This window comes from Schistocerca americana, chromosome 4, assembly GCF_021461395.2.
Source record: "Schistocerca americana isolate TAMUIC-IGC-003095 chromosome 4, iqSchAmer2.1, whole genome shotgun sequence".
In the NCBI taxonomy this organism is placed as follows: domain Eukaryota; kingdom Metazoa; phylum Arthropoda; class Insecta; order Orthoptera; family Acrididae; genus Schistocerca; species Schistocerca americana.
The window spans coordinates 235967547-236039635 of record NC_060122.1 but is presented as its reverse complement, the minus strand read 5'-3'; positions in this window follow the sequence as shown (position 1 = coordinate 236039635).

Below are 72089 nucleotides of genomic sequence, written 5' to 3'. Positions count from 1 at the left end.
TGGGGCTTGTTCGCCACCCACCCTCCAAAACGACTGACTAACGACTAACCTCATGAATTTTCTATTGAATTATATAAACAATTGTCCCTCAAACTTTTTTTATTGCTAGTTTCGGGCTTAATTATTAATGAATCTTAACATATGCCTACGGCACTTGATCCGCTATGACGAGAAGTTTTTAATGAGCGCTTGCTCATCCCTGTAAATTGTTTTTACTATTTTTATTAATCTTTCAGTATTCGTGATATTAACCGATTTTGAGGTTACCATAACTTTTGTGTCTCGTGACTTAAAAATCGAACTTTGAGAAGGTGCATAGTGCTGACCACAATCCACTCCCGCATCGCTCTTCACCGTAAGTTACATAGTTTTCGCGTAATGCGCTTCCAACACATGCCGGAAGAATCCTGAGGCGAGGGCTGCAGATTCGGACCCTGGATCGCGGGCGCTTGTTGTCGCCGCGTTTTTAGCCACGCCGGCGAGGAAGTGCGACCCTGGTCGCCTAACAGCTCCCAGCAAAGCGGGTCTGAGGTGGTCGGTACAGAGACCGCTGAGTCGACTGTTGGCACTTCCTGACATCGTCACAGCTCTGCGGCCGTACAAGGCCGACACACAGCAAGGCATTGTATGGGTCGCTGAGGCAGCCATTCCATGCCAAGCCATATCGCAGACAGCAAAGCTATGTCCTCAGCACTGTGTGAGCCCCTGTGATGCAGACCGAGAGGAACAGGGGCACTGTAGCTGTAAATAATAAATCACTTGCTAAATTCGGACGAGTTTTAATAAAGTGCATCCTGACAGTTTCCATCCTTATCCAACATACCCTCTACAAAACCTACACCTATAATGCATGGACGTAAAAATAATTATGCATTTTATTTTATTTCAATATTTCGTTGTGCCCCACTAAAAAATGTATTTAGTGTTGCGTGGAAAAATGAAAAAATACTAATTACAAAGCAGGATAGTAACGCCATTTCTGTCTGTCTGTTCGGGCGTGCTCGAAAGGTACAGGGACGATTTCAGTGCGGTTTCCATTATCGTGTATCTGGACTGTTCAGGCTCATTTAGTATGCATACTGTGTAAAACACCCATATACAATATTTAACTTGTTTGCTTTTCATTGCACAAAGAAACGAAACCAAACAGGACATACCAGAAGACACTAGATGTATTAATATGCAGTCAAGTGGAAGTCAGTTACTTCTAACAATACTTAAATCAGTTACTTGTCAAAACACTTCTAGGAATATAATTGTGAACTAGAGCTCACTATTTTGCTCCTAGCAAGGGATGCCAACATGAAGGCGGTGAAGCAAAAAAATAAAATAACAGGAAAGGCGTTCTACAGGGTAAAAAATACTAAACAGGTATAACGGCGAAATAGAACAACAAAAAAAACGTCATGATTATAAAAACAAAAATATTGTAGAAATTTGTGAAAGTAAATCCGACTTAGGAGCATTCAGATACAGCAATAATCAGATACTGTTGATCGGCCTAGAGTAGATGAAAATCAGTCCGATTTACTTGATATCTCAAAGCAAATTGCCGTTTTTGTGGGCAGCTGATTATCGACGTCGCACCGAAATTATAAAGTGCTGCAAAACACTGGATGACTTAAAAGCCGAACGTTATGACCAAGGGTATACTGTCAGTCTATCAGGGTTAACTTAAGACTCCTTCCGAGACGAGTCAGTACGAAGGAAAGAAAAAAAGTAGTAAATGTTCCTGTTTAATTGTGTAAACTATACGCTACATGTAAAGTACAAAGATGGCAAATTCGGCACAGTTACGATAACAAACCTTCAACCTTAAGCTTCATTTTTGGTCTATTGTTAGGTATGCTCTTAATCGATGGATACCAAAGTATCTGCGCCAAATTCTCAAGCAAGAAAATTTTCCACCTTGACTACGATGTAAAATTAAAATATCAATGTTTCGAGGTCGCTGTTAAACATAAACTTATTCTTTCTGTTTATGCATGTATTTCAATTAACAAAATGGGGAAGACCGCCTGAAGCTGTGAAATAGTCTGGGCGATTCGTGGTGGAAAACGTTCTTCCTCTAACACAGAGACTCGTGCCACAAGCGTACATACGTAGATTTTCTAAATTACGTGCTGTTGAAAACTTACTGAGATCTCGAGAGCTGTTACAGTTACTTTTTATTTGCGAAGGTAGTTCCAACGAAAATCCACCTTATAACTGAGTTATACTTCCAGCTGCAGAATATCTTAAGATTCCCATTTGGAGGCTTTTTTTTGTCATCTGTCCTCTGACTGCTTTGATGTGGTCCGCCTCGAATTCCTCTCCTGTGCCAACCTCTTCTTCTCCAAGTTGCACTTGCAATTTACCTCCTCAATTATCTGCTCTTTGGATTTTAATCTCTGTGTTCCTCTACAGCATTTACCCTCTACAGCTCCCTCTAGTACCATGGAAGTAATTCCCTAATGTCTAAAGTCTTTTCATCTTGTCCCTTCTTCTTGCCAGTGTTTTACATATATCCCTTTCCTACCCCATTCTATGCGGAATCTCCTCTTTCCTTACCTTATCAGTCCGCCTGCCTTTCTACATCCTTCTGTAGCACCACATCTCAAATGATTCGATCCACTTCATTTACGGTTTCCCCACAGGAAATTATGCAGACCTGAAGAGGATGGCAGAAGACCGGACAGCCTGGAGAACTACCATGTAAAAACCTGCCTTTAGGCAGATCACTGAACACTGAACACACCACAGTTCATGTTTCATTACCGTATAATGTCGTGTTCTAAATGTACACACATCCCAAAAAGGTTGGCGTCACCCCGGTTCCCAACTACTGACGATAGTCGTTGACTGTGGATATGATATCACATACACAGTCCCTTTGACTGTTAAGGGATGTCACTAACCCCGCCCAAAGATGTAAACAACCATGCATGAGCAGCGCTTATTAGACAGAGGTGGTCAGACAGCCGATCAGTTCCAGTCATTCCACCAGGAAGGAGGTACACGGTTCTTGTTGTCTGTAGTTCAACCATGCATAGGCGGTCAATACTGCGGTTCGTTCGCGTGCGCTTTGTTACTTTGTGCCAGGGAAATGTCAAGGGGTCTCAGAGTGAACGAATACGATGTTGTTCGGACATGGAGGAGATACAGAGAGACAGGAACTGTCGATGACAGGCCTCGCTCAGGGCGCCCAAGGGCTACTACTGCAGTGGATGACCGCTACCTACGGATTATGGCTCGGAGGAACCCTGACAGCAACGCCACTATGTTGAATAATGTTTTTTGTGCAGCCACAGGACGTCGTGTTACGACTCTAACTGTGCGCAATAGGCGGCATGATGCGCAACTTCAATACCGACGTCCATGACGAGGTCCATCTTTGCAACCACGACACCATGCAGCGTGGTACGGATGGGCCCAACAATATGCCGAACGGATCGCTCAGGATTGGCACCACGTTCTCTTCACCGATGAGTGTCGCTTATGGCTTCAACCAGACAATCGTGCGAGACGTGGCTGGAGACAACCCGGTCAGGCTGAATGCCTTAGGCACGCTGCCCAGCTGGTGCAGCATGGTGGCCGCTGCTGATCATGGAGGGCGCCGTAAAGGCTGTACGATACGCGAATGCCAATTCTCCGAACGATAATGCAACCATATCGGCAACATGTTGGCCAGACATTCGTCTGCATGGACGACAATTGGCACACCTTGTGAATGACTTCCTTCAGGATAATGACATGGCTCGACTAGAGTAGCCAGCATGTTCTCCAGACATGAACCCTATCGAACATGCCTGGGATAGATTGGAAAGGGCTGTTTATGGACGACGTGACCCACCAACCACTCTGAGGAACCCACTCCGAATTTCCGTTAAGGAGTGGGACAATCTGGACCAGCAGTGTCTTGATGAACTAGTGGACAGTATGCCACGACGAATACAGGCATGCATGAAACGTGCTGCTGGGTATTAGAGGTACCGGTGTTTACAGCAATCTGGTCCACCACCACTGAAGGTCTCGCTGTGTGGTGGTACAACATGCAATGTGTGGTTTTCATGAGCAATAAAAAGGGCGGAAATGATGTTTATTTTGATCTATGTCCCAATTTTCTGTACAGGTTCCGGAACTCTCGGAACTGAGGTGACGCAAAACTTTCTTTGTTTTGTGTACATTGTTACAGATTTCTTCTTCCAGTTAAGGTTTACGTTGGATACCAGTACACTTCTGTTTCTCAGGAATGCACTCTTTGCTGTGATAGTCTGCTTTTTATGTTCTCCTTCCTTCATCCATAATTTTTATTTTGCTTCCAAGGTAGCAAAATTTCTTGACTTCTTCTACTTCGTGATCAAGTTTGGTGATCTTAAGTTTATCGCTGTTTTCATTTCTACTATTTCTAATTACTTTCGCCTTTCTTTGATTTCCTCTCAATCCGTATTCTCGGCTCATTAGACTGTTCATTCCGCTCAGCAGATAATTTAATTTTTCTTCAATTTCACTCAGGATAGCAATGTCATCAGCGTATCATATCATTGACGTCCTACCTAGAATTTTAAATCGACGCTTGCATCTTTCTTTTTATTTCCTTCATCGCTTCTTTGATGTATAGACTGAACAGGTAATTGAAAACGTTTCCACTGTCTTGTAAACTGGAAGTCTGCTCCTCCTCATGTATCTTCTGCGTCGGTACGGCATGGCTGTCTGCTCGCTGAGGCTGCCTCGAGTCGAATGAGCCTGCAGCTGCCTCAGTACCGGATGACGCCACTGATAAGACGTCACCGCGCCAGTTATCAGCGCCGTTGCGCAACAGGATGTGAATTTTCCAGCAACACGCTCCTAGTAATACTAGGGAGCGTGTTGCCCAGCCCATTTGAATCGCGCGCCACAGCCTCGTTCTGCGGCAAAGTCCCACTCAAGGTCACACGCCTTACACAGCGGCATACGGTGAACGCACACCCCTGTCTTACAGCCTTTTTAATCCGAGCACTGCGTTCTTGGTTTATCAGTCTCATTTTCCCTCTTGGCTCTTGTACATATTGGATATTACCCGTCTATCCGTATAGCTTACACCTATTTTTCTGAGAAAATCGAACATCTTGAACCATTCTACATTGTCTAACGCTTTTTTCAGGTCGACTAATTCTATTAACGTGTCTTGATTTTTCTTTTGTCTTGCTTCCATTATCAACCCGCAACATAAGAATAGCCTCTCTGGTGCCTTTACCTTTCCTAAAGCCAAACTGAAAAAAAATGGTTCAAATGGCTCTGAGCACTATGGGACTCAACTGCTGAGGTCATTAGTCCCCTAGAACTTAGAACTAGTTAAACCTAACTAACCTAAGGACATCACAAACATCCATGCCCGAGGCAGGATTCGAACTTGCGACCGTAGCGGTCTCGCGGTTCCAGACTGCAGCGCCTTTAACCGCACGGCCACTTCGGCCGGCAAAGCCAAACTGATTACCATCTAACAGATCCTGAATTTTTTTCTCTTCTGTGTGTCATTCTTATCAGAATGCTTTTTCGCGATATTGTGGACAATGTTTTCACGAAAAGTCTGATGGTATATCGCCAGACTCCTACATTCTGCAGATCAACATCTACAGTCATTTTGTTGCCACTTCCACCGATTATTTTAGAAATTGTGATGAATTGGCATCTATCTCTTCTACCTTATTCGAAATTAGGGTGCAACGACTGGTTGTCGTTTGAAAAAACTGGAAATTTTTTTACTACTGAATTGGAATGAATATACATTTCAGAATTATTCAGCAAAATATTATGCCCGAACTCCAAAAAGTAACAATTCTGTGAGCGTTTGCAGGCGGTCGAGCACGGCACGCCTCGGCGTTAGATAACGGATCTCCACGGATCAGACTGGGTATCGTACAGGCTAGGAAACTTGAAAATGGTGCTACCTGGTACGTAAATCGCGAAAGCGAACAGTAATATCTTTTCGGAACTGTAAAATAGGAGGTTGTCGCGTGTTGCTGAGTGCGACAATCTAACATGTGGCGATTTTTACGAGAGGGCATTTAGCCACCACCTGTTTTGACTGAACAGATTACAGACGGATATTTGCTCGGTTGTTACTGCAGCTATCTTGGGATCTCCGTGGGGCATCATATTTGATGAAAGTTCCCTACGTTTGATTTTGTCACAATGTCGAGATGTAATTCTATAAATTATCGTGTTTTATCATACAATGTCACTAACCATCACATGCAATCACATAACAACCACAGAAAGGTCTTGTCCATCATGTTAATCCGTCCGGAAAGAACTGCAGTTAGGCATGCCAGGGAAGTTCTTTGTTTGACAAATGATGACAATGCCATATGATTGGATGCCGAAGATGTGAACGCATCGAATGTTTCTAGCATTATCCAAATCGATAACGAAGTGATGATAGTCGTAAATAGCATAATAATATAATGTCCATGGACACAAGAGTTATCATATTTTGAAAATTTTCTAAAATGTTTGATTTAGTGTTGATTTGATGAAGAAAGCTTTTATTTAGAAATTAGTAACTAATTTTGGAAGTGCTGTTTTAATTTAATAATTTTTAAATTTAAAATTGCAAAATAGTTTACGTCATACCAGGGAAAGGTTCACCGCCTGTGTCAGGGAATGGGGGCCGATCTCAAGAAATCATGAAACTTATCTGACGTAATTCGGGGATGGCTCTAACATGGCTGCAAAGTTCGGAAATAATGGTAACTAAATCGTTAAACATTTGCTGATCACAAGAGAATATGCTTTGTGTTTACCCCGTTGTGTTTTCCATGATAGGACGCTCTCTTGACTTGATCGTCAGCTAATTCATTTACCCACGTCCCTGTATGAGCATTAATCCATCCGAAATCTGCTTCGAGTTGCCACAACTTTGTCGCATTTTAGCCGCTCAACGTCACAAGTCTCTTATAGCTTCTGCGACGCGAACGTTATGGATCAGCAGCCAGTGGTTATGTGGTTAGCGTTGCCCCCTCTCTATGACAGGGTCTCGGCTTCGATTTCCGGTTACATCAGTTTATATCCCCTCGCGACACTGTGTGTGTGTGTGTGTGTGTGTGTGTGTGTGTGTGTGTGTGTGTGCGTGCGTGGTGTTTTCCAAATGTTATCATCATCGACATGCATTTCACCGAAGTGGCGTGACAAAAGACTTGCACCAAGGGCTCGAACATACCGACCAGTATCTCCTGCCCAGAAAAGTGACACGTACGTTTCATATCATTTTACTGATATGCGAGTGCTGCCACCGTTAACAGCTTCTGCAGATATAAATCAGGTTATTCAGTAAATTGTGAAATGTTTGCGTATTATAAGTTCGTATTTGAAAAAAAAAGTACGTGATGTAGCTGTGAGAGTTTCATTACCTTCGTTAGTCTAGAATTCTACACATAACATTTGAAGTAATATGTAGTATTGCATTGTAATACAGTGTGTTAAATAAATAAATAAATAAAATAAAAACTGATTAATCCCAAGATTGCTCTCCCAGCTAGCCGCGCGGTCTAAAGCGCTGCATACCGAGCGGGAAGGCGCGTTGGTGCCCAACATGAATCCGTCCGGCGGATTAGTGTCGAGGTCCGGTGTCCCGGTCAGTCTGTGGATGGTTTTTAAGGTGGTTTTCCATGTGCCTCGGTGAATGCGGCGTGGTTCCCCGTATTCCGCCTCAGTTACACTACGTCGGCGATTGCTGCGCAAACACTGTCTCCACGTGAGCGTACACCATAATTACACTACCCCGCAAGCATTTGGACTACACTCGTCTGGTATGAGATGAGATGAGATGTTTCCCGGGGGCTCCACTGAGGGCTGACCGCACAATAACGCAGGGTTCGGTGTCGGGCGGCGGTGGGGTGGGTGGACTGTTGTGGCCTGTTGTGGGGTTGTGTACCACTGAGGTCTACGGCGGGACGAAGCCTCTCCGTCATTTGTAGGTCCCCGGTTCAATACAGAATACACATACACCCCAAGATTACAACTTACTCCCCCAATTCTCTCCTTTACCATATGAACTCGAGTTCAGTTTAAAACGTCCTCGTAGTGAACGAGATGTTCTTCCCTTATCTTCCTTCCTTTCATCTCTCTTACTGACTCACCATTCTTGTATTTAGTTCGGTAAGTGTTTGCGTGAAAGGTTGGGATCAGTATTTGAATCCTAGTCACGGAAAATTTTTTAAATATTCTTGAAGTTTGAAATATGTTCTTGAACATGTGTCCCTCGACCAGAGATGGAGGCGTCAGTCGTTAACGACGGATGTAAGTTTTTTCTCACGATGTGAAAACACGTGGGCCTCAGAGAAGGTATTGGGCAGAGGGCTAGCTGTTGTATACGTACGCGTTTCGCGTCGCCACGCCAGCTGGCGCTCTGGTAGACGCAGTGCGGTTAGACAGTGTTGGTACAGTGGCGACTGCCCAGCTGCACACAGCTGCGGTCAGCTGCAGCGTGGCAAAACCGCTGCAGCCGCTGCAACTCGGCCACCGGGAATTACCCACTGCACCGCACCGGCACGGCTTGCGGCCCCACCGAACTCGACCGTGGCGACTGCCCTCCGAATTCCGCTATCTAAAATCTTGCTGCACCAACTACCACTTTGATCTCGCACAGAAATGGCGTGAACCAAAGTACCGGGTGATCAAAAAGTCAGTATAAATTTGAAAACTTAATAAACCACGGAATAATGTAGGTAGAGAGGTAAAAACTGACACACATGCTTGGAATGACATGGGATTTTATTGTAACCAAAAAAATATTGCTAGATGCGTGAAAGATCTCTTGAGTGCGTCGTTTGGTGATGATCGGGTGCTCAGCCGCCACTTTCGTCATGCTTGGCCTCCCAAATCCCCAGACCTCAGTCCGTGCGATTCTTGGCGTTGGGGTTACCTGAAGTCGCAAGTGTATCGTGATCGACCGACATCTCTAGGGATGCTGAAAGACAACATCCGACGACAATGCCTCACCATAACTCCGGATATGCTTTACAGTGCTGTTCACAACATTATTCCTCGACTACAGCTATTGTTGAGGAATGATGGAGGACATATTGAGCATTTCTTGTAAAGAACACCATCTTGGCTTTGTCTTATTTTGTTATGCTAATTATTACAATTCCGATCAGATGAAGCACCATATGTCGGACATTTTTTGAACTTTTGAATTTTTTTTGTTCTAATAAAACCCCATGTCATTCCAAGCATTTGTTTCAATTTGTACCTATCTATTTACATCATTCCGTGACTTATTCAGTTTTCAAATTTATACTGACTTTTTGATCACCCGGTATACAGTGGGTACTGAAAATTGTCCACTGCTTCTAATATTTGCTGGACAGAAACCTGTCGCATATGTGTATTCAGAACTGAGGCCACAATAAAGTGCAATGTGCATGTGTTCATTTGATTAAGAACACTGCTTCACCATCGTCAGTTTAATACGAGTAATCTCTCTTCAGTCAGAGTAAGTACACATCAAGAATTGAAGCCCGCACTAAAGTCCACTAACAACACGTATCTACACAGTGGTATAAGTGCAAATATTTCTAGTGATGCTTGAGAACAGTGTACAGAATTATATTAAATCAGCATTTACTTCTTTTGCAGAGTATTTACTTCGTGCAGACTAATCATTACAGACATTGAGTAATATGTTTTCAGGTTGGGTAGTACCTCCCCCCCCCCCCCCCTCCCAGTGCACGTGGCACAAGCAAGTCATTAATCTTTATTTTACCTTGGAAGCACGTCACGTATTGATGTGTGGACACGTGGATGCAAAACAGGGAGTCTATACAGACAGCCGTAGTCTACTTAACAGTGTAGTTACGAACGTGCAGAAAACATCAGACGGTACATTGTGTGATGTGTTTGCGGAAATACAGATGTAGAGACAAAACGGTTAACACAGAGTATCCGTTCATGCACTGCCAAAACCTTGTATAAGAAAAGTACAGAGCAATTGGATCCTTAATCTCCTTAGTAGCGTGAACCGTATCTACATAAGCCTGAAAGCAAATTCAGAGTATTTCCAGCCAATGCGAATATCTCCTCTACCTAATGCACTGATATGGAAAAAAGTTCTTCTAAGTAATCGTTTGTCTCGATTACTTGAAACCAGACAGTTGTGGAACGGATACATCTGCATCCCTCTCTGTGGCGATGGCATCGTCATGCACTATTGTCGTTGTCTGATAGCTTATGCAGGGTGTCCTTGGAGGAATGGTCAGTATTCAGGGACATGAGAGGGTTTACCATTCTAATAAAAAAAAGGCTAGTAAACTTGGCCTCTAAAATCTATACCTTAGGAGCTAGGAACACTGGCTCAGGAGAACAGATGTGTTTCACATTATCGAAGATGAACAAATGTTCATAGCTCTTAAGGTATGTACTTTAGACCCCTTGTCTACGGGATATTTTTGCTTCTAATTATCCTTCCTGACACATCCCTAAATACTGACCACTCCTTCTAGGACCGAGCGAGGTGGCGCAGTGGTTAGACACTGGACTCACATTCGAGAGGACGACGCTTCAATACCGCGTCACGTCATCCTGATTTAGGTTTTCCGAGATTTCCCTAAATCGCTCGTGGCAAATGCCGGGATGGTTCCCTTGAAAGGGCACGGCCGACTTCCTTCCCCATCCTTCCGTAATCCGATGAGACCGATGACCTCGCTGTCTGGTCTCCTTCCTCAAACAACCCAACCCCCTCCTCCTAGGATTCCATGAATGTATATATAGACAATGCGATAATGGAAGCAGAAACTATCGGGAACGGAAAACAGTGCTCGGTCTGTGACCAAAGGTATATCATAATCTGGCGCTTACTTTTCATAAACATATACTCAAAGAAAGTATGTTGATACTGGGGACCTAACGATAATGGATATCATGATGTTTGAGTAAATGTGATAGTTAACTGATGATTTAAATTAGTGAATGACACAGGTGTTCACACACTTATTTGGCCCACGACGATACCACAGACACAAAAACAGTAATACAACTAAAAACGATTAAGCAAGTGCTTACCTAGATTGTCAAAACATGTGCTATTATACTGGCTATCACACAAAGCCGCTGTTGACCACACATCGGGAGTATATCGTCAGGATAACAGGAAATACAGTGAACAGTAAGAATTTCTAGACTCAAGCGTCTATCGACAGTATTCAGAAGAACGCAGTATTCATAGGAAGAATCAGTACGTACAATAAGAAACGGTGTCACAACTTGATCCACGTGGAAATAACAGTGCTTCATACTAAGTCCAAAGCATACGAATTTACGTCATTAGATATTGATAGAAACCTCATTATATGCATTTGCATGTTGCATATGTATTTTCACCGGTTACTGCGCAATTTAACTAAAAACAAGTGACGATGCATATTTTCGCTCTATGTTTACAATATTTTAAAAATTTGGAAGGGCGGTCTCTAGCTCGATCTAGTTTTGATGTCTCGCAGATTGACCGCGACCTAGAACAGCTTGCAGTCGCTAACCGAGAGGGCACTGCCCAGCGAAATCATTACAGAAGAGGAAAAGGAACAGGCAGACAGACTCAATGCCCCTGCGCCCGCGCCCCCGGTTAATCCATTCCGTTGTCATATCGTACGCTTCGGCAACAATTAAATTAAACTACGCAGGCTTTTAGCAGCACGTCCATTGTTTCAGTTTTGCTTTCTATTTACTTGTACACAGTTGAACGTGTTTACGACGTGCAGTGTGAAACGTGTTGTGCGCCATGCCGCCCGAAAAAGAAACGTCGTTTCGTGGATAGCTGACCATTTACATATGATGGAATTGTTTTATATTGTCGAGTTTGCGAGAAAAACGTTTCTTGCAAAAAAAGTTTCATACAGACCAGCGTGTCGAGACACGTCTTCATATCATAGGAATGCAGAAGAAAGGACCACGACAACAGCAAGTTGCAATAGCAGGGATTTGTCCAAAGATAACAAAAAATGTCGGTATAACATGGTTCTACGTGAACCACTCATTGTAAGCAATATTCCTCTTCACAAAGTAACAAACCCTATTTTCAGGGACTTCCTGCGCAAATACTGTTTAAATCAAATTATACCAGATGAATCAACATTACGTAAAAATTACACACAGACAATTTCCGTAAATACGCTGGAAGAAATATGCAATGAACTCAAGGACAGCATTATCTGGATTTCAGCTGAGGATACTACAGGCACTTGTGCCCATTACATTGCAAAATTTAATTTTTGGCGCTTTAAAAGACGAGTCTGCTGCATCCTATTTAATAACCTGCAAAGAACTTGAAAAAAGGAAATCATTCTACGATCGCCAGATTTGTGAATGAGGGTATTAGAAAAATATTTCCAGAATATTCTGCAGATGTTGCTCTCCATATGATCAAAGCAGAAAATAACCACCGAGTATCTTACTACAATTTGGTTCATTTAACCTAATAGTTATGGGAGTCTGGAATGCAGTTGTAGGGGAAGGAGTAGAAGAAAAGGTTACAGGAGAATATTGGCTTGGTACAAGGAACGAGATAGGGGAAAGATAAATTGAGTTATGCAATAAACTTCAACTAGTAATAGCGAATACTCTGTTCAGGAATCACAAGTGGAGGAAGCATATTTGGAAAAGACCGGTGATACGGGAAGATTTCAATTAGATTACATCTTGGTCAGACAGAGATTCCGAAATCAGTACCAGGAGAGGATATAGACTCAGATAACAACAAGGTAGTGATGGAGAGTAGGCTCATTACTGAGGAAGAATCAATACGCTAAGAAGTGGGATACGGAAGTACTGAGGAATAGCGAGATGCGCTTGAAATTCTGGAACCTGTACAGAAAATTGGAATAGAGATCAAAATAAACATAATTTCCGCCCTTTTTGTTGCTCGTGAAAACCACACATTGCTAATTGTACCAACATACAGCGAGGTGGTGGTCCAGATAGCTGTACACTCCAGTACCTCTAATACCCAGTAACATGCCCTCTTGCATTGGTGATTGCCTGTATTTGTTGTGGCATACTATCCACAAGTTCATCAAGGCATTGTTGGTCCAGATTGTCCCACTCCTTCACGTCGATTTGGCGTAGATCCCTGAGAGTGTTTGGTGAGCCATGTCGTCCATAAACATCCCTTTTCACCCTATCCCAGACATGTTCGATAGGGTTCATGTCTGGAGAACATGCTGGCCACTCTAGTCGAGCGATGTCGTTAACCTGATGGAAGTCATTCACAAGACGTGTACGATAGGGACGCGAATTGTCTTCCATGAAGACGAATGCCTCCGCAATGTGCTGCCGATATGGTTGCACTATCGGTCGGAGGATGGCCTTTAGGTTAGTTAGGTTTACTTAGTTATAAGTTCTAGGGGCCTGATGACGACAGATGTTAATTCCCATAGTGCTCAGTGCCATTTGAACCATTTTGAACTATTAATAAGAATACTTCAGCCTCGTGTTACAGAAACAACAAGACACACACGTGCTCCACGCTTTTGTCCCCTAGGATGTTAGAGGAGGCTAAGAAGACAATAGTAAAGTCATCTTCCGTTAGAAATGAAGCTAAAAGGTTTGGACGTAAGGAATTCACATTATGTAAATGGCTTAAAACAGGCTATGGAGTGATATCATTGGGGCGTTCCAAGGGTGTATGTACGGAGGTAGAGGAAAGTGAATTGGCAGAGCAGTATATCAGTCTGAAATCTATGTTTTATGGCCTTACGTTTAAACACTTCCGTTACAAGGATGTCAGTATGCCGAAAGTAATGTCGTAAGCCACCCGTTAATAAAGAAATCAGAGTGGCCGGGGAAGATTGGATTCGCTAATCATCTCTCGTCAGAATTTAATTTTGAGGAAACTGGAGAAAATCGGTGTCGGGAGGGTAATGGGGTTAAAGAAAGCACAAGCACAATTTCTGAGCAACTTGGAAGCTTTGCACTCTAAATAAAATTTTCCGTCCGATCCAATCTGTCATGGAGACGAAACAACAGTACATACTGCAATGGAGAAACTGCAGAAAAGTGTGACAAGAAAAGCCCAAACAACAGTAATACAATGTGTTGTCGTAAGATGTTTTGTATTTAAATTAGTGATATTGTAACATTTTTTTATAAGAAGTTTTGATGTTTTTTGTTGTTCGCCAATGAATATGAAATGCATAATGTTTTCGTTATCGAAATTTATTGTGTGATGTTTTGTTGAGCAGATGGTGTGCTTAATCAGCATTACTGAAATCAAAAAATTAGTCATACAATTTAGTGTGGAAAACCAGTATGCAATGACTATAATGAAATCAATCTCTCTGAAATTTACTCACTCTGGTGGTCACCGAGTTCTATGGTCCTGTGTAATAAACTAATAAAATTCCGTATGCAAATAAACAATGAAATAAGTTTTCCTTAACTGTTCAGTCGCAACGGATGTACTCTTGGTATTCTGTTCTCCTCACAGTAGGCATACAAAATATTCAATCTTGGAACAGCGAAGTGCACTGTAGGCCGCAAAATAACTTCATACAAATAATATCAATAGATTAGCCGATAAATGAATGATCTTGAAATTGTTCAGTGAAATTATTGGATATTGGCTCAGCACTGTGCAATGCTGCCTGCACTAAAGCTGTTACAAACATTAACCTTTTCTAATTCTAGCACCTTAATGCTTTTCTGACTCTGACTGAAGAATGATTTCTTTAAAAAATGTTAATTGGATTTAAACAAACTCGACGTGGAAGAGGATGAGGCGCCGATAAGGGGATATGTTAAGACCGAATACTTCAGTTTGAAAATTGTATTCAAAATAAACTTTCACATTCACAAAATCTGATATGGAACATTATACATTAACTTCAAAATCAGTGAACTTCTCAATCATTCTACAATTCTCACTTACCGTTGCAATTAAAAACACTTGGATTGTTACATGGCAAAATGAATGAAATCGTTTGACAAAATAGATTCCGAAATTTAACTTCAGTGTATCAGGTTTACAAACTACACACAATATTACAAGTGGGGTATACCTAGTCAACCTATAGATTAAATCCGATGGAAGATTCTTGGTTCCTACATTTAAATGTTGGTAGTGTTAGCAAAATCCACATTACTTTGCTGCATACTTAAAACAAAAGATACAAAATTTCATTGCCTTATAAATATGTTCCAGTTGCTTTGCCTTTGAGTTACAGTATCATTCATCACTTCATTTTATAAATGCTGTATTATGCTGCGTCCATAGATCAACCACTATATTCTCACAACATAGCCACTAGCTTTAAGCCTTACATCCTACCTATAACAGAGTGCAACGGCAACTACAACTGCACTCCAAGCTCCCATAGTTACAATCTATTCTGCCTCTCAGGCATCATCTTTCGTTGAGTGGTGTCAAAAATACAATCTCTTTTACATACGAGAATCTTTTCAGGTCATTTTTCATGAATCATGTTACAAAATCTGGCTCCACGTACAAGTGAATCGCTCACAAAATGTTGGTGTCATATTCTGATATTCAATACGGTCAAGATGATGCAAACAGTGTTGATCATGATTGTGATTGTGGTGTTGATTTTCATATAGCAGAACATTATACAGTATGATAATACAGTTCTTAACACTGTAATTTTCCTATATTCTGTTAGAGTTATAATAATTTCTTTTTGTTTGGAACTTTGTCTGGGGCAAAGATCCATTTTCTTCATTTGTAAATTTTGTCAAATATAACTTTAATGGGCCATATACGCAATCTTGAACTTATTGTAAGGTGTTATGTGTGATCCTATGTATGTAGCATACTATTTTCATTGTCATGTAACCAGAAAAGCAGAAGGGTGTCACATAAAGGTGTTAAGTGCGCACTTTTTCCCTCACCTATGGTAGCTGTCATTTGATGTTCGTGCAATTATTTGGAAGAGGAACCACAATACGGTTTTCCTCAGTGAAACAGTTTCCGAAAAATACGTTAAGTATTCCGCTATGCTCTGTGTCATCGCCCCATTCGATGCCATTACCTTCACAGAGTCGCTGGACAGATGGTTTCGATTCGTTTACTGGTACAATATAATCAAAGCTCCCTGGTACCTCCAAAAGTCGGTAGAAAGAATTTTACTTTCAAGTTCGTTAAATGCTTTTTGTCTGTTGAGGTGTTGTGCCTTGTATAACGCATCGCGTTGAGCAGTAACTTTTAAGACAGGGGGATGAGCCATATCTTGATCGTTTACTGCCCTCCACACGGTCCCACACTTTTCTCTTCTCCAAACATAAATGCTGAGATTTCATTTGTAATGTACACTCTGAAAAGGCCGGCAGATACTGGAAGATCTGAATCAGATAACATCATGATCCGAAAAAGATTCCGAAATCAGACAGTGGAGAGTAAAGCGTACCCAGGGCCAGATATGAACTCAGATCAAAATTTAGTACTGATGAAGAGGAACCCGAAGTTTAAAACACTAGTTAGGAAGAATGAATGCGCAATGAAGTGGGATACGAAGTTCTAAGGAATCAAGAGATATGCTTGAACTTCTTCGAGGCTACATTTACTTCGATGAGGAATAACTCCGTGGGCAGTATGGTTGAAGACGTATAGACATCTCTAAAATAGAAATCACAGAAATTGGCAAAATAATAAGTACAAAGAAGGTAAGTGCGAATAAATCATGGGTAACAGAAGAAATACTCCAGTTGATGTATGAAAAAAGGAAGTACAGAAATATTCAGGGAAATTCAGGAATACAGAAGTACCAGCCACTTAGTATTGAAACAAACGGGCAGTGCAGGGAAGCTAAGGAGAAATGGCTGTATTAAAAAGTGAAGAAATCGAGAAAGAAATGGACGTCGGAAGGACTGACTCAGAATATAGAAAAGTCAAAACACCGTCCTGCGAACGAAAAAGGAGAGGTGGTAACATTATGAGTGCAACGGGAATTTCACTACTAAGTGCAAAGAAGGAAGCGCGTAGGTAAAATAGTTCTCTTGTCTGATGTGATAGCCGATCGGGGTGGCCGAGCGGTTCTAGGCGCTATAGTCTGGAACCGCGCGACCGCTACGGTCGCAGGTTCGAATCCTCCCTCGGACATGGATGTGTGTGATGTCCTTAGGTTAGTTAGGTTAAAGTAGTTCTAAGGACATGACACACATCCATGCCCCAGGCAGGATTCGAACCTGCGACCGTAGCGGTAACTTAAAGGGAAAGAAAGATAATATACAATATGTACAACAGGCGAATGGTAACAATACGAATGGAATACCACGAACGAAGTGCACGAATTAAAAGGGGTATAAGACAGAATATAGTTATTCAGCTCTACTGTTCAAACGATACGTCGATGAAGCAATGACGTATGTAAAAGAAAGGTTCGAAAAGTGAAAGGATTAAGACTCGCTGATGACTTCACTATCCTCAGTGAAAGTGAAGAAGACTTAAAGGTCCAACTGAATGACATGAAGAGTCTGATGAGTTCGCAATATGGATTGGGAGCAAATCGAAGAAGACAAAAGTAATGGGAAGTAGCGGAAATGACGACAGGGCTGGTGATCACGTGATAGATGAAGTTAAGGAATTCTGCTACCTAGGCAGAAAAATAATGAGTGAAAACAGGCTAGCACTGGTAGAAAGGAGCACTCCTGCCCAAGAGAATTCTACTGGTACCAAACATAAGAGCGCAGCGTTGTATGATAGTGAAACATGCACTGTAGGGAAACCGGAAAAGAAGAGACTGTAAGCAGTTGAGATGTGGGGCTACAGAAGGCTGTGGAAAATTCGGTGGAGTGTTAAGCTAATTTATTATGAGTTTCTCCGGGGAATCGACGAGGAATGGTATACCTCAGAAAGACTTACAACAGGAAAGGACAGAAAGAAAGGACATTTGTCAAGACATGAGGGAATAACTTTCTTGGTACTAAAGAGGGCTGTTGCGGCTAAAAACCGTAGAAGAAGACCGAGATGGGAATACATGCAGCAAGTAACTGAGGACTCAGACTGCAAGTGCTACTCTGAGATGATAACGTTGGCAGAGGAGAGGAATTTGTGAAACGCCGCATCAAAATAGTCAGAACGTTGATTATTCGAAAATCAAAAATTGTGCTTTGTATGACACATTGTGTACAGGCGTAACTTTTGAGACAGGAGTACGGTCCATCTTCTGAGCGTTTAGTGCCTTCAATATAGTTTAACATTTTGCTCTTTTCAAAACAAAAATATTGAGACTCCGTTTGCAATGATTCGTCGCTGAGGGTCGCTCCAGTAAACTTTTCTAAATGAAGGCTTTCGTTACTTTCGCTGAAGGTCTAGTGTTCTAACTGCATCATGCCCGCAACGAACTGTTTCCCTGTACCACCGCCCACCTCCCTAAGTTCTCCGTAGCCTGCCGTCTGCGGGACACAATGGTAATTGGCTGGGACGGACCCCGATTGTTCACTGTGGGCGGGTGTCGGGCCCGCCCCGTTCCTCATTCCGCTATGTCCGCCACGCCAGACCTCATTAACGTCACGCACCTGCGGCCTGCGCAGGAACCGACACCTCTCGTAACCGTTTCTTAACTGTGATATTCTACGAGACCACCGCCCGTGTCTCATTAACAGTTGTCACTTGTCTCCAGGTTCTCTCCGTGTAAATCGCTTATCGCTTAATACGCCTCACCTTACTTCATGCTTACGAGGGCTATTTCTTTAAGGCAAAATTAAAACCGTAGTAAAAATCTGATGAAGCACTGCGCAGACGTGTTGCGCATTGTGTTTAGTATTCTCGTCGATCGCGTAACGTCGCGTTCTTTCCTTCTGCGCTCACAGTGAACACGTGAGATTCCTAGGACAATGGTTTTCGAACACTGTCATTGAGCTTCTTCAGGCTGAGGGGGTCCGCCGATTTACGCGCTACCAACATAACGTAGCTGTCATGAGTGACTGGAAAGTATGACAACTTTGAAGCAACACATGCAGACTTACATGACGCAGGCGGTCAGTAAAAGAGAATATCAGTCGATAATCTCATTTTGTGAGTGCATCAAGCTATTAGAGGAAATCGTCTACGAAAAACGGTTCAGAACAAGCGAAGAGGAATGTTGCCATCAGGCATTATGCTTCTTCATGACAATGCTCGGCCACACGCTGTGGTTGCAAAAAAGACACTCCTGTAGCGTTTACGTTGGTAAGCGTTTGATAACCCACCATATAGCACAGACTTGACACACTCTGATTTTCATCTCACTGCTCACATGAGACAGTAGCTATGATGGCAAATTTATGGCCCAAGCCACGAGCTGCAGAGCAGCGTACAGTAGTCAGCATCAAATATTCAGTGATGAAGATAAAGATGTGGAGCATAATGGGAGAAAAATTTAAAAGCATCGTTCAGTATCAGAGTTCGTTCCGAGGAAGGTGTTGATGGATGGGAAAGATCCACAGTGGTTTAATACCTGTGTTAGAAAACTGCTCCGTAAAGAAAGAGAGCTTCATCTCCGATTCAAGACAAGTCAAACTCTAGCTGACAAAAAAAAGCTGAAGGAAGCGATAACCAGCGCAAGGAGAGCGTTGATTGAATCATTCAGCGACTTTGAAAGTAAAATTATGTCAGTCTATCTAAATTGAATCACTAACAGGTTTTCGTCTAAGGTAAAATCAGTAAGCGATTCGAAATCGTGTATTCATTTCCTCAGAGATCGTACTGGCACTGAAATGGCAGATGAAAGAGAAGGCCGAAATTCTGTATTTCACTAAGGAAGATAGTAGCGAGGGCCCTCCATTCATCTTCAGAAGTCGAAATGGCAGATAGTAACCGATCGGGGATCAGAAATCAACTACACTGCAATCACTTATTAATGGTAAGGCATCAGGGCCAGATGAGATAGCTGTAAGATTCTACAATTATTATGCGAAAGAACGTGCTCCCCTTCTAGCAGCGGTTTATCGTAGATCGCAGGAACAACGAATGGTTCAAAATGGTTCAAATGGCTCAGAGCACTATGGGACTCAACTGCTGAGGTCATTAGTCCCCTAGAACTTAGAACTAGTTAAACCTAACTAACCTAAGGACTTCACAAACATCCATGCCCGAGGCAGGATTCGAACCTGCGACCGTAGCGGTCTTGCGGTTCCAGACTGCAGCGCCTTTAACCGCACGGCCACTTCGGCTGGCAACAACGAATGGTATCTAGCGACTGCAAAAAGGCCAAGTCCTTCCCATTTTCAAGAAGGGCGCTAGAGCAGCTGCATACTGTTATAGACCTAGATCGTTAACGTGAAACTGTTGTAGAATTGTGGAACTTGTATTTTAAATAATTATGTCATTTTTTGGAGAACGAAAATCTTCTTTATAAAAATCAATACGGATTCCGCAAATACGGATCTTGGGAGACTCATCTCGCTCGGATCCTCCGTAAGACGCAAAGCCAGGACGACAAAGGCGTTCACGTTGACGCCGTGTTCCTTGACTTCAGGAAGCTATTTGACACCGTTCTGCACTGCCGTGTATTGCAAAAATACGAGCTTACCGAGTATAGGAACAGATTTGCGACTAGATCTATGACTTCCTTGCAGACACAACTCAATATCTCACTCTTAACGGAACAAAATCGACAGATGCAAAGGCAAATCTTCCAAGTATTGCAAGGAAGTGTGATAGGCCCGTTCTCGTCTACAGCGTGTATGAACAATCAAGTATAAAGCATCCGATGTTTTTTAAGACTTTGCTACATAAACGTCTTTAGTAATGAGAACAAGATAATTCCCTTCGACTGCCTTCAGAATTTATTACTCTCCTTGTGGGATCCTTTCTTCTCATAGCTAATAAATGCTCTTTAATAATATTGGCTACTTTGCAAGCTTTATCGCTGAACCTTTCTTCACATCTGTTGCTAGTTTACTATGAACTACAAGCTCCTTTATATTATTTTATCCTAGATGCAACATTAAATTTTAAGCATTTAGCAAGCAAGTTCTGTTCTTCAGAAGTGAACTCAGAGTTGTTAAGTTCACATTCCAGTTACAGAATATAAAATCAAAATGGATATGATATTTAAATCAAAACCCTAAGCTGCTGACATGCGTTGATATACATCAACTGGGACAGTTGAAAATGTGTGCTCTGACTGGGACTCAAACCTGGGATCTCCTGCTTACATGACAGACTCTCTATCCATCAGAGCCACCGAGGACACTGTAACGCCGGAAATGCATATCCACCTATTTCCATCTATTGTACTATAATTTTTTTTCCTTTTTTTGTTACCTGAAGATATGACGTTTCTGTGTCTTTGTATTTTGTAATTGTTTTACTATTTGTATATATATGAATTCATGTCGATGTATAATTGGTTTGTTTTGTAAATATTATTTGTATTTTTATGCTGGGTCTTGCCTAGGGAAAACTATGCTATCGAACGAATACATCGATAGGTCGTGTGGAGAACCAAAGTGTTTAGGATCTTTGGTAGTGTTAACTCTGCCGCGTGGAGCACGGGCAGAGCAGAGAGAGTCTGGCTGGAGTAGTGCGGTGGAGCAGGTGTGTTGTGTGACACTCCCACGAGTGGCCGCGCTTTCGGGGTTTGGCAGCATGTAATTGCACTCGACTTGCGATGATAGTTTCTGACACGGTGGCGCAGACGGGAAGCATTAGCTGGCGCACATCAAGAGCCCGTTTCGCCTGGTGACCGTGTCGAGAAGAAGGCGCGCCAACATCCAGTTTCTGCAACAGAGACGCCCAACAATAAGTGACTGTCGCCACCTCCTCGACCGACGACTTCAAACCTTCAATCAACCAACAAGGAAGACTGAAAGCACGTAAAGATTTAGAACTGTATGGCAGACCTCAGCTTTTAATATTGTTCCGTTTGCCTAACTAAATTACAGCAACTTAGCATGAACCTTTGTTGCTCATTGTCGCAATTGCATTACCAAGCATGGTCCCTTCCTTTTCCGAAATGAACTCGAGTGTCGTTGAAATTCAAACGCCAGCATTAAAGTAATATCATTCGATTTCACTGCAGTTAAGGTGTTCATAGCTGGCTACAATATTTAGATTACACAAGCACAAATTAAGATTGCGAGTTTTGTCACCATATTTTAGCTTTCCTGTGACTGCAGCTCAGCTTAGTACGCACTAAGTTTTACTATTGTTAATTGTTCAGAATCATTTAATTCAAGTTCAAAGTTAAATCTCTTACTTCTAAATTGCGTAGATTCAAGTAGCTTTTGAAATGATTGTTGAGGTAGCCCAAGACAAACCTTATTTTATTGAATTTCGCAGTGCTTCGGAAACAAAGTTCACTATTAACTTCAGCCACTAAATTAACTTTAAATTTTCCGGTTTTATTAATTATTTTGCTAAATTAAGTCAGAGTGTAGCAAAATTTATTACTTCTGACAAACATTCTGTTTTCACACAACACGTGTCAACCTTCAGTTGCCACGCTTCTAGTGCTAATTATATGTGCAATAACCTTTGTTTTTCAGTTATTATAGTAGTTGTCCATAGGACTGGCGACCGTAATTTTCACAAAATCTCAAATATCTGATTAACGCCAGTTAATTGTTAACGTAACGACTGTACATTTACTTTCTATATTAACTTTACCCCTTTTCAAAATTAATTTCCACCAGTATCATTTGCGTTTTTCCTTTCATTCAGATGTAACCCTTTCCTCCCTCTTTACCGACATATTAACTTCGGTGACGATTACTTTTCCCATATTTCCATTAGGTACACGCGGTTTAATTTTTCACTGTCATTAAGGTCGATAAGTTAGGGGGAGGTTACAACACATAACATAGTGCGACTTCAGGGACGTATCCCTAGCACACTCCCGTGAGACCCGCATTCCCAAATTAATCTCCACACACTATATTCTTAGTGACCCTGTCCATAACACTCATTACTCGCTTCAGAGAATCTTATCGAGAGCCGCAACAGTTCGGGCAACACGTGTGCATCCGCAACGAAGGAGAAGGTCAATTACCGTTTAGTCTTAACTATATGAAGATGATATCTGTTCTTTCGGACTTGTCTGAAAGAACAGATACCATCTTCATACAAAATTGATATCTACATGTTACGAATTATAATCTCATATCAAGTTTCTGAATTTTCTTAATAATGTTAATGCTGTGATAAAGTTTCATGAAATACATTGATGCTTTTGTTACTGAGTGATCAGGGGCGAGGATGCATAATGATGTTTTTAAGTTTGTGCTGTGCTCTAGTGCATAGACATTATTTTTTATTTATATTCCTTGGCTGGGTGTTGTCGGCAGTCCTGATCAACCACTTTAGTTGAAATACTTTGTGGTGCTTGTTAACTGACATAGCATTACACTCTGTGCGCCGGCCGGAGTGGCCAAGGGGTTCTAGGCGCTACAGTCTGGAAACGCGCGACCGCTACGGACGCAGGTTCGAATCCTGCCTCGGGCATGGATGTGTATGATGTCCTAAGGTTAGTTAGGTTTAAGTAGTTCTAAGTTCTAGGGGACTGATGACCTGAGTAGTTAAGTCCCATAGTGCTCAGAGCCATTTGAACCATTTTTTTTTTTAGATTTAAACTTGCACTTCTCGTCTTGGGATTGGATCTGCAACGTCGAGAGATGCCGGAAGCTACCACAACTTGCTGCTGCCCATGATGGCCAAGAAACCAGTAACCTACAGGCTGAATGTATTACACGAATCAGCTGTAATAAGAAAAGGACGAGCCGTATAACCATAGGCGTCTGGTCAGCGTTCAAGTCACCGGCTGTGGGAATCGGAAGACATCCTGCTGTTCACCCAATGATACCGTATGAGAATGGGAGGTGGGGTACGATGAAATCGTTTTCTCTCTCGGGCGTTCTGTAGAGCAATTTCTGTCTTAATAAAGAGTACTGAAATTATCTATTTGAGGTGGTTGCTGTATGTGTCAATCGTAGCAAAGTGGTTTCTGGTGTGGGCGAGTGAGTAGACTGAAAATACTCTAAAAAGAAATTTCTTGTCTTTCTCTTCTTCTTAAAGATATTACTAACAGCTATTGTTTAAATAGCGCTGCAGGTGCAGACCACCTGGTAACGTATGAACAGTCACATCTGTCTTCACCGAGAATAAAAGTAATTTCATGGTGATACAATGTCATTGCAGAGTTATTATCGCTGAGAAAATGATGTGTATTTTAAATTTTTACGAAAACACTAATGAATTCTTAAGATGACCGTAGGTGTTCAGATTTTATGCTTTCAAACAGTACAATCGTCTAAGAGTGTCGGTGCAGTGACCGAATGCGTTAATCTCTTGATTCCCAGTACAAATACTTTCCATGACTCTCAGAGGTGAAAGTTAGATGCATGGTGATTGCGTTCACGTCAAGATTCCTCTTTATCTAACTACATTTACTAATTTTCATAAATGTTTTCCGAAAGGCTTAAATAAATCAACAGTTGCTGTACCGGTCCCATTTTCGTCGAATGCGTCAGTACTGTGATGCTATGTACATTTCATTATTTCTGTGCTACTGATAGTTGGATTTTCACGAGCGACGTTATTATTTACGGTGAAGTGTTATTTAATTTGTTTGTGCCATTAAAATTCCATTTGATGACGGTGTAGAAGATGTTACGCACTCAAACCAAAAGATATAACAAATTACTGTTCGCGCACTAATAATTATTCAACTACACAGCACTTTATTTATTACATGAATCAGTATAGAAATTTGGGGTGAAATTTACCTAACTTTCGCTTAGAGGTTAAAAGTGTACCTTGATGACAAGTGTTAGTTACCATTCCATGAAGTTGCTACAAAAAATCCCCCTACAGAACGTAACTCGTACACTCGCCCGTTCATTATCCAACGTGCGTGAAACCAAGATAGGGATAACAAGAAACAAATAGCGTTTTGAATTCTCCGTTTCAGCTGGCATAATTCACTTACGACAGCGCAGCGCGATTTTCTCCAAGAAAACCACACTGCACCTTCTGTAAGTCAAGGGATACTTCGAATTGTGCCGCAGTTCCGAGACTGCTTGGTTGTCAGAGGGTCGCCAGTGCGCTCTCGCAAGACACAGAGCACACTCATCACGAAGCTAAGTATAATACCATAATTTTACTTCCTTCGTTTGAAATGTAGTCCGTAGGAGTTTAATCCTCATACAAATCAGCAGTTACTTGTTCCGTATTATATATGGCATGGTTTGTGTCTACATTTGTGTTTCATGTCATACAGGATTCAACAGCAAAGAAGCCACTTTGATGGGAATATAAAACGTATACAGTTCTACTAACTCAGTCTGTAAGTGGAGATGGTAGATAACAATGTTTTTTCAGGTTTATTGTTCAGTGATGATGGAAAATTTTATTGAGGAAGAGAAGTTAACGCAAGAGCGTAAGAACTTGGGGCGCACAGCAAAATAGACAAGCGTGACAGAGACTGCAAATCTTAATATGTTTTGTGCCGTTCTACGTGAACACATTTACGGACCATTCTTTTTGCCGATAAGTCGATTAGAGGAATTTTGTTAGATACATGTTGGAGATTTGATTTGCTAGATAAAAAAAAATCTACTTACCAAGCGGCGGCAGAACAAACACAAAAAAGAAAATTATAGTTAGGAAGGCTTTCGGAGCCAGTGGCTCCTTCTTCAGGTGGGCTGAGAAGGAATGAGTCTTTCCTATTCATCCCGTTGGACAAATGTCCCCGGAACCGCGGTCCAGCATGACTTTCCCGAAATCTACCCCTTCTCCTAGACCTCACCAGTCCTTTTCCTTCACCCCTCATCCTTCCGCTTCAACCCTTCCATCTGAAGGAGGAGCCGCTGGCTCCGAGAACTTTCAAAATTAGAACATTCTGTAGTATGTGCGTTCTGTCGACGCTTGGTGAGCGGATTCTTTTATGTATGTAGTTAAATTATTTTGTCAAATATTTATTGTTTTCTTTGTTATATTGGAGATTTGGATTTATAAGTATTTCATTTTTGAACAGGATGGAGGACCATCACCCTGATATCCCCAAAATGGTTCAAATGCTCTGAGCACAATGGGACTTAACTACTGTGGTCATCAGTCCCCTAGAACTTAGAACTACTTAAATCTAACTAACCTAAGGACATCACACACTTCCATGCCCGAGGCACGATTCGAACCTGCGACCGTAGCAGTCGCGCGGTTCCGGACTGCGCGCCTAGAACCGCTAGACCACCGCGGCCGGCCTGATATCCCCATGTAAAGTGTGAGAGCATTACTCAATTGTGGGCTGCCTCAAAGACGGATCGCCATGCGGGGGGCACGGGCCTCCCATCGCACGGCTATACTCAAGGATCGGCTGATCTCACGGTTTATGACCCAGTTTTTTTCTGCGTATTGTTTAGTTTAGAAGATCGCCAGTAAAGTAATTCCCGGTTCTGGAAAGAGAAATATACATTTTTTTCCGTAAGCGCCTGAAAAAAATTTAAGAGGGCATAGAGAATGCACCACTGAACGATTTGAGGTGGGAAACCTGGGGTCGGAGAAGCCAGCTTAATGAGATAATACAAATAAAATCACATTGTTGTGTACAGTTAACTGCAGATACCATCATTGACAAAATAAACGAACAATTTGTACTACATCTTACAAAATGTGCTGAAACTGATGGCCATCAACTTCAGTGCAAGCATGACATCGGCGAACAAGATTGTGACGCACCATGACAAATATCCCTGGTGTGTTTCGAATCACATCACAGACAGGTGCAATTGTGGCAACTGTTTCCATCTCGCAATATCCACAGGGGTCCCATATGCAAGGGACTCCAGGTGCACGCATAGAAAATAATCAAAGGGATTGAGGTCAGGTGACCTCGCAGGCTATGGAACAGAACTTCCCCTTCCAAAACAGCGACCAGGAAGTACAGCACTGAGATGGTTGCGGACATCTACACTGACGTGAGGCGGTGCACCGTTATGTTGTATCCACGTCCTTTCACAAACAGTCAGGCGAACTTCCTCAAATAACTCGGATAGAATTTCCGGCCGTTGTGACCGAGCGGTTCTGCGCGCTTCAGTCCGGAACCGCGCTGCTGGTACGGTCACAGGTTCCAATCCAGCCTCGGGCATGGATGTGTGTGATGTCCTTGGGTTAGTTAGGTTTAAGGAGTTCTAAGTCTAGGGGACTGATGACCTCAGATGTTATGCCCCATAGTGCTTAGAGCCATTTGAACCATCTGATTGGGGTAGAATTTTTTGCACGAACCTCAAGAAAACAAAACTCTCATCATGACTTCCTAGTAATCAGGCTCGTCCATCTTGTATCTTTGCAGGAAGTAAGGAATATATATGTAAATAAACAGCACAGTATGTGTAAACTTGTTCGCATGTTAATCGTAAATAAGCTGGAAACAGTTCTGTTAGACAAAGCGGTAGACAAGTTTACTTCCATATCTCCATACGCTGGCTTCTCCGAACCCGGGGTCTCTACCTTAAATTGTTCAGTGGGGAATTCTCTACGTGCTGTTACTTTTTTGCACGCTCTTATGGAAACACCCTATAGAAAACAGCGAAAATCTTAAATTGAAGTTTAGTAACGTTCTACAATTTATTTAACATTATACAACATTAACTCTCCCTGAATTTGCGCATAATTGTCTTCACTGATGAAACGCTCATCAAAACGTGTGAACAGCAGTGTTTTTGTACTCTCGCTGTATAAATTTGTAAATCACAGCCGGTTGGCGACATATCTTACACATGGAAAACTCGTGAAATTTCTGACGTCTTCTTGTCTTCTCAGGGCCACCTGTTGCGTTATGTTTGGACATAAGCATTTTCACCGACCATCGAATATACTTCACTGAATATTTCACAACTCACATTCACAAATTTCACATCAACAGACAGACTCGTACATCCACCGAGAAAAATTTGAGTGTAGCAACTGTTCCAGTATCTCTAGAACCAGCCATTTTGTTCATTCCCCAAACTGACAGCGTCAGTTGCTCACGGATCAGGAGGAGATGAGCTTCCATACTGTAGCAACCAGAGCGACAACCTTACGTCGGCTCACAGGCAAACTGGCCGCAGGCTCTCCCTGTGACAGGTTACGTCTGTAGTAATAACATATTGCTAATTTTTCGTATAATAAGATATTGTATACAATGAGATACAATGTATTATAAGACATCTACGCTCTTTCTCTGTCATTGACTACAGCCATTAAAATCCTACACTATAAATAAACCTTGTAATGGCACATGGCAATACATTACTGCAAAATATTGGCAAACAATATTCCAGTGTTCATAAGTAGGCCTACTTAATGTCAGGTAAAATTGCTCGATGTAAATGTCGTGTGACTAGGGCCTCCCGTGGGTTAGACCATTCGCCGGTTGCAAGCCTTTCGATTTGATGCTACTTCGGCCACTTGCGCGTCGATGGGAATGAAATGATGATGATTAGGGCAACACAACACCCAGTTCGTGAGCGGAGAAGATCTCCAACCTAGCCGAGAATCGAACCCGGGCCCTTAGGATCGACATTCCGTCTCGCTGACCACTCAGCTACCGGTGGCGAACATTCTTCGATAGTTCAATAAGTTAAGGAATAAAATTTTTCAGTTACTGTATTAAAATATGGCAATGGCGCAGTTCGCATTTGAAGCTATATTATTTGCCTTTAGATGTTTCAAATCTTAATTTACACTTATATTCAAAAGAGACACATCATGGAAATGCGGTAATATATTGACACTGAAACATTGTATGGCAACAGTAAGACGCAGTGAATGAATAGCGCATATTTCGCGATCTGGGTTACTTGTCAACAATCGAATGTAGCTTGAAGCGATCTGTGCTGTTGCCTAACAACATTGCGAGTTCGTATAGGTCTCGTGCGCTCTAATATTCTTTCGAAGTGCTCTGAAAAATCTGTAAGTTAACAGTTAATTTAAGCTTCGTATTACCATTTGGAAAGAAGCGTAAAAGCCAATTTCTCGGAACATGTATGTAATACGCGATCCTCTCTGTCCTTGTTTGTGGTTAGAAAGACATCATATTCGCCTACACAGGATCTATTTACATTAAGCAATTTAAAATTACATTTAAAGCTACCGCAGCTGGTGAAGGAATATTACAAAATACACACAATAATGTAAGATACATGCATTATGTTTTCAGACAAATCGATTGTCCATAGAGATATGCCCATACATTATACTCGTTTGAAAAACATACAGGGAATAACTGTGAGACATCGTTAGAAAAAAATAATATATACATAACTATGTGTCACAGTACTTTCCTGTATGTTTTTGAAACGAGTACAATGTATAGGCGTCCTCTATGAGCACTCGTATTGTCTGAAAGCATAATGTGTGTATCTTACATTATTGTATGTATCTTGTATTATTCCTTCACCATCTGCAGCAGCTCGATATGTAATTTTTAATATTGTCATTTTCAATGTCTATTGGGTGTATACTTACAATCGACAATTCGCATATAATTTATATGACAATTTAACTGCGTTGTGCATTCCTCGGACGGCGTTTCGAAACTGAATATATCATGTTCAATGGAGCTATCGCCTTTCTGCAACTCCTGTAATGTTGAGGCCAAGTGATTGCCCAGTGTTTGTCACCATTGACTTTGAATTCTATATGTTGTGGTTCCTACCCGTACGACCGTAGACTTAAAACCGAGAAGGTTCAAAGAAGGGCAGCTCGTTTGTATTATCGCGAAATAGGGGAATATTACCACAGACATGATACATAATTGGAGTGACAATCGTTAAACAAAGGCGTATTTCGTTGCGACGGCATCTTCTCATGAAATTTCTATCAGAAGTTTTCTCCTCCGATTGCGAAAACATTCTGTTGGCACCGACGTACTTAGGGATAAACGATCATCACGATAAAATAAGAGAAATCAGGGCCTGCACAGAAAAATTTAAGTAGTCGTTTTTCCCGCTAGCCGTACGAGACTGGAACGGCAGAGAGAGAGAGCTAGAAGGTGGTGGTTCACTGAACGCTCTGCCAGGCACTTTATTGTGAAAAGCAGAGAATTCATGTAGATGTAGATGCAGATGTAGATGGAGATGAAGATGGAGATGGAGATGAAGGGAGGGGATTAAGGAGAGACTGGCTGCGTCCATTGGGTTCATAGCACACTTAATTTGTATTATAGGTACAGCCACATTCGGCTTGCCTCTTGTCGGAATATAAACCACAAGGTGTTAAAATATCTAAAAAAGAAGCTGCTTACTCTACGCTTCTCCATTCTTTTCTGGAGGATCGATCCGTGGTATGGGGTCACCACTAGATAAGATTGACATTATGCCTACATTTTGAAAATACTGTAATCTTTCCTGTTAAAACGAACTCTTCTACCAGATTTCCAACTTGTTTTTAATTTTTTAAATTACAGTTAACGCAAAAATTTATTTTCTAGTAATGGATTTCACTTGTCGCAGTGAATGTCGTGTTCCATATTTCTAGGTTAAATACCTTACTTACGCATCATTATCTCTTCAGAATGGGTGTAGAGAGTAAAAGTCGACAACAACAAACGTCATTTGCATTTCTTAAACTATTTTTGTTGTGGTCATGTGGTCGGTAGTAGACGTTACTGACAGTGCGTTCATGTTACTGAGAGAGTGCAAAGTTTCTGGATCGTACTAACTTACAAGTATATTTTTAAAACAATGTTGTTAATGTAATTCTACATACGTTGACGACTTTTTATTTATTTATTTTATTTTTAGGATGGGCTTGAAGTATTGCCACTTGGTAATGCGATTTACGGAAAATGGTGGTGTTAAAGTTACAGACCAGTAAAACTGTCCTCTCGGGTATGTTTCAGAACCACAGCAACATCATGTGCCGATTCTCTGTGTTAGATGTTACTGTTTCAAATCTACTTCACCACCTGAGCATATATTGCAGTGCGATTGTAAAGGCCGGCCGCTGTGTCCGAACGGTTTTAGGAGCTTCAGTCCGGAACTGCGCTTCTTCTGCGGTCGCAGGTTCTAATCCTGTCTCGGACATGGATGTGTGTGATGTCCTTCGGTTAGTTAGGTTTACGTAGTTCTAATTCTACGACTGATGACCTCAAATGTTAAGTCCCATAGTGCTCAGAGCCATTTAAAGCATTTGAACCTTACAGCACAGCGCTACGTCGAGGAAATCCTACGCCTCGTTTTGTTGCCCTTCATGGCAAGCTATCGTGGGCTTACACTTCAGCAGGATCGTGCCAGCTTGCACACGTCGAGGTTTTCTACTGCTTGTTTTGCTGCTTGCCAAACGCCGCCTTGGATAGCAAGGTCGCCGAATCTCTCCGCAGTTACGATGGTGCATCATGGACAGGTCTCTCCGACCAGCTCGGGATTTTGACAATCTAAGGCATCAGTTGAACAGAATTTGACACGCTATATTTCAAGAGGACATCCAACAACTCTATCAATGCCAATCCGATAACTGCTTACATAAGCGCAGTAGTTAAACGACCGTGTAAATGACTTGCTCAATTTGCGAAGCTCTTTCTCTTGAATAAATCGTATAGCTTCTCCGAAATTGCCTGTTCATGTATATCACATATACCTATTTCCGTCACATTCGGATAATTTCTTCGTAGAGGGCCTTTCTTTTTTTCTTAGAGTGTGTAACATTGTGTGTTTGCCTTATCATTTTAAATCATTCACTAATCGAGCAGTCGCTCGGCAACAGCGGCGTCAGAGATGCAGTGAGTTACTGACTTTGAAAACGGCGGCGCGACATTTTCGCTTGTCTCTTGTAACTTGGGTCGGACACGCATGTCTTTCCGGCGTATTATTATCGTTAAAAATAATATTATTTTAGTGCAATACTAAAAGTGCAATACTGCATAGCACTAGATTTATTGTGCGACGCGTATGTGAAAAAGTCAAAGGAATTATTTTCATTACGAGAAGAGAAGTGCCAGTCAAAGCGGCATCCATGTTAAATCCTTCATTGCAGTGTAAGTTCATCTGTTAATTGCCATAAATTCAGAGTTAAACGGAATTGGTGTATGGACTATTTATTTAGTGTAGAATCTATGTCTCACTCCTTCATGAAGTTATTTAATTTTCTTTATGTTTCCGCCAAATAGAGAGTTCACAGTCACGAGTTCTTTCGTCGAAATCGGACGGAAGTTGCATGCGGCGAAATATTTTCTCCGCGCCATATTCTACTGGTAAATGCATGATAAACTACGGTCCCTTAGGAAATTCATGTTGAGCTATCGAAAAATAATTATATTTTGAATAGGCATTTACTCTCCTCTGAAATGCAACTTCCGACTGAACAGACGATCCGACAAGGTCCGCAGCTCATGGTCGTGCGGTAGCGTTCTCACTTCCCGCGCCCGGGTTCCCGGGTTCGATTCCCGGCGGGGAGAGGGATTTTCTCTGCCTCGTGATGACTGGGTGTACTGTGATGTCGTTAGGTTTAAGTAGTTCTAAGTTCTAGGGGACTGATGACCGTAGATGTTAAGTCCATAGTGCTCAGAGCCATTTGAACCATTTTTGATCCGACAAGAAACAGCTGCACACGGTCGGCGTTCGCAAGTATATTTCCACCGCTGATTACAGCTATACGTTACAGCACAAAAGTAAACATATTGTTATAATTAGCGACTGCGGAGGGGGACATTTATGACTGTATGTTTATGTGTGCACATTACGTAAACATATCGTTATAAGTGTATAAATACCAAGTTATAGTTTAGTAACCATGTTAAACACAATAAATCCAACCCAAAATTAAAAAAAAATCTTCGAAAATAAATCCACGTTAATGTGCCCTGATCGCCCCAACCTCCTTATTTCATGAAATAGAGACTGATTAGCAGTGATGAATGCCATAACGAATAAAACAAAGTGTGACATGACTGCCACATATCACTTCCCGATTTTGTTTCAATTCTGTCAAGTAAATGGATGATTAATTCTGTGCTTCGGGAAATTTTTGCTACGAGTGACAAGTATTAGATTTCTCGTCAGAAGCGTGTGGGTCCAGAGGTCAGCAGAAGCTTTCCACGGCGACGCAGTAGCAGGAAACGGGCACCTCCTGCGTGCCAGATAGTTTTCATGGAAATGGTCGTGTTCGGCGAAATGTTTATTGTGAACAGTTCTGCTTGCCACAGGCGCTGATGCCACCTGTAGCCACAGCTCTTTTCAGAAGGCGCTTGTCGGTGAAACTTTCCTTTCTGTCCGCGCATCGAAGATGCGGCCACGTAAAGGCATTTCCGTGACCTGAGAAAGAGTGTTGCTTCCCTCCGAAGTCACGGACAGTCCAATACTCAGAAACGCCCCCGCCACTAGACATGATGTGGTCAGTGCTGACCAATGGAGAGAGACTGCTCGAAATCACTACCAGCGTCTTGAATCGTGGTGATGCTTTTTTGCAGGTCTGAGCCGTAAATTCTATAGCCTTCTCCTGCTTTTACGTCTAATGGGGAACATATTTGTTCATAATATTGCTAACAACATTCTGGCTTGGGAACAGAGTTCTGGAGAGAACACGTTTATGAGCACAGATTCGCTTCACAGTACTCGTTCAGTGATAACGGGCGACCTCTAGCTGTACTCTAAGAATCTAAATTTCGTCCTGTAATAGGATAATCCATCATCTAAGCAGCTCGAAATTAAAATGTTTTGGTTATGTATCCTAAATACCGTGTGTTCTATATTAAATAGTAGCCTCCAGTCATTTTGTTTTAGTTTCAAAAATTTTCAGAACATTTGTCTGTGCTATTCATTGTTCAGCTGATTACGTTAAATCAAAGTTTTTGTTTTCTTCATCTGACCTACATTTTAAGATTCCATAAAAACCACTCCGTCTTCAGGCCACAAGTGGCCCATCGGGACCATCCGACCGCCGTGTCATCCACAGTTGAGGATGAGGATAGGAGGCGCGTGTGGTCAGCACACCGCTCTCCCGGTCGTTACGATGGTTTCTGTGACCAGAGCCGCTACTATTCGGTCGAGTAGCTCCTCAATTGGCATCACGAGGCTGAGTGCACACCGAAAAATGGCAACAGCGCTTGGCGGCCTGGATGTCACTCATCCAAGTGCCGGCCACGCCCGACAGCGCTGAACTTCGGTGATCTCACGGGAACCGGTGCATCCACTGCGGCAAGGCTGTTGCCTTAAGATTCCATATGTGCTACAAATTTCCTGTTGTTAGGTGACGTGTAAACAAAAACCTAACCAGTTGCATTTCTAAGGTGACTCTCTCATTCCGACGTGTTTCCGTTCGGGCTAAGCATTATTTAAAAGGCAGAGTGACAGGGAGGCAGAGGTGTTAACTAGCGTCAAACGCAGGTTTTTATAGTAGGACTAGTTAGTGTTCAAACCTTATTTCTATATCTTCTGGGTCTGGGATTGTGTAAGTATTTATTTTAGTTGTGTAACGCATCCCACGTAGAAATACACTGAAGAGCCAAAGATAGTGATACACCTGCCTATCAACGTGTAGAGCCCCCACAAACACGCAGAAGTGCCGCAGCACTACGTGGTATGGACTCGACTAATGTCTGAAATACTGCCGGAGGGAATGGACATCATGAACCTCGCAGGGCTAACCATAAATCCGTAAAGTACGAGGTAGTGGAGATCTCTACTGACAAGGGAACCTCCCCATCGCACCCCCCTCAGATTTAGTTGCAAGTTGACACAGTGGATAGGCCTTGAAAAACTGAACACAGATCAATTGAGAAAACAGGAAGAAGTTGTGTGGAACTGTGAAAAAATAACCAAAATATACAAACTGAGTAGTTCATGGGAAGATAGGCAACATCAAGGACACTGGAAACGCGGGAGTGCCGTGGTCTCGTGGTAACGTGAGCAGCTGCGGAACGAAAGGTCCTTGGTTCAAATCTTCCATCGAGTGAAAAGTTTCATTTTTTATTTTCAGTTTATGTGATAAACTCTTATGTTTTCATCACTTTTTGGGAGTGATTATCACATTCACAAGAAAACCTAAATCGGGCAAGGTACAAGAATCTTTTCACCCATTTGCCAAGTGTAGAAGTTAGGTGGGTCGACAACATATTCCTGTCATGTGACGCACATGCCGTCACCAGTGTCGTATAGAATATATCAGATGTGTTTTCCTGTGGAGGAATCGGTTGACCTATGACCTTGCGATCAAATCTTGTCGGTTCCCATTGGAGAGGCACTTCCTTTCGTCTACTAATCGCACGGTTTTGCGATGCGGTCGCAAAACACAGACACTAAACTTATTACAGTGAACAGAGACGTCAATGAATGAACGGACAGATAATAACTATGCAAAAATAAAGAAAGTAAAATTTTCACTCGAGGGAAAACTTGAACCAAGGACCTCTCCTTCTGCAGCTGCTCACGCTACCACGAGACCACGGCGCTCCTGAGTTTACGGCCTCCATGATGTTGCCTATGTCGCCCATGAACTACTCAGTTTGTATATTTTGCTTATTTTTTCACAGTTCCACACAACTTCTTCCTGTTTTCTCAATTGATCTGTGTTCAGTTTATCAAGGCCTATCCACTGTGCCACCTTATAAGTAAATCTGAGGGGGGTGCGATGGGGAGGTTCCCTTGTGAGCAGCACGTTGCAAAGCATCCCAAATATGCTCAATGTTCACGTCTGGGGATTTGGGTGGCCATAGGAAGTGTTTTACCTCAGAAAAGTGTTCCTAGCGCCACTCTTAGCAATTTTGGACGTGTGGGGTGTTGCATTTTCCTGCTGGAATTGCACAAGTCCGTCGGAATGCACAATCGATCTGAATGGACGCTGGCGATCATACACGGTGCTTACGTACATGTCAGTGGTCCCCTATGACCCCATATGCCCACACCCCACTACGTAACAGAGTCTCTACAAGCTTGAACAGTCCCTTGCTGATGTGCCGGGTCGATGGATTCATGAGGTTGTCTCCACACCCGTACACCATCATACGCTCGATACAATTTGGAACAACACTCGTCGGACCAGCCAACATGTTTACGGTCATGAACAGTCCAATGTCGGTGCTGACGGGCCTAGGCGAGGTGTAAAGCTTTGTGCCGTGCAGTCATCGAGGGTACACGAATGTGCCTTCGGCTCCAAAAACCCATGTCGATGATGTTTCGTTCAATGGTTTGCACGCCGACACTTGCTGATGGCCGAGCACTGAAATATACAGCAATTTGCGTAATGGTTGCACTTCGTCATGTTGAACGATCTCTTCTGTCGTCGTTGATCCCATTCTTGCAGTATCTTTTTGAAGCCGCCACGATGTCGGAGTTTTGATGTTTTATCGGATTCTTGATGTTCACTGTACTCATGAAATGGCAGTGCGGGAGTTCGCTTCTTTACGATAGGCAGCTTATTTCCAGAAATAGTATCGTAGTAAAATATCATCAATTTCTGCGAAGGATTTGTGCAAAAAATGAAGTACCAAGGTTTGAAAGATGTGGCTTAAAGGTCGTTAAGAATTGGTCAACTCAAAAGAGCTGCACGGGACGCTTAGCACTCTAGGAGTCTGGGACTGAGATAGCAACATTGGCAGAAATATGAAACAGGTAGGTTCCAACATCTCGCAGTGTAAACGTGGAATTTTTCAAAAACGAAACAATGAAACGAAATAAAAATGTTGTAAAAGTTGTTTAAGGTCTTAAAACATATGGAACACACGAAAGATTCTTGATGAATGGAAAGTAGTAAAGGACGGAAAATGAATCTGCAGTCGTTACCTAGAAATTATATCGAAGAACGCTGCAAATAAATTATACGGAGATAGTTGTTTATGAGAGAATAGAGATTGCAGTTTTGCTCTCATTCAGTGCGTGAGTGGAAGAACTTCTGTGGTCATCAGTCCCCTAGAACTTAGAACTACTTAAACCAAACTAATCTAAGGACATCACACACATCCATGCCCGAGGCAAGATTCGAACCTGTGACCTTAGCGGTCGCGCGATTTCGGACTGTAGCGCCTAGAACCGCTCGGCCACCCCGGCCGGAAACGGAAGATGTTTAATGCACTTTTCAGTGGTATACGGAGTACAAATTCAGGTTTTTGTAATATGCTAGATTTGACACAGCTGCTGTTACATGTGTTCTGTTCCACTTCGTCAGCTCATTGTAACACTACTACTATTACATTCAGGAGAAAATTATCCCGCTATATCGGGTATTGTGTCCTTGATTTCTATCACAATTTTTTTAGACCGTATCCTGACACACAAAGGGCAAAAATCTTCCTATCTAAGCCTGTGTGAAGAAAAAAAGTACTGGTTAAAGAAAAGCTTTGAAAGAATTTAAAGAGTATGTCTCACTTAAGCACTTATGAAACAATTGTTATACTGCAAAACAGAACCTAGAAAGATACATCTGATATACGTTAATATCGCTGTAAACTACAGATACGCTTACATTAGTTTGGAAATGTTCTTAGCAGATGATTGGGTAAATTCTGTAAAGCTAGAAATAAATGATTTCAAATACGAAACTTAATAATAAATTCGATGCACATTTCATAGCGTCATCATCTTGCTTTTTGTTGTTATATAATGACTTCCATTGTAACGTAAATACGTCAGAAACACCATTAGCGAATTTTTCTGATTTCGTTTACACATAAGACCACAAAGAAACAACTTCCACACGCCGTTTACAATGTTATAACAAAGTACTCATATGGCATTTCAAGTTTAAAAGAATATCACAGATTTGTTACATATTTGGGTCGGTATTAGGAGACAATAACTCTTTTTCAGTAGCTCTTTTCCTACAAGAGAGAAACATGCCCATAGTACTGCGCAGCTTTGTAATTTCTGTAAATTTGAAGCGATGCACCAGACACAGTTTCCTACGTAACACATTTTACACGCTACGCTGCAAACGTGAAAGAGGCAGCCCCCGAAAAATAAAAATATCTGTTCCCATCCTTCGTATATTCTACGTTTTAGAAGTACATAATTCGGCCTCCATTATTTTTCCGCAAGATGACAACAGTACATTCTCGCGTCACAGATTACCTGTTTGTATCAGAAAGTGCTCTGAGCTTCTCTGTGCTAACAGAGAGTGATTATTCTCACATCAGAGCCGCACGTTCGCCGAGGCCAGCTTTATTACAAGGTAACGCGGAAGCAGCGCGCGCTTCCTGTTCTGCCGACATAAGAAATTCTTTGTCATTTCCTGCTTCCCTCTGCTTATAACATACCATCCGTTAAGGCGAGATGTTTAATTCAGAAGGAGACGGCCTACCGACACGACGTAACAGTTCAATTTTTCATGAAGATTAACTTCAACCTTAAAGCAGAAAGCGAGAGACGCAAACCGCGTCTGCAACAAAGCCGGCAGACGGGGAATTCGTCAAGAAAGGCCATTCCTTTTTCAGCTCCGCCTAATTAACAGAACTGCTGGCTTTCATCTCACTGCAGTCTGAGTTTCCGGACAAATTCGCAAATGTAATTGCGCCGGAAGCGTCTGCGATTCTCGGCTGGTCTTTTTCGGTCCCCAGAACACGTAGTGTTCGTTAAAGAGGTCACTTTCACGGGCTAGTGTTGTGCGATGAGCTAGCTTCATATAGCGCTACGCGTTCTTTTTCCTCGCTACTTACAAATGAATTAACACTGATCGGCTCAGTGTGAAGCTGTGTGTTCTCCACGTTGCTCTACTCTTTGCGCTTCTTCATTTCTTGTAACTAATGCAACCTAGATCACTTTTAACCTGGTTAAAGAATCCAATTCTTGGTATGGTTGCTCCCACCCCTCTTCCAGACACACGCTCATCGCGCCATTACCAGGTAAAATACACTGAAAAAAGCTATTGCATGATTCGACATATCCTTTGTCGTCAACGTAAATTTATGCCAAAGATTTCTTTCTACCCAGTTCGATGCGGTAGTTCTTCGTTATTCACGCACTAAATCAAGCTAATCGTCAACCATCGTCTTTAACATCGTATTTCAGGCGCTACTATTCTCCTGTTATCCGTAATTTTTCTTTTATTCCACGTTGGACTTCCACATAAGACTACACAGAAGACAAATACTTCCGAAAAACTTCCTGCCGGTACAGTTTACATTCAGTGTTCACCAGGTTGCCTTATTCAAATGGCTCTGAGCACTATGGGACTTAACATCCATGGTCATCAGTCCCCTAGAACTTAGAACTACTTAAACCTAACTAACCTAAGAACATCACACAACACCCAGTCATCACGAGGCAGAGAAAATTGCCTTATTCAAAAATAATTTTCTTACTACTACCAGTTACCATTTCATGTACTTTTTATTTATGTCATAATTAGTTGATTTGCTGCTTTACTATTGTTACCCTCCCACTTCCTCAGCATCATCAGATTTAGACACAATTTGCACCATCCCGTTCAGATGAACTTTCAAGACCTTCGCTGTGTATGACAGAACTACGTCATAGGCAAGTAAAGAATTTATTACGAGAGAAATGCAGAAATCAACTAATTACTTCTCTTGAAAGCAACTTGAAATCACCTATTTGACTGTCGTAATAATAAACCTTACGAAATGGCCAGAGGTTGACCTTACCAACAACACGAAAACATCAGCAAACCAGAACCTGACAAAGGAATCTCCAGAATAGAGTTTTCGACGAAACAAAATGAATGTCTGTCTGACTTGATACGTACACTGGTTTCACCTTCAAAACTATCCTAAACTTCAGGAAACGGTACCGCAACCTTGATTTAAAATAAATAATAATAATAATAATAATGTGAGTAGGACTCACGCCTTGAGGGTTCCAGGGCCGTATCTTTTCATTGACTTGACTTGGACGCTTCAATGTCTTACAGTGCCAAGTGACCATAGACCATACTATTTGACATAAATTTCAACATGGAACCTCCACTCGTTCTTGTCCATACTGACGGACAACTAAATAATGCACTATGGACCACCATCCAGATGAACTGATCCATATATTCTAATAAAAAGACTTGACGGATGTGTACAAAATACATGAACTGAAACATAGAAATTAAATTATCGGAGACGCCAGCTGAGCAACACAGGATGATACACTTAAAAGAATATACCGTTGGCACGAATTGTTCACTAGGTCCGACATAATAGCACTTGATAATCTTAGCAACATGCTGTGCAAAAAATGGCCAGGTGCCAAATGGTAGTAGCCAAGGAGCCACATAATGGGAAATCACTAATGAAGCTTAAGTTCTTAATAATAGGCAACCTGACGCGAGACTGTGACCTCTCTCAAGGCATTTATCTCCACCCCTTACCACCACCCCCAAGAACTAATCTGCCTTCATTTTCATCATTGTGGGGTGGTAACCGATCAAATTTTTTTTTCCTATCATAGATATGACACTTCAAATTGATACAGATAAATGACACTAGTTTTTGGTCAGAAAGTTCCACCAATCCTTCAATTCCTCGACGATATAAATCCACTTCTGGCTCACAGAGCCATTCTAGGACTGTTTTGTGAATGTCCTTACCGCCAGAAAAATTCTTCCTCCCATGTTGTTCTTTCAGCTTGATGAAAAGACAGAAGTGATGTGGTGCAACATCTAGACTGTGTCACCGACCAGTATAACTCATGTCGTGCAGTCACTGTCACATTGTTGGTGGTATTTCTCCACGGCTGCAAACTACAATGCATTTGGTCCATACACCACTAATATTTCTTGGTTAATATGTGTAGAGTTAAGACCTTTTACTCAGAATGTCATTCTCTTCAAACAAATGTTGGGCCAGCAGCCAGCCATCATTAACTAAATGCCGCGACATTTGGACTAGGTGCAAGCTAGTGGTCTTCAGGTGAGCCTTCGAAGACTCGTGTAGTCGTTCTGTCCCGCGCAATTTGACTTTTGTGTACGCTTGCATTTTTCGTGGCATTTCACTCGCAGACTCCAGAACTGTGTCTGCAGGACATGCACAACATGTGTAAAGTGGCGTGGCCTCCTGACCTTCATTTAATAGATATTCCGATCTCGCCATAGTATTCTGCATATCAAGGCGTTTCATTCGAGCCCAAACTCGACAGGGTAGAGTAAATTTTACATATTTCCATTTAATCGATATGCAAATCTAATGAATAAATCGCAATTGCACACTGATATTAAAAAGTCGAGAATGGCGTACACAAAAATTCAAGACACGATGGCCACAGGAGTTTTCGTTCAGTGGAGGCAACCAGCCCGCTGGAAAGTCCTTACGAGGGTGAGTTAGGACGCAGCTGTGCCGGCCAGCCGACCGCCCATGGATCAAAACAGTTTTTGCCAGAGAAAAGGGATAATGGCCGGCGTGTTCACCTTAAAAGAAAAACCCACTGTATTGTTTCGGAGAGCCCTAGCATACGCATTTTATTGACGGACCTAGGGCGCAGTTTCAGATTTCTCACAAGTGGACAGTAAACACCTAACGCAGATGCTATATATTTATGGATTGGTGAGTTTAAACGGAACGCCGTCCTCCTGTTTGTAGGAGCAACGCTGATTGGTGGACTATTTCTGACGCATTGAGCTGGACGAGTGAGGGAAAGACAGCGGGTGATACACTCTTTCGCTTTTGCGTGGAGGGAAGTCGTTCCGGTGACGCTCTTGTAGTGGGCAACACGTAGCGGGAGCGAGTGCGCTCGTGCATGTACGCAGAGAGTGATGAACACAATCTCTACTCAGTATTGCACTGAGAGAGCAGCTCTGTCGCTAGCGAATCGGAGTGATACTCGACATTTAGTCTCTCGTGATTAAGCGTTTATTCACTGTGATGGCCGCGACAGTTCATGTGTGGTGTGAACAGAGACAGAGTATTTGTTAGCGCCTGTGAGCGAACATTGAGTGGCATCGCAGTGAACTGGTTATCTGACAGGTGTACCATGCCAATAATTAGACTAGGGGCGGATAGGAGTCCTTGACTTCATCAAGGCATAGTGAGAGTTCGTTTTGTGAATGTCAATACAGATAGAAAGAGAGAGTTTTGTTATTTTTCAGCGGCGAACGATGCAGGCAGCAGTCGTCGCAGTTCACGGTATTGTGCGCTACAGCATAGGCGAGCCCCACCTTTCCTCCATTAGAAATGACATACTTCATTCACATCACTCCATTACATTTCTCATTTGTATATCAGTTTATAAATAAAAGTTTCATATGATTTTTCTTAAATTTTGCAATAAATAATATTTTCTGCTCATTTAATGTTTTTCTTACACTAACTAGCAATACTCCAGTACTCCCACTAGTTACGTAAGAAAACAGAATTTTTTTTCCTTACAGGATGAATCCAGAACATATTTATTGGCGAAAGTTTTTCAAGCATTTCTTTTTGGTACATTACGAGTGTCTGTCTGACTTCTGTGATAGTGTGGGGCGTAAATTGCTTCTTGCAGGAGCCAAAGGGTACTTGTCAGATCAATCCATTGTGCAACTTGTCAACATTAACACCCACACACTGACACATGTAATCTCTGTCATTAATGCTTCACTTGTTTCGTAATGGTGCAACGTGGGACGACAAGACTAACTTAGTTTAAAAAGTCCTTAAATACATGGAAGGTCCTCTTTAATTAATGTGACAACCGCCTGTGTTCGACATCAATGTGCTATAGTCACTCACACACGCCAGATGGCGGCACTAGCAGTGGAGCATATAAAACGTATCCAGAAGACACGGAAAAGATTGCCAACGTGGTCGTAAAGCAGAAATGGAGCAATTCATCCAACACCCAAGAGGGCATGGCCATTGGCTTTCCGTATCGGATAAGTTTCTGAACTGTCCACGTCCAGCTGTCTTTGCAGTACACCATGCAGGGCAAAATGGTGCTACCAAAACCGGCACCGGGTCAGCTGTGGTGCACTGCGGGTTGTAGATGACAGGAGAGAACGCTATGCATGGGCCTCGGTGGCAGGCGTCTGGTTCATGCCCAAATGAAAACTGCTATTCATTTGAGACGAAACTGGTATTTACACGCCAGTCCCAAAACTGGGCTTCCACTGAATGGCTACAGGCAGATCGGACAGATGGCCTCTGGCCTGTGCTGCCCTTCAAGAATTGTCGGAAGGTGCCGGCAAGAGCGTTGTGGTCTGGGAAATGTTTTCGTAGAAGTCCCTGGATGATTTCGTCTTGATGGAAGTCACAATGGCTCAACAAAAATATGCATCTATCCTTGAGGAGTGTATTACACACGAAGTTTGTTTTTCCGCGGCACTATAACATCTGCTAGAAGGGCAATGCAACGTGTCACACTTTCGCACATGGTTCGAAGAGCACCATGATAAGTTTATCGTACTGCGCTCGACACCAAAATCCCCCAGTTTAAGCCTAAAAGAGAATCTATGGGACCACGTGCATGTTTTAATTCCTAAGGAACCAAACTGCTGACGTCATCGGTCCCTAGACTTAACTTAAATTAACTTCAACTTATGCTAAGAACAACACACGCACACGCACACACACACACACACACACACACACACACACACACACACACACACACACACACACACACATGCCCGAGGGAGGACTCGAAACTCCAGTGGGTAGGGAAAACTGGAAATGAGCGTACGGTATTTTGTGCTGGGAATCCCCAATTCGGGGAAGTTCGGACGCTGAGGACAAGTACTGGGTGATTGAAAAGTCAGTATAAATTTGAAAACTGAATAAATCGCGGGATAATGTAGATAGAGAGGTACGAATTGACACACATGCTTGGAATGACATGGGGTTTTATTAGAACCAAAAACATACAAAAGTTCAAAAATGTCCTACAGATGGCGCTTCATCTGATCAGAATAGCAATAATTAACATAACAAAGTAAGACAAAGCAAAGATGATGTTCTTTACAGGAAATGCTCAATATGTCCACGATCATTCCTCAACAACAGCTGTAGCTGAGGTATAGTGTTGTGAACAGCACTGTAAAGCATGTCCGGAGTTATGGTGAGGCATTGGCTTCGGATGTTGTCTTTCAGCATCCCTAGAGATGTCGGTCGTTCACGATACACTTGCGACTTCAGCTAACCCCAAAGTCAATAATCGCACGGACTGAGGTCTGGGGACCTGGGAGGCCAAGCATGATGTAACTGGCGGCTGAGCACACGATCATCACCAAACGACGCGCGCAAGAGATCTTTCACGCATCTAGCAATATGGGGTGGAGCGCCATCCTGCATAAACATCTTACGTTGCACCAGGTGTTTATCAGCCAGGCTAGGTAAGATGCTATTCTGCAACACATCGGCGTACCTCTCACCTGTCACGGTAGCTGTTACTGACGTTTTGCTGTTCAGCGCCATCTGTCGGACATTTTGTGAACTTATTTTGTTCTAATAAAACCCCTTGTCATTCCAAGCATGTGTGTCAATTTTTACCTCTCCATCTACGATATTCCGTGGTTTATTAAATTTTCTAATTAATACTGACTTTTTGATCACCCTGTACTTATTGCATTCGACGCCACATTGGTCGACTTGTGCATCGGAGATGGGGAGGAGGTGAAATGATGATGAGACAAACACAACAGCCAGTCCCTGAGCGGAGAAAATCTCCTACCCCAGCCGTGAATCGAACCCGGGCTGCCCACTCAGCTAACGGGGACGGACTTCGGCGGGAGGGGCTACTATGGGACCACCTCGATCGGGCTGTTGTCACCACGGATCCCCAGTCGGGAACCATAACGCAGCTGGCCTCAGCGCTGTAGTCAGCGAGGCTCCATACGCGGGTCAGAACCTCCAGAGCCTCACTGGTTCTCGTCAAGCAGGTGTCGCATCAGTCAGTTTGGCAAGCGATCACGTCATTGTGACTGGGCAGTGCAGAATTTTCTTTTCGTATTTGTTCGATGTGTTTGCAAAAAAAAAAAGTTCAAATGTGTGTGAAATCTTATGGGACCTAACTGCTAAGGTCATCAGTCCCTAAGCTTAGACACTACTTAACCTAAATTATCCTAAGGACAAACACACACACACTCATGCCCGAGGGAGGACTCGAACCTCCGCCGGGACCAACCACACAGTCCGCGGCTGCAGCGCCTTAGACCACTCGGCTAATCCCGCGCGGCGATGTGTTTGTCAGGTGCAGGTAAGACACAAAACCACAAGTGGCGTAACATGTGTGAGAACCCATCTAGTTAAGTTTTCGTATCACATTCGTAAGATGTTTCTTCAATGAGCATTAACGTGAACTGGTCTGGTAGGTGTAATTAGCAAAAATGTAACAACAGACACGTCCTGTTGCCCTGTCATGTATAAATACTGAATACGCGCTTGGATATGTGCACTGGTATATAGCAAAAAGAAAGAAATGGGAGGGAGGGAGGGACAGAGAGAGAGAAAGAGAGAGAGGGGGGAGAGAGAGAGAGAGAGAGGGGAGAGAGAGAGAGAGAGAGAGAGAGAGAGAGAGAGAGGGGGGGGGGGAAGGAGGGAGAAAGTAGCTGATGCACTGGAATGAACGTAGCATTTAAACGTGTGTGGCGGGCAGCAGCGATTTCAGTGATGTGTTTATACGTGTCCGGACAGCTGGGACGTGCTGCCTGTCTACAGCCTGCTGTAACGTGCATAGCGCATCCACTCTGCAGTTCCCGCGCGTAGCTGCGTGTTGTCCAATCAACCACGGCAGGCATATCTCACAGTCTGCCCCAGGTAATAGAGGGGAGGCCATTTATTTGCGTTTAGTTGCTGTGTATGTTGTCAAGCCCTCAAGTGCTTAAATGATAGCACAACACTTAGCGCATGCGCTTATTATGACCCTGTCTCGCTGCTCCAAGAGCTCAACTGCACATTAGCCAAGCCACAAGGGGACTGCTGTAGAAAATGATTAAAAGCAACGATAGAAAGTAACATAAAACTTCAGAAGTACTAATATTTTTGAAATTGAATTAGAGACACAGTTTTTAAAATTTAAGAAACAGTAGAAACATGCCAGAAACGAACGAGTAGCACATAAGGAAGGGAAGAAAAAGGAAATACTTCCATGTCTTGTCTTTAGAATAACACGTAAGAACTAACGTGAAAAAATTAAAAAATTACCGTAAATGAAATACCTTTAAAGAACGGCTGCAATACTATGGAAAGTTAATAATCTGCAAAAAGAGGGAAAATAGTTCATACCTTCACATATGCAAGGTCAGTTATTATGAAGTCGAATATGGGAGTGAATTTGACGCAATGTCTCCGGTTTTCATCTGCATCTACAAATACACTGATGATCCTGAATCTGAAGAGATTCAAGCCATCTTGTGATACTCCGGGCACGTATCGCGACAAAGAAAGTACGAATGTATACACGTAGAGCAGACACGACAAATAGTGACATAGTTCTTGGCGGTAGGGCAAACAGAGTGACCCTCCAAGCACCGAAACAGGGGGAAGGGAGCTGCATAAGCTGGTAATCTCAGAATTCCAAAACACTAATGGTCCAAACGCCCGTAGTAAGAGAGTGTGGTGCCCCAATCGTCACCGCACGCCAGTTTCACTCTTCGAACGTAAACTAGGGGAGAAATTGGGAACGTTGTGAAACACTGCGTATCCCACCAAATGACTTTCTTACATTGCTCCATAGTCCAGACTTTATGGTTGCGGCACCATGTTCCCCTGCTACAGGCACTTGAAACACAAATTTTTTTGTTATTCCAGCTCGCTTTTCAGTTCCCGGCTTATGAAGTTCCCTTTCGCCTGTTTTGGTGCAGAGAACGTTCGCGAGTGCTACTTTGCTCTGCAATGTCTTTTGCTGCTGTTGCCGCTTATTTTCCATCACAGCTTTCTTCAATGATCGTGTGTCACTATCACTCAACAAATACCACTTTCGTTCGGATTGTGACTTAGCAGATAATGTTTGTCCGCTTTCCCTGAGTGCGGTACATATATTCGAAACGGCGCCTCTTAGTTAAGGGAAGAATTCGCCATACACGCACCAACAATTTGTCCACTTACGAATTTACTTAGCTCCGGCATAGTACACTATCAGGTGGAAAGAAAAGTGTTCTGATTGCGAGTGACCCTTGTGTATTTAGAACACTGTAAATGTGCCCACCATGGCCGAATACAAGAGCACTGCCTGCATGCCTGGCTTACGTTTCGCGCGGTGTTGCCACGTTTTTGTCCAACCACTGCACTCTATACGGTGAGAATTTCAGCGACCCTCGTTTTATTCGCTGGTGACACACCCGCTGCTGATTTCGCTTCTGCAGAACTTTCACCATTCGCTACAATGTATCAAATTATCTCAGTCAAGAGTTCATCGCGTCATTCGAAGATGAGTGCAGGTGTTTCGTTTGGTGGCGTCTTGCGTTATGATTATGACGATGATGTTTGGTTTGTGGGGCGCTTAACTACGCGGTCATTAGTGCCCTTACAAAGTTCCAATCTGTACACAGTCCAATCTAGCTACTTCCACGAATAGTGATGTAATGATGAGGACAACACAAACACCAAGTCTCCGGGTAGAGAAAATCCCCAACCCAGACGAGAAGCGAACAGCCTTGATTCATAGTAGACAATGTGGTGTAGCGCAGAATGCCCATCGGAAATGTAGGATGATGGGAATATGTTTTCTCCTTTACCAATATGTTTCCTTCCACTCGAATTGCTTTTCCTGAATCCATATTTAAATTTTGAGACGAATGTCTTTCTTCAAAGAATGTCTGAGAAAGCACACTTTTCATATCGGTTTATACTAACAGCTATCACCGAAATATTTTCTTGATCTTCCCACCATGAAAATTATATTAATTAATAAATTCCTAATTATATTTATACTTTCCTTTCTTGCCACAAAAACCATGTTTATTAATTATTTTAATGTATTATTTCTTTAGAACGTCTTATGAGGTAATACAATTTTGAATTCCATATGTATATAGTTAAATTTTTGTTTCAAAAGTACTCATGCACGCCATCTATCTGAGTTTCCGTCGCTAAACACCATCTACATCTACATCTACATATCTACATACATACTCCGCAATCCACCATACGGTGCGTGGCGGAGGGTACCTTGTACCACAACTAGCATATTCTCTCCCTGTTCCACTCCCGAACAGAACGAGGGAAAAATGACTGCCTGTACGGCTCTGTACGAGCCCTAATAGCTCTTATCTTATATTTGTGGTCTTTCCGCGATATATAAGTTGGCGGCAGTAAAATTGTACCGCAGTCAGCCTCAAATGCTGATTCTCAAAATTTCCCCAGTAGAGATTCACGAAAAGAACGCCTCCTTTCCTCCAGAGACTCCAACCCGAGTTCGTGAAACATTTCCGTAACACTCTCGTGATGATCAAACCTACCAGTAACAAACCTAAAAGCCCGCCCCTGAATTGCTTCTATGTCCTCCCTCAATCCGACCTGATAGGGATCCCAAACGCTCGAGCAGTACCCAAGAACAGGACGTATTAGTGTTTTATAAGCGGTCTCCTTTCCAGATGAACCATATCTTCCCAAAATTCTACCAATGAACCGAAGACGACTATCCGCCTTCCCCACAACTGCCATTACATGCTTGTCCCACTTCATATCGCTCTGCAATGTTACGCCCAAATATTTAAACGACGTGACTGTGTCAAGCGCCACACTACTAATGGAGTATTCAAACATTACGGGATACTTTTTCGTATTCATCTGCATTAATTTGCATTATTCTATATTTAGAATCCTGTCCAAGTCATCTTGTATCCTCCTACAGTCACTCAATGACGACATCTTGCCGTACACCACAGCATCTACAGCAAACAGCCGCACATTGCTATCCACCCTATCCAAAAGAACGTTTATGTAGATAGAAAACAACAGCGGACCTACCACACTTCCCTGGGGCACTCCAGATGATACCCTCACCTCTGATGAACACTCACCATTGACGACAACGTACTGGGTTCTATTACTTAAGAAGTCTTTGAGCCACTCACATATTTGGGAACCAATCACATATGCTCGTACCTTAGTCAGGAGTCAGCAGTGGGGCACCGAGTCAAACGCTTTCCGGAAGTCAAGGAATATGCCATCCGTCTCATACCCTTCATCCATGGTCCGCAAGATATCATGTGAAAAAAGGGCGAGCTGCTTCGCAGGAGCGATGCTTTCTAAAGCCGTGTTGATGCATGGACAGCAACTTCTCTGTCTCGAGGAAATTCACTATATTCGAACTCAGAATTTGTTCGAGAATCCTGCAACAAACCGGTGTTAAGGATATTGGTCTGTAATTTTGAGGATCCGTCCTTCTATCCTTCTTATATACAGGCGTCACCTGCGCTTTTTTCCAGTCGCTCGGGACTTCACGTTGGGCATCAGGTACGCGATAAATGCAAGCTAAGTAAGGAGCCAATGCAGTAAAGTACTCCCTGTAAAACCGAATTGAAATCCCATCAGGACCTGGTGATTTATTTATGTTCAACACGTTCAGCTGATTCACAACCCCAGGGATGTCTATCACTATGTCCTCAATACGGGAATCTGTACGAGACTCAAACGGCGGTATGTTTGTACGATCCTCCTGCGTGAAAGATTTCTCAAATGCTAAATTTAAAATTTAAGCTGTCGTTTTGCTGTCTTCCGTTGCCAGGCCAGACTGATCAGTGAGTGACTGGATGGAAGCCTTCGACCCGCTTACCGATTTTACGTAAGACCAGAATTTCCTTGGGTTTTCAGCGAGATCTTTTGCTAAGGTATGACGGTGGTATTGGTTGTATGCTTCGCGTATCGCTCTTTTTACAGCAGCACGAATCTCTACTAACTTTTATCTGTCCTCATTCTCCCGATCTTTCTTGTACCGCGAGTGCAACTGTCATGGCTTCCTGAGCATTCTCCGAATCGCACTGTTAAACCACGGTGGGTCTTTCCCGTTCGAAACCCACTTTTTCGGCACATAATTCCCCAATGCGTTGTTTACAATGTGTTTAAAATCTGCCCATAATTCTTCCACGTACATCGTACCGGAAGTAAATGAAGTCGATTCATTTACTAAGTTGGATGCTAACAACTGCTTATCTGCTCTTTCTAGTAAGAATACTCTCCTAGCCTTCTTGACCGACTTTTTAACTTTCGTAACCATAGTCGTAATGACAACATCATGATCACTAATCCCTGTCTCAACACTGACACCAACGATGAGGTCTGGTCTGTTCGTGGCTACCAGATCTAAAATATTTCTATTATAGCATTGGCTGTCGATTTAGCTGCTCAAGACAGTTTTCGGATAACGTTTTCAAAGGTAATTAACACGACGGCTTGTCAATACCACCTGTAATGAATCCATAGACATCCAGGTAGGTTGAAGTCTCCTCCGACTAATATAGCATGATCCGGGTACTTCTGCGATACAGAGTGTAGACTCCCTTTGAATGATTCTAGAACTGTCACGGTGGAACCAGGTGGCCGGTAACAACATCCAAAAATTAACTTTATTTCTGCTAGCCCTGTTAAACGTGTCCCGATAACTTCACAATCACACTCTGCTTCGACCTCAGTAGATACAATATTTATGTCAACTGCAATGAAGACACCGCCTCCTACGGTGTCTAATCTGTCTTTCCGATACACGTTCCAATCCTCACAAAATATTTCAGAACTTCCTATCTCAGGGTTCAGCCAGGTCTCAGTCCCGAGAATAATTTGCGCGCCACACGCTTCCTGGAGGGCAGTAAATTCAGGAACTTTATTCCAAATACTCTGAAAATTTACGGCTAATATCTTGATAGCTGAAGTGTCTTTACACTGGGTGCGTCCCGATTTCCCTGCCTGCACGTCGACTGGTGAGTGTTCATCAGGACACCTCACACTACTGCCTAGCCTAAAAAACTCCGATGTACACGCCACAAGTACTCTGCTACCCGAGTAGCCGCTTCCTTTGTGTAGTGCACCCCCACCTATCTAGGGGCGTCATACAATTCACCACCCAATAGCGCAAGTCTAGAAATCTGCAGCCAAGACAGTCACAGAGTCGGCGAAGCCTCTGGTTGAGACCCTCCACTCGGCTCCAAACCAAAGGACCCCGATCCACTCTGGGAACGATGCTGCAAATAGAGAGCTCTGCTTGCACCCCGCGTATGAGGCCAGCGGTCTTCACCATATCCGCCAGCCGCCTGTACGAACTGAGGATCGCCTCAGAACCCAATCGACAGGCATCATTGGTGCTGACGTGAGCAACTACTTGCAGACGACTGCACCCCATACGCTCGATAGCCGCAGGCAAGGCTGCCTCCACATCTTGGACGGGCCCCCCCCGGCAGTCAAACCGAGTGCACGTTGTAATTCTTTCCATCCCTACGCTATTTCCCTAAGGAGCTCCATCACCCACCTAACGTTGGAGCCCCCAATAACCAGCAAGCCTTTGCCCCAAGTGTGCCTCCTCGGGCCCTGCTGAAGGAGCGGCCACCTGCCCACTGACAGGATGAAGGGGCGAGGCCAGCCGGACAGCCTCCACATTGACCCTCTGCCTCGAGCGACGCGAACGCGTTGTAGTCCGCCACTCACCCTGAGGTGAGGGCGGCCCCAACGCGCCGGCTACACTAGAAGTTGCCTCGGAAGCTGAGTCAGCGGACGCAGCAAGCGACACCAGGGTTGTCTCAAGCGACGCGCTAGAGCGTCCGCCGTCGCTGCACCTCGAGGCAGCAGCCTGAAGGCGGCTGACCGTGGCCAACAGCACGCTCATCTGCTCGCGAACCGCGGCCAGTTCCTCCTGCGCCCGCACACAGCACGCACACATCCTATGCATCGTACTGCTAATATCTAACGACTCCGCGAATTTATACTCTACGGCTATCAATAAGCAATATTACTCCTCTCAAATACGAGAATACGCAAGAGTTTAATGTAATTAAATATGTAAGTGCACAAACACTCGGAAAGCAATTAAGAATCAAACTACAAAGCAAATATGAAAGCTAAAATGCGACTCCCTACTGCACTCCTACTGCACTACTGCTGCACTGATTCTTCACCAGCGGCTGCTCAACACCACTGTGTTTTTAGCCCCATCGTTAACTGTTTATATGCCTGATGTCTTCAACTGTGGTGGTAAGTTTCCACAATACTGTGTTTCAATGAAAGCACATGCGCGCAATTCTTTGGTCCTAACGCTGCGCGCCGTGTCTGGCGTTGTGTGTGTATCGAAGGTCAGGTTTGCACTTTTCATTTTGCTTCTGCCGTAGTAGTTGTTCTTCAAAAATTTGATTATTACTTCGTGTTTATTATACAGTTACTCTCTGTGTTTAGTGCTATCTAGACATATGCATATGTTTCACTGTAACAGAAAACAAGTTTTTCTTCTAATAGTTCACACACGTTCCTTTGATATTTTTATTTCGAGCTATGCGTGATGGGACCACACCTGTGGTTATTCTTTTCTTCTCTGTTTGTAAAAAATCTGATGATGCCCTAAAACGGCGAAGCGTGACACTAAACAATTATTAATGCGATCAGCGACGTTTTTTTCAAGATAGTTTCTATACGGTTACTACACCAACCAGCCTGACGAAGTGGGGACAGTGTAATATCGAATTATGCTTCATCCAATATTTCTCGACGTAAAGATACACTTGCATAATACCTGATTATTTTATTCTCCTCTGATAAAATTTGTTCTCGAACGTGAATATTTTCCTTCTCAGTTAATTGCGAGACGGACATCATATATAAGAACCCAAAACAAAGCGGGGTTCGAATTTACGATAAAAAAGAGAGTAGTGTTGCATATTATACAGATACGAAGATGTTTTGAGGGACATGGCCCTGGTTGTACCTGTAATGATTCTGGATCTGACAAATCACTGCACAGCATACGCCAAGAAAGAAGATTGCACATGCGTAATCTTATCTGTCTCTGGAACCATTAAAACCCGACCTAATTAGGTCTAATGGGCTCAGCTTTCAGAATTTGTTATTTTCTCATGACAGAAAAGTTAAATCATCATAGATTTAACGTACAGGGTATTCATCAATATTGAATTACTGTGTGTGTGTGTGTGTGTGTGTGTGTGTGTGTGTGTGTGTCTCTACAGGGTGGTCCATTGATAGTGACTGGGCCAAACATCTCACGAAATAAGCATCAAACGATAACACTACAAAGAAGGAAACTCACCTAGCTTGAAGCGGGAGACCAAATGGGGCTATGGTTGCCCGCTAATGGGGCTGCCACACGTCAAACGGATATCAAATGCGATTTTTTAAAATAGGAACCCCCATTTTTATTACATCTTCGTGTAGTACGAAAAAAATATGAACGTCTTAGTTGGACCACTTTTTTCGCTTTGTGATAGATGGTGCTGTAATAGTCACAAACGTATAAGTACGTGGTATCACGTAACATTCCGCCATTGCGGACGGTATTTGCTTCGTGATACATTACCCGTGTCAAAATGGACCGTTTACCAATTGCGGAAAAGGTCTATATCGTGTTGATGTATGGCTATTGTGATCAAAATGCTCAAAGGGCGTGTGCTATGTATGCTGCTCGGTATCCTGGACGACATCATCCAAGTGTCCGGACCGTTCGTCGGATAGTTAAGTTATTTAACGAAACAGGAAGTGTTCAGCCACATGTGAAATGTCAGCTGCGACCTGCAACAGATGATGATGCCCAAGTAGGTGTTTTAGCTGCTGTCGCGGTTAATCGGCACATCAGTAGCAGTCAAATTGCGCGAGAATCAGGAATCTCAAAAACGTCGGTTTGAGAATGCTACATCAACATCGATTGCACCCGTACCATATTTCTATGCACCAGGAATTGCATGGCAGCGACTTTGAACGTCGTGTACAGTTCTTCCAATGGGCACAAGAGATATTACTGGACGATGACAGACTTTTTGCATGCGTCATTGAGCAACAACGGTAGCGTAAACCGACAAAATATGCACTATTGGGCAACGTAAAATTCACGATGGCTGCGACAAGTGGAACATCAGGGACCTTGGCGGGTTAATGTATGGTGCGGCATTATGTGAGGAAGGATAATTGGCCTCCATTTTATCGATGGCAAAATAAATGGTGCAATGTATGCTGATTTCCTACGTAATGTTCTACCGATCTTACTTCAATATGTTTCACTACATGACAGAATAGCGATGCACTTCCAACATGATGGATATCAGGCACATAACTCGCGTGCGGTTGAAGTGGTACTGAATAGCATACTTCATGACAGGTGGATTGGTCGTCGAAGCACCATACCATTGGCCGCACGTTCACCGGATCTGACGTCACGGATTTCTTTCTGTGGGGAAGGTGAAGGATATTTGCTATCGTGATCCACCGACAACGCCTGACAACATGCGTCAGTGCATTGTCACTGCATGTGCGAACATTACGGAAGGCGAACTACTCGCTGTTGAGAAGAATGTCGTTACAAGTATTGCCAAATGCACTGAGGTTGACAGACATCATTTAGAGTATTTGTTGCATTAATGTGATATTTACAGGTAGTCACGCTGTAACAGCGTGAGTGCTCAGAAATGATAAGTTCACAAAGGTACATGTATCACATTGGAACAACCGAAATGAAATGTTCAAATGTACCTACCTTCTGTATTTTAATTTAAAAAACCTACCTGTTACCAAATTATCTTCTAAAATTGTGAGCCATATGTTTGTGACTATTACAGCGCCATCTATCACAGAGCGAAAAAAGTGGTTCAACTAAAACATTCATATTTCCTTACGTACTACACGAATATGTAATAAGAAATGGGGGTTCCTATTTTAAAAACGCATTTGACATCTGTTTCACATATGGCAGCGCCATCTAGCGGGCCAACCATAGCGCCATTTGGTTTCTCCCATCAAGCTAGACTAGTTTCGTTCTTTGTAGCTTTTTCGTTTGACGCTTATTTGATGAGACATTTCGCCCAGTCACGATCAATGGACCACACTGTATATATATATATATATATATATATATATATATATATATATATATATATATATATATATATAACAGAAACAATATACAACAATAGCATTAATGAAGTAATATAATTATTACAATCGTTAATTTGACATAAAACGGATGATCTTATTTAACAAAACGTGCCAACCATTTGCTTTCTATCTCTGATTTTAACATTACCATTCAGAAATTCTTCTAACGAATAATTGCATTTTTATACTAATAACTTTCGTAGATTTTGTTTCGGTTGCATTGTCTCCATTTTGTGGATTTGTTTCTTTTTTAGAAAATTGTAAATTTTCATGTCCTTGTATTGTGGGGTTTGTGAATATGGCTTTAATTTATGATTGGGATGCATGAAATTACTCCTGTTTCTAGTATTGTATTGATGTTTAAATTATTGGTGTTTCTGTATACAAAAATTTTCAGTTCATAAATATATACTACAGTAGTACAAGTTTATATGCCAACTAGTACAGAAAGCAGATGGCAGTTATAAGAGTCGAGGGGCATGAAAGGGAAGCAGTGGTTGGGAAAGGAGTGAGACAGGGTTGTAGCCTCTCCCCGATGTTATTCAATCTGTATATTGAGCAAGCAGTAAAAGAAACAAAAGAAAAATTTGGAGTAGGTATTAAAATCCATGGAGAAGAAATAAAAACTTTGAGGTTCGCCGATGACATTGTAATTCTGTCAGAGACAGGAAAGGACTTGGAAGAGCAGTTGAACGGAATGGACAGTGTCTTGAAAGGGGGACATAAGATGAACATCAACAAAAGCAAAACGAAGATAATGGAATGTAGACAAATTAAATCGGGTGATGCTGAGGGGATTAGATTAGGAAATGAGACACTTAAAGTAGTAAAGGAGTTTTGCTATTTAGGGAGTAAAATAACTGATGATGGTCGAAGTAGAGAGGATATAAAATGTAGACTGGGAATGGCAAGGAAATCGTTTCTGAAGAAGAGAAATTTGTTAACATCGAGTATAGATTTAAGTGTCAGGAAGTCGTTTCTGAAAGTATTTGTATGGAGTGTAGCCATGTATGGAAGTGAAACATGGACGATAACCAGTTTGGACAAGAAGAGAATAGAAGCTTTCGAAAGGTGGTGCTACAGAAGAATGCTGAAGATAGGGTGGGTAGATCACGTAACTAATGAGGAGGTATTGAATAGGATTGGGGAGAAGAGAAGTTTGTGGCACAACTTGACTAGAAGAAGGGATCGGTTGGTAGGACATGTTTTGAGGCATCAAGGGATCACAAATTTAGCATTGGAGGGCAGCGTCGAGGGTAAAAATCGTAGAGGGAGACCAAGAGATCAATACTCTAAGCAGATTCAGAAGGATGTAGGTTGCAGTAGGTACTGGGAGATGAAGAAGCTTGCACAGGATAGAGTAGCATGGAGAGCTGCATCAAACCAGTCTCAGGACTGAAGACCACAACAACAACAAATATATAAACAGGGAGCACTTAATATTTGTAGATCTCTGAAATCTGGGCATCAGGATTCTCTTGATTTTGCATTACACAAATTTTTCACAATCGGTTATTGTATTTTTAATATCGTAAACAATTTGCTTATGTTACGGCAAAATATGATGCCACACTTTATAACTGACTCAAAATACCTGTGGTAAACTACTTTTCTCCTCTCCATGTTACCGAATATGACAGAAGCCTCATTCTAAGGATCAAATTCTTCAATTTCTATGCTAAGCACTGTACATGCGAAGACGAGTATAAATTTTGGTCCAGATGCATTTCTAAAAATTTAACACAGCCCACTTCTTTAAGTTCTGAACTTCTACGATTAATATGGATTTCATTTACACTAGTTATCAGTTTTTAACAACAGTAAAATGTACTTCTCCAAGATTCAGTCTACCTTGGTAGGCATGCCATTCCACTCTGCAGAATTTATGTTTCTTAACTGTAATGCTGTTTCCTCTACATCTTTGGCTAAAATTTTGTTAAATTTGTTCAAGTAGTCTTTTGCCTTCTGACCTAAATGTACTTTTCCTACATAAGCATCTACATCTACACCTGATTTTGATCCATTAATGAAAATATTCTTGAGTGATTCTGACATTTGAATAGGGTTTGTTAGAGTTTTATTTCCTATCTTAATTCTGAAAACATCTTGACTAATATTCCAGAATGAGATTTTCACTCTGCAGCGGAGTGTGCGCTGATATGAAACTTCCTGGCTGATTAAAACTGTGTGCCCGACCGAGACTCGAACTCGGGACCTTTGTCTGGTAGAGCACTTGCCCGCGAAAGGCAAAGGTCCCGAGTTCGAGTCTCGGTCGGGCACACAGTTTTAATCTGCCAGGAAGTTTCATCTTTACTGATAGTTTTGATTCCTAGTTGTGATTTTACGACAGACCACACCGCCCTTCATTTGTGTTCATGAGACCAGATGTAATTATTAATAACGATTTCTTTTGCCACTTGCCCTATGCTTTTATACACTTTAACATAATTACTGAAAACAGGGCATCTGTTCTATTTCAGTGCCTTGTGCAGTTGTCTTTTTTACCCATTGGATATTTTTATTCCAGCAGTGATCTAACTTAGCCTATTCGACAATTTCATGTGGAATAATATAAGTTGTTGAAAGTACTCTGATTCTTTCTGTTTTAAACGAATACATATAAAGTTTCTGGAAATATGTTAAAATGAAGACCGACAGAAATGTCACTCCACCTCTTCTCATTTAGAGTAGAAAAATTTTAAGTTTTCGGCAGTAGAATACCTTTTGCTATACGCTTTTCTCGCTCTTGGTTCATATTTATTCGTTATTTCATTAACCACAACAGAGCGGTATGAAAGTCCTAAGTCCACATGTAGATTTCTGTCATCACCACATTTATAGTTTGTAAAGTGAAATTCAAGCAGGTTCCTGTAATTTCCTTGTCTCTTTTGACTTCCATGAAGTTTACCTTGAAACTCAAATTTTTTGATGAAGTCCATTAATTGTACGAGACATTTGTTTCCTTTGATAATTTTGTATTAAAATCAGTGGTTATTAAAACACTTTCCGTTGCCCTTTGCTGGTTTTCTCTAAAACATACTACACCTGGCATTTTGTATGTTGACACAATCTGTTTTTCTATTTCAGTTGAAAACCACCTTGATCTAGAAAATTTAAATCATTCACATTATCGAGCTATTTCCAAGTGCGCATGAGCCTCCACGGGCACCATTAGTTTTTTAAAAACTTGAGGCTAAATTGAAACTGTTTAACTTATTTAAAATTCCAATACCATCTTTTGTAGGCCAACGCTCATTTAAAGAGAGAATATTAACATTTTTGCATTTTGAATATAATATCTGCAGTTCATCAATTTTAACCACTCTTTCATTATGATTAGTTGTATGTAAGGTATTTATGTTCAAGTACATCAAGAATGTTCAGGTATGTCTATCTAAAGTCTCAAGAATGCTTTTCTTTGTGAGACTGTTACACTCCCTTTTCAGATTACTTGTTTACATTTTGTGGCTGAGATATTTGGGAAGTGGCACATTTTTGAATAAAAAGGTTTCTTCACGCCTGTATCTGCCTTAGGCTTGCTGACACTATAAAATTCCTTTAGATGCAATAGGTTTTTGAGTCTTTTGATTAGGGATCGAATGGGTGTTGTTGTCTGACAAGTGGGGTGTTGATTTCTGCTTCTGCGTCGGTAGATAAAATAACTTTAAGTTGGTGAAAGTACTCTGCTTCTTTATATTTTAAACCAATCCTTAATTCGTGTTTTTGTGGCGATTTTGAAGCTTGGCGTTTCTTTCCTCAGGATTCGAGCATACAGTTTTTCTGCTAACAGTTCTTTTCCTAGCGTATTTAAACGGAATCTGCGAGCTGTAAAATAACCTTCAACCTAAGCTGTAAATGTCAACTATTTGTACGTTCTGAATATTATAAGTTATTTCTGTGATTTTTTTGTTTGCAGCACAAATTTTATGGTTAAAACAGGACCGGAAAGGAAAATCATAACGAAGTGGCATGTTTACAACATGGATCACGGTACGTAATAAGTTGTTTAAACATATCTTGAGTTCTTCTGTGAACGGGTACGCTTGATTACGAGAAACATCGTTCGAGCCACTGAGAAATACGACAAAATCGCCTTCATTGAATTTGGACATTTGAGTAGAATTTGTTGGTTATCCTATCTCATGAAATGGTGCACATAGCTCGACAAAACCAGACACTTTTAAATTACATGTTTCTGGTAATAGTGCAGCAGTTCTACGCATGAAATTCTTTATTCACTTCTCTGCACTCGATGTTTTTGAAGGAGGTATTTGCTGAGAAGGTAGGTCGTGTTTTGGCACATTACCTAATATTTTACCTACTTTTAGTCTCCATTTTTTTAAAAAAATGTGTGCATATAAACATGCGCCTAATATCCAGCATTGGCGATCTTTTACAGAAGGACGAAATTTAGCGCGGACTTCAAAGCGAGATGCTTATAACAGTTTCCACAACTAAACTTTGTCTCGAAACCTGGCAGAAAATCCAGTGCGATTCTGGTCGTATGTGAAGTATGTTAGCGGCAAGACACAATCAATGCCTTCCCTGCGCGATAGCAAGGGAAGTACTATCGACGACAGTGCATCCAAAGCAGAGTTACTAAACACAGCCTTCCGAAATTCCTTCACCAAAGAAGACGAAATAAATATTCCAGAATTCAAGATACTACCGGAGTAATGCAGCAACTTAAATCAGTTAACAAAAGCAAGTCTTCCGGAACAGACTGTACACTAGTTAGGTTCTTTACAGAATATGCTCATAAAATAACTCTGTATTTAACAATCATATAAACCACTCGCTCGATGAAAGATCTGTACTCAAAGAATGGAAAGTTGCACAGGTCACACTAATATTCAAGAAAGGTAGTAGGAGTGATCCACTAAATTACAGGCCCATACCATTAACGTCGATATGTAGCAGCATTTTGGAAGATATATTTTGTTCGAACATTATGAATTATCTCGAAGAAAACGGTCTAGCGACCGCCTTCTGTGACCGAACGGTTCTACGCGGTTCAGTCCGGAGCCGAGCTGCTGCTATGGTCGCAGGTTCGAATCATGCCTCGGGTATGAATGAGTGTGATGTCCTCAGGTGAGTTAGGTTTAAGTAGTTCTAAGACTAGGGGACTGATGACCTCAGATGTTAAGTCCCATAGTGCTTAGAGCCAAAACGGTCTAGCGTCACACAGTCAACACGGATTTACAAAACATGATTCTTGTGAAACACAACTATCTCTTTATTCGCACTAAGTGTTGGGTGATATTGACGAGGGAAATCTAATGGATTCCATATTTCTAGATTTCCGGCAGGCTTTTGACACTGTAGCACACAAGCGACTTGTAGTGAAATAGCCTGTTTATGGAATATCGTCTCAGTTATGTGACTGGATTCGTAATTTCCTGACAGACAGGTCACAGTCCGTAGCCCTTGACGAAAATTATCGCGTAAATCAGAAGTAACTTCTGGCGTTTCCCCAGGTAGTGTTATAGGTCCTTTGCAGTTCCTTGTTTATGTAAACGATTTGGGAGACAATGTTAGCAGGCGTCTTAGGTTGTTTGCAGATGACGCTGTAATTTATCGACTAGTAAAGTCATCAGAACATCAAAACAAATAGCAAAAGGATCTAGAAAAGACATCTGTATGGTGCGAAAATTGGCAATTGACCCGAAATAGAGAAAAGTTAGAGGTCATCCACATGAGTGCTATAACGAATCCGTTTAACTTCGGTTACACGATAAATGAGTCAAATTTAGAGGCCGTAAATACAATTAAATACCTAGGAATTACAATTACGAACAACTTAAACTGGAATGAACACACAGAAAATTTTGTGGAGAAGGCAAATCAAAGACTATGTTTTACTGGCAGGACACTTAGAAAATATATCAGACCTATTTCCCACGCTACCCTTGTCCGTCCTCTTTTAGAGTAGTGCAGCTGGGTATTGGATCCATACCAGATATGGTTGACGGAGTACATCGAGAAAGTTCACCGAACCTAAGCACGTTTTGTGTTATCGAGAAATAGGGGAGAGAGTGTCACGGATTTGACATAGAGATTTAGGATCGACATCATTAAAAGAAACGCGATTTTCGTTGGGACACAATCTTCTCATGAAATTACAATCACCAACTTACTCCTCTGAATGCGAAAATATTGTGTTGACGCCGATGTACATAGGGAGAAATGACCACCATAATAAAATAAGGGGAACCAGAGCTCGGACGGGAAGATATACGTGTTAGTTCTTTCCGTGTGCTATGCGAGATTGGAATAATAGAGAATTGTGAAGGTGGTTCGATGAATTCTCTTTCAGGCACTTAAATGTGATTTGTAGAGTATCCACGTAGGTGTATATGCAGATGTTGCTGAAGGATGGAATTGTTCTCGTTTTGTGAAATAGGCCTACATTTGAGGTATTGTCCATAGTCTCGTAGTTTCAGTGTGCACTGAAGTTGCACAACGGGCAACAGAGAGTACGTCATAGGAATTACCGTTCCCAGCATTTACTCTATTTTCACTATTTAGTTTGTTAATTGCTTCTGTTAATTGTCTCTTTTTACAAAGTGTCTACAAAAATGTGGACTAGTAATGAGAAAGCTTCTATCACAACTTGAATCCCAGAGGAAATATTAACTTATCCATCGATGTAATAGATACGCTTGTACTTTCTGAAGAAACGTCCAAAGATATGTACATTATTAGGCTTTGTAAAATTGCACAGTAGGCACTCTTATCGGAAGTCTTATTCGTGGCTGTCTAGCGAACCCCTACAGGGCGCAGGGAAGGTGGCTTGTCAGCTTCCGCGAGGGAATCCAGGCAATCACGGAGGCTCCCCAAGTTTCCGTTTTGGACGAAGATGGCGTCTAGAGGAACCAGGGGCGAATGCTTCCAAGTTTGCAGCGTGTTTCAAAGGAACGCCGGAGCTCAGCTTCCCAGCTGCGAATTGAGACCTGCGAGGCAAGTCGGGGCTCTAGAGGCGCCGACAATCCTCGGACGCTGAACAGATGCAGCAGTTGGTCACACTGCTTCAAAGTGTCTTAATACAAGTGCAGTAGCTGTTACTTTTCGGTCACGAGAATACAATTTTTTGTAGCACAGTTAACTCAGCTACAAAGCAACTCCTGATTCTTAGAATACCTCCCCATGCGCTACTTGATCGTACATTATGTAATATTAATACTTTTACGTAGTAATAATACTAACAACGAAATTAATATTTTTTAGTCATACTGAGCTCAACTGCAGCTTCGACACCTTTCAATAGGTTACTGTATTGTACATAGACCCTACCCTAGTGTTAAACAGATGATGGTTTCATTATTCTACTGTTTACTAAGAAGAATTTCAAATATCTCAATCCATATTTTCACAAAATGAACGACGAACTAGCCCACCATTGGCGATGTAATTAAAGACGGAGCAGTACTCTATTAAGAAAGGAGGGCGAAGGCAAACGACCGTGCCCTGTGGAACGAACCATACCAACAATCGCCTTAAATGTTGTAGGTAAATCACAGAAAACCTACATCTGAACGTTTGAATGGGGATTTGAACCAGCGAAAAAATGAACTCAGCTCCTTACCAGTGCCCCAACACGCGATGTACGTCGTATAACGATATGGCTGTGAAGCATGAGGAAAGAACATTATCGAAATAACAGAAGTGAAAGAGGAGCTGATTCTAGTGACAGATTTCATAGTCGACACAACGGTTTGTTCTTGAGCAGCTCAGCTTACGACTCGGCCGGAAGAACGAAATTAAGAGCAAATATTTCAAAAGCAAAATATAAAATACTGTTGATGAACAGTGTTTTACTGCAGCTCTGACCTGTAGATGCTTTTTCTCCCAGAGTATAGTATTTAAGGCTGTTCTTTTATGCCTGCAGCACAATAATGTACTCATATTTGCTCTGTTTTATGCCTTTGTGGCGTGATTTCTACTTGTGCACTACATTTTATTTCAATGCTCATTGCGTGATAGTGAATCACTTTACTTGCTTTTGGATTTAAAGATGATATTCTTGACAGTAATAATATTATGGTTGTCCTTTTGCATCAACACTCAAGAGTATCTGCATTGCGTGTTGTCGCTCTGGGATGTCGTCTGGATATTATGTAAATATCGGGTAAGTGTGTAATGCTAAAACATTTTGTAGCTCTAAATTCTTATTGTATATATCCCCATAACCATGAAGTGGTAGGGGTACTCGCTAGTTTATGTATGTATGCGTTTCTTCACAGTGGTTTTTATAACTGTTAATACAGTTTGATTGACCTCAGTTTCCCATTACATTAAGATTAGCATCCAAGAGTACACTTGTGTATGCTAGCAAAGATTGTGTAGCAGGACGCCTGCACGCACCCGCCCGCATACACGTTAAGTGTAGTCCTTGTAGTTGGCGTAAATTCACTAAGTTCTTTCCTTTCAGTTTTTGACCAGTGCGCTGTTCTTTGCTAATGCGTGTAGTTTTCTTTCAGGTGTCCTTACTCTCTCTGGTACTTACAGGTAAATTCCATGAAGATTACAGTACTGAATTTGTCTCTGTAGCTTAAAACGTGTTGTAGCAACATAGCAACACATTGTATACTTCATTTATATTGTGTATGTGACTAAGGTTGACAGCTCCAGAGACTCCAGAGGCTGACATCATTTTTAATCTTGTTTTTGACGACTACAGCTGTACTTACAGCATATTAGTTATATTTTGTCTCTTCTAAACAAGATTTTCGTGACTCCACTCTTCAACATATATTTATTACGTCAGTTGTATGTTTAACCCTGTGTTTATATTGTTTGCAGCTGCTACCCATTTGAAAATGACCGCAAAGTAGAAACTGAAATATTGTTTTTTTTTAATAAATGTGCAGTCAGTGGTGAAAATGAAGTGCTTCAAAGCATTTTGCCATTGTTAAATTATTATTGTTAACGGCACTTCGTTATCTGATTTCGTCACTGTTACTGCCATTCCGATATTTCCTTTTCATTCAATGCCAATAAGTAGCTTTCAGTTCAGTTTTTCATCCTTGTTTATAAATATCCGTTTCCGTAGCAGAGAATTTTACGCGTGGATCAAAATACCAAAATTCTCAGTGGCGTGGTAATGAAGAAAATGTGTGATTGAATAAAACGTGTTCCTCACTATTAATTCAATGCGATATACAGCGTCTGCAAGGATGAGCTATTGCGTGAAACTATGTTAAAGAAATTCGAAAAAAGTTGTAATCTTGCACTTTACAAAGCTTTTGCTAACTTCACATGTATGCCACAGTGCTTTTAGAGTTGCAGATTTCTCATGCATGAAAGTACTGTTACAGTAAATCATATCATATCAACACATCTGCACCTCATTTCTTAGCAGGAAAATCTTCATGCCTCTCTTTAGGGATCCCTTCCTCATCCCGCATTCTATAGCAGCAATAAAGTTGAATATGAAGCACACAGATACATCACGTTGGTCATTTATAGCTCGGTAGTCAGTGATTCTATTCACTTTCCGGAAAATAGTGGTATTCACACATTCAACAGGGACAGAATGGGTGATCTAAAATGTGACCTACCTTACCCTATAATTAATCTCTACCAAATAAAATAGCTACATAATGAAACAAGAATGACTTTGATAGCTTGCAACTAAAGCAAACTTTCTAGAGTAAGTAATGTTTAATAATAATGTGTAAAATAAAAGCGGAATGTATATAATTGATAAACAGAACTAATTAGTCTAATATACACTGGGGTGACAAAAGACGTGGGACAGCAACAAGTTCATATACAGATGGCGGTAGTACCGCGTTTACAAGGAGAAAAGGGCAGTGCATGGGCACAGCTGTAATTTTTTTCAGGCGATTTATGTGAAAAGGTTACCAACGTTATTGTGTTCGTACGACGAGGATTAACGGACTCTGAACGTGGGATGGTAGTTGAAAATAGACACATGGGACATTCTATTTGGAAAACCGTTAGAGAATTCAGTTTCCCGAGATCCACAGTGTCAAGAGTGTGTCGAGAATACCAAATTTCAGGCACTACCTTTCACTAGGGTAGCATAGTGGTCGACGGCGTTCACGTAACGACAGACACCAGCGGCGTTGCGTAGTGTTGTCAGTGCAAACAGACAAGCAACAATGCGTGAAACAGCAGTAGAAATCGATGTGAGACGCAGGACCAGCCTATCCATTAGGACAGTGGGCCAAAATTTTGCGTTAATGGGCTATGGCAGGAGACGGCCGACACCAATGCCTTTGCTAACAGCGTTCCCTGCAGTTCCTCTCCTGGGATCGTGACCATATCGGTTGGACAACAGACGACTGGAAAATCGTGGCACGGTCAGATGAGTCCCTATTTCAGTTGGTAAGAGCTGATGGTATGGTTCGAGTGTGACGTAGACCCTACCAAGCCATGGACGCACATCGTCAACAACGCACTATGTAAGCTGGTTGTGGCTCCATAATTGTGGTTGCTTTTCCTGTGGAATGGACTCTTGTCCTCAGTCCAACTGAACCGATCATTGACTGCAAGTGGCTATGTTCGGCTATTTTGACACCATTTGCAGCCATTGCTGTTGGCAAGATAAAACAGCTTTACGAACAAATCCCTACTGACCTTGTTCACTCTCATGCTGATTGTCTGGAACAATAACACACAACGATGCTTCTGTTTCAAACCTAAGTTGCCGTATCAATACCGGCACACAATGGCAAGTCATGACACAAAACCTACTGAAAAGGCAAATCCTGCGGCGCACGGTCTGAACATCATTCTTATTAAGTTGGGTACCATATTCTAAATAGTTTCCCGTCTACAATGACTCAAGTACCGAAAGCTTAATTAGAACCGCCCTCTACTGTAGAACGGAGGGACAATCAGAGCCCTAATATTTGCGGGATGACGAAGGCGTTATGGAGTTAACAATTTTCGATTTACAATTTAATCATGCCGGCTACGTGTCATCTTTAAAATCCGAAGGAAATAAGGAAAAACAACGATGTTAAAAACTGATGACACTCATACCTTTCATTCATTTAAATTGCATTGGTTAATCACAACACAAAAATGTCCAAACATAAAGGTCTCTGGGACCAGCAGTACGTTAGAAACCGTTCACTTTGCCAAGATGAACAAAACATGTTACCAGTGTCAAAACAGTATTCCATACACCACGTACTCACTGCACTGTACAATACTTCGTTCTCGGACATTAAGCTGCTGCCATGGGGCGGAAAACGCACATGTTTAAGAGCTGTACTTCCAGAAGCTCATAACTGCGTGCTGTCACAATGATGCCCCAAATTTTCGAGCGGGATCTTTTGCTGGTGCTTATCTTGAAAGCGTGGGTTTTTTAATCCTTAAACTATGGAGGAGAAGTTTTTTACTTGAGAGTCGAAGAGTTTAGCGTAGGAGAGTAATTCGTGGCGGGTCGCATCCGACCAGTCACGATACTAATGACAAAAAAAAGCGATGGTAAATAAAGGTACCGGGAAAACACACAGAAATGCAATGCACTTTGAAATGGTGGTGGAGTCAGCTCTGATGGGAAATAACGTCAGGCGACAACGACAAACGGTTTTGTAGAATTCAGTACTCTTGAGGAATCGTTGAATGTGCTGGAACACTCGAAAAGACAAAACAGAAGACGGATATAGATTCACAACGATCCCAATACTGGTAACATAAATACTGGTGAGTATTTTAGAGACCATAATGCTTCATCGATTCCAACGTGCTTGCTGTTTAGGTTGCATCAATTATTGAGTGATTTTTTCAGCTTATCTACTCAGTGTCTATTCACTACATACCTCTTAAAAACGTTTGAAGATACTTTTGAGGAAGCTATACAAATACTGGTTACATCAGACTTCTCTTTCAGCTCTCTAGACATAAAGGCAGACTGCAAAATTAGAACGGTCTCCCAGTTCCTGTATGTAATGATCGCTTTACTTGTAGTTGACTTATTTTTCAGTATCTAGTGTTATTGCGTAAGACAGTCGACAGTATAGACATTTAATATATTAGCAACTCGGAGAAGAAATAACACATGTACGTAAAGGAGACACAATGTAGTCAACAGTTGTTCACAGAATTACATATCGGAAATGGCGGCAGATAGCACCGGAAAAAAATCATACTGACTTCCTGTTGCATTTAATGAAATTTTTTGCGCCAGAAACTCCTCTTATAACGAATACGATAATTAACTGTAGCCTCGTTTTCCGTTCCACTACCCGTGCCAACTACAAAACAATTTTTGCAGCAAGGCTTGAACAAACACAATTGTTTATTGACTCAATTAAAAGGGATAGGAGGTTTCGAAATAACTGTATGCATGGTTCAGTCTAAATTAAAATGAAACGCACATGTGATAACGAGTGGCCTGTGAAAAGACACCATTTCCTTCCATTGCTAATATCAAAGTTGAATTCCGTGATTTGCAGAAACAACTTACCACCCCATTCACAATCAGATAACCTGAAAGTAAGAAGTTTGGTTTGTAATGGTCGGTCTCAAAAAATAAGCTTAAATTTAAAAGTGGAGCAGGGTTATCAACATTACTTTCTGTGGGTAACTGAGACTTTTTTTCCTTTTTCTTCCAGTAGCCCAACGATAACACATATTGTTATTTTGATTTCATCTGGTATTTAATGTTTCACAGAACACAAGTCGTACTTTCTGTTTACTTTAATCATACTAATTATGTGATAAGTAGTTTTGTACATTCTTTACGATCTCCGCACTGTTGATTGCTGTGGTATTACCATAATAACTTTTTCTGCGTATCTGTGCTCTATTTTTTCTTACATACCTCTCGATCATTTTTTCGGTATGTTCTATCAGTAGAGCTGCGTTTTGTAATATCGTTTTGTTTATTGTTATCCGTTTCTCCGTTCTTCGCGCCATCTTTCCCTCTACCCACCCCCTTACTTTGTTCTCGTCTTATCAACATATTTCCACATGCTACACTGTACTAACACTACATCTATAACAGAAATTTCCAAGGATACTGAACCACTGAAAATCAGCCGTCGGCTTTAACCCGTTATAAATTTCTGGACGTAAGACACTCATCGACGGCTAATGTGCCTAACACAAGCGGCATAAAATGAATTACAGATATCCTGGTGGCATCAAATCCTTTCGATTCACCAACTCACAACCAGAATGTCATCTTCCAACATCATCTACACCTTGGGCTACTCTCCAGATCAGTTAACACAACCAAATATCAACAAATCAATTGGAAGCAAGATATGAATTATCATTGTTGTACCTCTGGTGGAATATGTGTGATGTGACAAGTCACAATATTAACAACGTTGCTTGCCATAGGTGGCGTCTGGTAACAGCTTCTCATCTCCGACAGAAAATGTAGACATGCCTAGCTAGTGTTGTACACATCGGAGTTCTGTGCCGATCGACTGCTTTCCTGCTTACCTGATCATACAGTGCAGCAGACCACCAACAGTTGTTGCTGTTAACCGATATAAGACAGGATGCTAAAATTTACAAGCACTTTTGCAGATATAAGGATACTATACACAAAAATGAAAAACATGAACGTCATTGATAGTTCCATGAGAAACAGTATCCAGAATGAGATTTTCACTCTGCAGCGAGTGTGCGCTGATACGAAACTTCCTGGCAGATTAAAACTGTGTGCTAGACTGAGACTCGGACTCGGGACCTTTGCCTTTCTCGGGCAAGTGCTCTACCAGCTGAGCTACCCAAGCACGACTCACGCCCCGTCCTCACTGCTTTACTTCTGCCAGTGCCTCTGCCAGGCTTGGGTAGCTCAGTTGGTAGAGCACTTGCCCGAGAAAGGCAAAGGTCCCGAATTCGAGTCTCGGTCCGGCACACAGTTTTAATCTGCCAGGAAATTTCATATCAACGCACGCTCCGCAGCAGAGGGAAAATCTCATTCTGGAAACATCCCCCAGGCTGTGTCTAAGCCATGTCTCCGCAATATCCATTCTTTCAGGAGAGCTAGTTCTGCAAGGTTCGCAGGAGAGCTTATGTAAAATTTGGAAGGTAGGAGACGAGGTACTGGCAGAAGTAAGGCTGTGGGACAGCGTTTAAGTCGTGCTTGGGTAGCTCAGATGGTAGAGCACTTGCCCGCGAAAGGCAAAGGTCCCGAGTTCGAGTCGCGGTCCGGCACACAGTTTCAATCTGCCAGGGCTTAAGATTATACAAAATGATAGTAAACTACTCTCGTCACCATGATACGAATAACGCCGACCAGCAAAATTATAGAGCAATATTTTTAACATCGGCTTACTGTAGAGTTCTTGAGCATGTTCTAAACTAGAATATAGTAAATTTACTTGATGACAAAAAACATCAGTGCACAAGTCATCACGGATTTAAAAAATCATCTCATGCAAAACCCAGTTTTCTTTTTTCTCATAGGATATCCTGTTAGCCTTTCGCAGGCAAGTGCTCTACCGAGAAATCAGGCCTCGTGTGTGGTAAGATCTGCCATCACTGACGTGAGAGGAGCATGACACAACTTCTGTCTCCGAGCTCTCGACCAACACTACTAAAATTTTACTCGCGCAGATAGACCTCGTTTCACAACAATGCTTAGAATCGCGCTCTCATGTTTTCCCTAGAGATTGTTATTATAGATATCTGAGTGATTATTTACTTCCATAAAGAACGCAGAATCTTACACAATGCAAAGAGTTGCCGTAAGTTGGCTATATTCTTTTCGATACTCAATGAAACTTTGGTCAATATAATAGAGGATTCTGACACACTCCTTACAAGTATGAAAAATTCCGACAGAGCCGTGTCGGGCGACTACGGTGCGTGGCGCACCGGAACCCTGCAATTTTTAACCAAAATGTGTGTAACAGAGATTGCTGTGTGTGTAGGTGCGTTGTCATAGTGGAAGAACCGGTCTCCTGTCTGCCAAATCTTACGTTAAAATTCGCTGAACATAGCTCCAAGATACCCCAATAGTCTCTGACAGATAATCAATTGTCTGTCGACGGTCTCTGAGCGGAAGCTCCCGAATTTCTCCAATATTATGGTCGATTCAGATAGATTATGGACGTTCAGAACGAAGTTTGCCGACAATCGACATGTCGCCATTTTCAAATCGATCAAACCACTCGTACACTTGAGTTTTTCTCAAAGCGTCATCTTGGTAAGCTACACCACTGAACATTAAAATTGCTGCATGAAGAAGAAATGCAGATGATTAAAGGATATTCTTTGCACAAATAAATTACACTACAACTGACCTGTGATTACATTTTCACGCAATTTGGGTGCTTAGATCCTGAGAAATCAGTACCCAGAACAACCACCTTTGGCCGTAATAACGGCCTTCATACGCCTGGGCATTGAGTCAAACAGAGCTTGGATGGCGTGTACAGGTACAGCTGCCCCTGCAACTTCAACACAATTCCACAGTTCATCAAGAGAGTGACTGGCGTATTGCGACGAGCCAGTTGCTCGGCCACCATTGACCAGACGTTTTCAGTTGGTGAGAGATCTGGAGAATGTGCTGGCCAGGATAGCACTCGAAGATTTTCTGTATCCAGAAAGGCCCGTTCAGGACCTTCAACAGGCCGTCGTGCATTATCCTGCTGGAATGTAGGGTTTCGCAGGGATCGAATGAAGGGTAGAGGCACGGGTCGTAATACATCTGAAATGTATCGTCCACTTTTCAAAGAGCCATCATTGCGAACAAAAGGTAACCGAGACGTGTAGCCAATTGGACCCCATGCCATCACGCCGGGCGATACGCCAATATGGCGATGACGAATACACGCGTTCACCGCGATGTCGCCAAACACGGATGAGACCACCACGATGCTGTAAACAGAACCTGGATTCAACCGAAAAAATGACGTTTTGCCATTCGTTCACCAAAGTTCGTCGTTGAGTACACCATCGCAGGCGCTTCGGTCTGTGATGCAGCGTGAAGGGTAACCGCTGCCATGGTCTCCGAGCTGATAGTCCATGCTGCTGCAACACGTCGTCGAACTGTTCGTGCAGATGGTTGTTGTCTTGCAAATGCCCATCTGTTGATTCAGGGATCGAGACGTGGCTGCACGATCCGTTACAGCCATGCGGTTAAGATGCCTGTCACCTCGATTGCTAGTGATACGAGGCCGTTGGGCCGGCCGGAGAGGCCGTGTGGTTCTAGGCGGTACAGTCTGAAGCCGAGCGACCGCTACGGTCGCAGGTTCGAATCCTGCTTCGGGCATGGATGTGTGTGATGTCCTTAGGTTAGTTAGGTTTAATTAGTCCTAAGTTCTAGGGGACTGATGACCTCAGAAGTTAAGTCCCATTGTGCTCAGAGCCATTTGAACCATTTTGAACGAGGCCGTTGGGATCCAGGACGGCGTTCCGTATTACCCCTCCGAACCCACCGATTCCATATTCTGCTAACAGTCATTGGATCTCGACCAACCCGAGCAGCAACGTCGCGATACGATAAACTGCAATCGCGATAGGCTACAATCCAGCCTTTATCAAAGTCGGAAACGTGATGTTACGCATTTCTCCTCGTTACACGAGGCATCACAGCAACGTTTCACCAGGGAACGCCGGTCAACTGCTGTTTGTGTATGAGAAATCAGTTGGAAACTTTCCTCATGTCAGCATGTTACAGGTGTCGTCACCGGCGCCAACTTTGTGTGAATGCTCTGGAAAGCTAATCATCTGCACGCTGCACGCTGTAGGTGTCGCCACCGGCGCCAACCTTGTGTGAATGCTCTGCATATCACAGCATCTTCTTCCTGTCGGTTAAATTTCGCGTCTGTAGCACGTCATCTTCGTGGTGTAGCAATTTTAATGATCAGTAGTGTAAATGACATCAGGCCTTGAGTGTGCTAAGATCTGCCATCACCGACGTGAGGGCAGCATGACACAACTTCTGTCTCCGACCTCTCGACAACAACGCTTAGAATCGCGGTCTCAGGTTTCGCCGGCAGATTGTTGTTATCGATATCTAAGTGCTTATTTACTTCCATAAAGAAACGCAGAATCTTACACAATACGAAGTGTTGCCGTCAGTTGGCTATATTCTTTTCGATACTCAGTGTAATATTTAGTCAATACAATAGAGAATTCTGACACACTCCTAACAAATATGAAAAACTCCGAGAGAGCCACGTCAGGCGAGTACGGTGCATGGCGCACCGGAACCATGCAATTTTTAACCAAAAAGTCTCTAACAGAGATAGCTGTGTGTGCAGGTGCGTTGTCATAGTGGAAGAACCGGTCTCCCGTCTGCCAAATCTTACGTTAAAATTCGCTGAACATAGCTCCAAGATAACCCAGTAA